The 68,341-nt window shown below is 44.3% G+C and overlaps 5 protein-coding genes and 1 non-coding gene across 12 annotated transcripts; 4 read left to right on the top strand and 2 right to left on the bottom strand.

Annotated features, from left to right (window-relative positions):
- The first annotated feature begins 11,860 nt into the window (after positions 1-11,860).
- LOC117753402 (collagen alpha-1(I) chain-like) lies at positions 11,861-15,548 on the top strand. The gene is made up of 7 exons (XM_034571480.1): positions 11,861-11,997; positions 12,051-12,144; positions 13,619-13,810; positions 14,396-14,424; positions 14,609-14,644; positions 15,287-15,379; positions 15,510-15,548. Exons 2-7 carry the CDS (start codon positions 12,063-12,065, stop codon positions 15,546-15,548), a joined length of 471 nt encoding a protein of 156 aa, XP_034427371.1. The 5' UTR covers positions 11,861-11,997; positions 12,051-12,062.
- col1a1b (collagen, type I, alpha 1b) lies at positions 14,603-27,533 on the top strand. 3 transcript variants are annotated; one of them, XM_034570890.1, is made up of 48 exons: positions 14,603-14,648; positions 15,283-15,379; positions 15,794-15,862; positions 16,009-16,053; positions 16,175-16,228; positions 16,533-16,586; positions 16,687-16,740; positions 16,877-16,930; positions 17,025-17,078; positions 17,188-17,232; positions 17,337-17,390; positions 17,529-17,573; positions 17,764-17,817; positions 18,403-18,501; positions 18,620-18,664; positions 18,750-18,848; positions 18,959-19,012; positions 19,099-19,206; positions 19,513-19,566; positions 19,681-19,779; positions 19,885-19,938; positions 20,071-20,169; positions 20,327-20,380; positions 20,491-20,544; positions 20,674-20,727; positions 20,845-20,898; positions 21,180-21,224; positions 21,315-21,413; positions 21,567-21,674; positions 22,086-22,193; positions 22,507-22,560; positions 22,681-22,734; positions 22,860-22,967; positions 23,098-23,151; positions 23,240-23,293; positions 23,405-23,566; positions 23,658-23,765; positions 23,980-24,087; positions 24,246-24,299; positions 24,437-24,544; positions 24,642-24,695; positions 24,802-24,909; positions 25,006-25,059; positions 25,269-25,376; positions 25,475-25,757; positions 25,842-26,032; positions 26,130-26,372; positions 26,470-27,533. In XM_034570890.1, exons 3-48 carry the CDS (start codon positions 15,809-15,811, stop codon positions 26,614-26,616), a joined length of 3,906 nt encoding a protein of 1,301 aa, XP_034426781.1. In that variant the 5' UTR covers positions 14,603-14,648; positions 15,283-15,379; positions 15,794-15,808; the 3' UTR covers positions 26,617-27,533. The 3 variants fall into 3 exon arrangements, with proteins under 3 accessions (XP_034426781.1, XP_034426782.1, XP_034426784.1); XM_034570891.1 differs by lacking the exons at positions 22,860-22,967; positions 23,098-23,151; XM_034570893.1 differs by lacking the exons at positions 23,098-23,151; positions 23,240-23,293; positions 23,405-23,566; ... (5 more) ...; positions 24,802-24,909; positions 25,006-25,059.
- A 1,744-nt stretch (positions 27,534-29,277) lies between these two features.
- Positions 29,278-33,469, bottom strand: sgca (sarcoglycan, alpha). 2 transcript variants are annotated; one of them, XM_034570938.1, is made up of 11 exons: positions 33,362-33,469; positions 32,989-33,117; positions 32,708-32,859; positions 31,526-31,592; positions 31,233-31,431; positions 30,986-31,154; positions 30,529-30,737; positions 30,386-30,412; positions 29,679-29,861; positions 29,528-29,554; positions 29,278-29,451 (listed from the first exon to the last, which is right to left on the bottom strand). In XM_034570938.1, the coding sequence occupies exons 1-11, from the start codon at positions 33,396-33,398 to the stop codon at positions 29,445-29,447; spliced, it is 1,206 nt and encodes a 401-aa protein (XP_034426829.1). In that variant the 5' UTR covers positions 33,399-33,469; the 3' UTR covers positions 29,278-29,444. The 2 variants fall into 2 exon arrangements, with proteins under 2 accessions (XP_034426829.1, XP_034426831.1); XM_034570940.1 differs by lacking the exon at positions 29,278-29,451 and having other exon boundaries at positions 29,524-29,554.
- Positions 33,470-35,705: 2,236 nt separating this feature from the next.
- ppp1r9bb (protein phosphatase 1, regulatory subunit 9Bb) lies at positions 35,706-54,248 on the top strand. 3 transcript variants are annotated; one of them, XM_034570899.1, is made up of 11 exons: positions 35,706-35,828; positions 36,101-37,503; positions 46,655-46,787; positions 47,631-47,751; positions 48,453-48,557; positions 49,822-49,954; positions 50,949-51,101; positions 51,218-51,271; positions 51,380-51,609; positions 51,694-51,799; positions 52,710-52,760. In XM_034570899.1, exons 2-11 carry the CDS (start codon positions 36,172-36,174, stop codon positions 52,758-52,760), a joined length of 2,418 nt encoding a protein of 805 aa, XP_034426790.1. In that variant the 5' UTR covers positions 35,706-35,828; positions 36,101-36,171. The 3 variants fall into 3 exon arrangements, with proteins under 3 accessions (XP_034426790.1, XP_034426791.1, XP_034426789.1); XM_034570900.1 differs by lacking the exon at positions 35,706-35,828 and having other exon boundaries at positions 36,172-37,503; positions 51,694-51,790; positions 52,710-54,248; XM_034570898.1 differs by lacking the exon at positions 35,706-35,828 and having other exon boundaries at positions 36,172-37,503; positions 52,710-54,248.
- Positions 53,054-58,746, bottom strand: LOC117753056 (histone-lysine N-methyltransferase PRDM9-like). Of its 2 annotated transcripts, none has more exons than XM_034570896.1 (7): positions 58,467-58,746; positions 58,089-58,202; positions 57,917-58,009; positions 57,245-57,522; positions 57,087-57,154; positions 56,710-56,900; positions 53,054-56,554 (listed from the first exon to the last, which is right to left on the bottom strand). In XM_034570896.1, the coding sequence occupies exons 2-7, from the start codon at positions 58,189-58,191 to the stop codon at positions 54,486-54,488; spliced, it is 2,802 nt and encodes a 933-aa protein (XP_034426787.1). In that variant the 5' UTR covers positions 58,192-58,202; positions 58,467-58,746; the 3' UTR covers positions 53,054-54,485. The 2 variants fall into 2 exon arrangements, with proteins under 2 accessions (XP_034426787.1, XP_034426788.1); XM_034570897.1 differs by having other exon boundaries at positions 58,089-58,225; positions 58,467-58,550.
- Positions 58,747-58,807: 61 nt separating this feature from the next.
- trnag-ccc lies at positions 58,808-58,878 on the top strand. Its single transcript has one exon. It is a non-coding gene; the product is annotated as a tRNA-Gly (tRNA).
- The last annotated feature ends 9,463 nt before the right edge of the window (positions 58,879-68,341 follow it).

Here is a 68,341-nt window from a genome sequence, read left to right as displayed (position 1 = left end):
CCAGACACTGCTGCCCTGCTGCCGTACTTCTGCTGGTCATACTATGAATCATACAAATTTAAATACCTACATTAAAACAGATAATTAGTTAACTTTGCGAAGCACAATCCAAACACACACATCCCTCTAATCCCAGCTCCACCATCCTCCATACTTCCTCCGCAACACACATCTGAAAGCTGTTAGTCCTGCATTTTCAGGGTGACACAGGAGGCAAGCATAAATCTGAACTCCTCCTCCTCCTCCTCCAGCAGCAGCAGCAGCAGCAGCAGCAGCAGCGGGCTCTGAACATGTGGCTGCCTGGCACCAGGATACCTCAGCAGGCATGAAATCTCTCCTCCTGAGGCCTCCACGGTAGAATCTCAACATGACAGTATCAGAGACACTAACACCACAAAAGCAATTAGGATGAGATGCAGTTCTTGTAGAGCGGGAGCCTTAGTTTGCAAAAATATAAAATGGTAAGATTTATATAATCCTGTGTGTCTCTTATTAGTTTAATACGGCCATATTACGATTTATTCAACTGTACTGTGAATGAGTAAATATCTGTTACAATACATGATCTCTTCTTTTAAACTTTTCCGTGTTCCAATTGCTGTAAAACCCCAAAGTAAACGGGCTAAACAGGCGAGGAGGAGGATAATCAAGGATCATTTTCACTATTGCAAGCAGGATAATTATGCACAAACCCTGAAAATTGGGAAGGCGAGGCATGGCAAAAGGAAGTTAAAGAAAACTGCTATCAGCGCGTGTGATCAGAATCTGTTTACTTGACTGAAAGAGTTGGTATTTCCAAACCCTCTGCTGAGATGGAAAATATCCACAAAACTTGAGAGTAGGCAGACGGTCTGCCATACGTTGATGTGGACTACAAAGATGAAGCAATCATAGCTTGTGTGTGTGTGTGTGTGTGTGTGTGTGTGTGTGTGTGTGTGTGTGTGTGTGTGTGTGTGTGTGTGTGTGTGTGTGTGTGTGTGACAACGACAAAGGAGTTTGCCAGCAGCAGCTTTGTCTTTTTAAAGACCTCTTTGCAAAGTGAGAACAATCTCAAAAAAGGCAGAGAACGAGAGAAAGCCTTTAACGTGGCAACTTTACTCGCATCCTCCCCATGAAAAGAGGAGGTGAAAATAAGGGAGGAAGAGGAGTGAGGAGGGAGACGCAGGCGGCTATGTGGCCATTTAAACGTCTCAGTCCGTATACACTCCCTCTGCTAAACAGTGGGTTAGGAGAAGGCTTTTTTGGATGTTAGGGGAGGGAGAACAGACCACATTGCATTCTTTTGTACTGAGGTCACTTTTTTTCTTCTCAACCGTTCTGAAGTACTCAGCAAACGTCGGGCCGGACTCAGAGCTCGATCTAATGGAGCCGTGAGGGATCTACTGCACATGCTCAGAGGCAGCGTCTGCCTGCTGGTGTTTCCTATTTTCCGAGCAGACACAGTTTCCAGAAGCATCCGGAAGAATAATCAATAAAGAAGCTGAACTGGGTGCAACAATAATCCTGAGAAAGCGTGTTAGAGACTCAATTCACCCATCATCATTTCAGACAGTAGCTTATTAGAAAAAGGGTCAAACTGCTTCAACCACCACTTTGAGTGTTTTTCAGGTTATTTACTATTTTTCTGACCTGTTTCAGAAAAACACATCCCTGTGGTTTGCTGGATGGTGACTACGCTTTGCTCAAATCCTTCACTAGATGTATACACGGGATCAGTTCCTCTGAAAATACTCAAGAAACCTATTCCGAGGCTGAATTTATCAATATGCTATGGGGTCGATGCCGATACCAAAATTAGGAGGTAAAGAAAAAGTCCAATAACGTTATATCTGCCAATATATATGAAACAAATTGGCAATGATTCCTACGATTGTAATCATCAAACCCTTGTGAGAAAGAAATGTGATTGAGGGTTGATATTTTAATGTTTAAAAATAAACATTATTATGAATAAATTAAGAGAAAGCACAAACACAAGCAAATATATGGAACCTGAATGAAGAAAATTGACATATTCTTTCATATAAAATGCAAAATAAAAGTTTTCATATCAGCAAACATAAAGTCAGATACCAACAAGTTTGTGAAGGGCTCATATCGGCCAATTGTTATCAGCCACCAGATAAATCAGTCAACTCTCGTGCACACACACCAGACCCATGTTCTTCCAGATAACAGGTAAAGATTGTACTTGGCAATGTGTTTACCCTTCTCACTGACTAATGAGGAATCCCATTACAATTTTGGGACAGTGATAAGTGAAGGAATAACTTTATTTGCCCACCAGCCTGGACACTGCAACCATAAGCACACAACTTTTTCCCCCACAAATAAAACAAACAAACACACCGAGGGTCGTTTACCTCCGCACATCATTCCTGTGGTTTCCTGCTCGGCCCTAGAGGGAGTCCAAGCCGAGGGGCATCCTTTCATCCTTTGCTGCCATGTGTTGATGTGATGTCAAGTGTTAGGACCTCGGGGGCCTTGGGCAAACAAAGTGGGGAGAATGTGAGGAGAGGATTCCATCAGGTAACACTGATTCACAGCCTGGTCAAAGGACGTGACACATGTCCCCATTAGAAACACGGCAAGTACATGTTCAGATCTTAATTCATTAATATACTTTCCAAGTTGAGCACTTTCAGCAGCTCACATCATTTATTCTTCTCCATGCAGTTGTACTCACATTTGTAATCATCACATATGGTGCACAGATGAATATCACTGGTAGACATCGATAGACAATTTAAAAACTTAGTCTGTGCTTTTAGTAAAGTTAAAGTAAAGAGACTCGTGTAGGAAGATGTTACAGAGGGTGCAGCAAGCGAAAATAAAAGAGTTGACTTAATCTTTAGCCGTCACTCACTCCTTAAGCTTATATACACATTTTATTTTAGTGATTTATTCAGTTTTATGGGTCAGTAAAGTAAAGTCAGTAAAGTTGACCTCATCTTGTCTCCTTTACTGTTGTAGCTCCTCTGAACATCAGCTTATCATATTAATAACAACCCAGATCAAGTTGAGGGTGTGTGTGTGTGCGTGTGTGTGCGGGTGTGTGTGTGTGTGTGTGTGTGTTTGGTTGAGCAAAGATTAGCATAAAGTCTGAAAGCAGGAATTTAGCCTCGTTTACAAGACTTCAACACACCAGACACAGGTGGGAGCTGATGGGAAGCTAACTATGCTAACTGCTCCTAGCTGCCACGTTAAGCTAGGCTACAGCTAACACATGCTAACAATGTGAACGACCTCCTGGTCCAGCTCCCGGTGAGAAATCAAACATTTTCCTACTTGTTGCTTCGTCTTTGAGTTTTATGTTTTTATTTTACTGCACAAAATAAAACCCTGTCAGAGTTTGAAGAGTCTGAAGAATAAAAAACACAGAATACAAATGATGAGGTGAACATGGCATAGAAATGAAATTGAAAACAGTACGTAAGACCTATATGTTGGATTCAATCGAGGTTAAAGACTTTATTCTGTCTGTAAAAATTGTAGTAAATAAAGTTAAATAAGTGAGGAGGCCTCTTATATCTCACTCTGATTTATTGTTGCCCCTGTGCTAGAGTGATTAAAATTAAATGAGTGTCTTTTATAGAGTAAACCCTTCAGAAAAGATGTGATAGGAGTCAGTGGTTAAACTGCAAAACATCAACGCTCAATTAAATGGAAAATGGATTGTATTTATGTAAAAGTCACTGTTCATACAGTGCCTCTATATGCAAAGCAGAATTTTCAATTAAAAAACATACTTTTCATGTGTGTAGGATCTGTGTCCACTGCTAAGAAAGTCGCTGGATTCCCTGAATGGCCGAGTAACGATCTTTGCGTATCTTTCTCTCTCCTCTCTGCAGCTAGTAGAAAACAACAGAGATCCAGTGTGTGGACGGCGGCTGAGCCAGGTAGACTAATGAGTTTACCTTCTGCTCGTCTGGATGGGAAAAAGTGACTGAGAGGGAAAATCTTACATGATGCACATCGCCAAGACTGAGATAACATGACAGCTTGTATTTTACTGTCCTGCAGTAAAAAACCTGGGACAGGTAACACAGGCCGGCCAGTTACTTATCATACAATCAGAAGTATTAGCAGGTTTTTATTGATATGAACTCATCTTAACCCCAAAATATAGACACCCACATTTCATCTGAAGTCTTTAGGGTAATACACACTACAGATGGAAAGTGCTTATAACCTTTAAGTTATGTAAAAATGTAAAGATGATGAAATATTTTAGTTTACATTAGTATTCTTAAAATATTTGCTCAGAATATCATTGTCCGAGCAGAGAGAAAACTGGGACCTTGTTAATTTTCGTTTCTGTGGCCGAGGGGAGAGAATGAGTCATCCAGCAGATGGGATTTTTTTCCCCCCACATAGTTACAGGCTTCTCTATTTCCATCTCCAGTCTTCCTTAGTTTGAGGTTACCTGCTGTCTGTTCTGCCCTTTTTTCTATCCCTTCTTCTTCTTCTTCTTCTTCTTCTTCTACTTCTGCTCTTCTCTATGTGTTAGTTCTGTAGAAGTAATGGAGCTTTATTATAGAGAGTAAAACTCCCATTTTCGCATTGAATCCCCGGCCTCCTCCCACTTATTTTTCCTCTCCTTGCCTCTCTGTGTTTCTCTCTCTCGCTCTGTCTTTCTCCTTCTCCTCTCTCAGCTGTACCTCCTACTTTCCCCACCGTGTTTCCTCACATGTGAACATCTCTGTAGGCTGCAGTATTTATGAGTTCTTGCAGAGGGGCGGCAGGGCAGCTGGAGTAACGGCATTTCCAGACGGGATCTCTGAGCTCATTTCCCCCCCCCCAATCATTCCTTGCAAACTCACGTTGGGACAGAGTCTGACTTTTGCCTCAAATTATGCTTCTGAGACACTGTTTATAAAGCAGCACTTCACAGATTAAACATTAAAGTGCTCAGCAAGACTCAGAGATTTACAAAACACAGAGAAAAGTTGATTATTCTGAAACTTAAGCTTTTATTAACCATTTGATTTGCTGTGCAGATAAAGCAAAGGAGTTAACGAGGGAAATTTAGGACAAAAGGACAAGACACCGTAGTTTAAACACTGGCTAACTTTCCCAGATGCTTGGAAAAGCTGGCGTGAAATCATCCTGAAGAGACTGCAGGTCATCTGGAATCTACATTCAGAGGGGAAAAGGGGGGGAATCTGTGCCTTTCGACTCTAAATAGTTGTTTGTCGTTAACACGTCAGTGAAAGCTTCTGTAATAGCACACATTTCTTAAGTTTTAACTAAGAGTTGATGATTCAAAGTAGTTAGCATAGGTATCCTGTTTCTACACACACACACACACACGGATGAAAGCTTGTATCACTTTTTCCTTTTCCTCTGTGTGTGTGTCTCCCATCCAGAATTTAATATTCCATCCCGACATCATTGTTTTAACTCGCATGCGCTGCCTGCGTTGCAGAAGGTCCTCCCACAAGCTTGAGCTCTTGTGGCAGGGAAACATGACACCCACACGCTCAGTGGGGCTCTCTGGGGTCTGTGCTGTGGCCTCTGACGTTGCGCTAACGTGTAAATAATCAACATAAAGCGTCGTCGGATGAGGGGTCACTTGGAGGGTTTTTCCCCTGATTCTCCACAATAATAAAATGTCAGTGTAGCATTTATAAGGACAAGTTGTTCTGGAGCGTGTGCACATGTATGGAATCATTTCATCCTGTGCAGTTAGTAACCAGGTGGTAAAAAAGAGATTAAATTTGAGTTTGAGACGTTCAACCAGGAGAAAGTGGAAACTCTCTGCTTTACTTTATGAGATACTAAGAGCAGGCCTTCAGATAAACTTCTCAGAGTCCGTCCTGCTCTTTCCCTCTCAGAGCTCCCCCTGTTTTTAGTGGTGCCCCGCTCGCCAGCAGCCTCACACATTATCTGAAGCCAGGGAAGGATCCAGTCATATTTTCCATCCACTCTCTGTGTCTGACTGGATGTCTGCACTGGTGGTGGAGTGGAGGGATGGGAGAAAATAGAGCAGGCTGGGAGGGAGCGAAAGAGGGAGGGACGGTGGAGAGCTGGAGTTTGGACGGGGTAGGAGGGGGTGCCGGGTCAGTGGAGAAAGCCAGATGAACAGACAAGAAGAAAAACAGACCAAGACCTGGAGAGAAAAATGGTCTTTTGCTCGTATTTTAGTTGTGTGAGAGAAGCGAAGCCAACAGATAACTGTGCAGCACACCTCACATCAGAACTTGTGCCATGTGCGTATAAAAAAACCCAGCAGTCTCACCTTTTTAACATTAAACAGTTTATATTTAGAGTAAGGAAGGACGTGGTGCCACGATGGGGGTTATGGGTTTGTGGGTTTGGGTTCTCTCACGCCCCAAAAGGGAGGTGATGTGTCATGATGGGTGGAGTTCATGAGCGACTGGGTACGTTCAGCAGCTAAACTACTTAAATACTCTGGCATCCATTTACCCTTTACCTTAAGTTAAGGAGGCTGGGTTATCTGTATAAAATGAGATATGTAATTGTTAAATTATCAATTGAGTACATGTGGTAAGAACTATCTTAAATGACAGAAACCATCTTGGAGAAATATTTATTTGACGTGTACTTTTTAGTTTTGTCCCAAAATCCCATCACTAATATGGAGGAGGCGGGGTTAAAGACCTGTCCGGCGACCTAGTGGGCTTCAATTTTGGGGAGCTGACATGTCGTCCATCTTTATTTACGGTCTATGGACAACCCCCCCAATATTTGACAAAACAAGTTCAGTACCACTCACAAGGTTCCCCGGCCAGGAGATGGTTCGTTCAGCTTAGCAGATGAACAGTATAGCATTTTCTATCTGATCTATACAGTGTCACACAGTTGCATTCCAACTGTGCATTCCCTGCTGGTGCAGAAAATCACTGTCTTTTCAAAGTAAATAAGTGCTGCAGTGGTGAGATTGGTCCTCAGCCAGCGAGCGAGAACGCCAGCCTGGAGACTGAAAAGACAAAAGTCAGGCCTCCATGAGATGATTGCAGTTCATATAGGGATCTGCTTGAAGTAACAGTCAGAAGTGGGCTCAAGCCTTCACCCTATAATTGAGCGTTTACCCATAATGCCGCGTGGAAGTCCCTCTTTTTCCTTTTTTTTTCAATGGATGCTGCTGCTTTGAATGAACTTGCAGAGTCTGGAAAGTTGACTTTCATGCAGGCGACTGTTGTAGTCACACTAGTTATTTGCCCGTCTGTACACGTACACGGCAGAGTCTCACAGTCCTGACTGTGAATGAGGAAATTATTATGAGAAGCTGAGAGTGGAGTCAGATTAGTGTATTAGTTTATATCTATTATCACTAATTGGGAATAACATCATCACCCAGTCTACAAGGTGTATAACATTTAAATGGAAGGAATGACCTGACTAATGTCTGTAATAGCTTTTTTGCTATTGGACATATGACCATACACTGTAGTGTGTGGTAAAAACTGAATGATTTGAGATGTGGGCGACAACACAGTCGTTTTTATGATTAGAAACATCCTTAGTGCCGTCAGGGAGATGTTATCAATTTCTTTTTTACCATTCTCTTTTACACTTTAAATAAAGATGGTTGATGTGTGTCCACTTCCTCCCACCATCCAGAATTTAACCAAACTATCCCAGATTCCAATCCTGCCATCTTGCGCATTTGGAGCTGGAGTCTGTGCTGTAGAAATCGGGGGATGGTCCCACCAGTACACCGAGTCAGTCTCAGCTGTCAATCATGACACAACTCTGTTTTTATAGCATCAAATAACTAATTAAAGCAAAACTGGAAAAGTTAGCACTCGAACAAACATCAGTGTGATAAGAATTATCTAGAAACCATCTTTAAGAACATTTTATTTGAATTGAGAGTATTCTCATGAGCAAACACATGATTTGGGGAAACTGTCCTGATAAACAGTTTGTTGGTACACTTGAAAACAGCCATTTAAATTTTAAAGATATACCGTACAGTTAATGATTTTATTTGCGATACTGTACAATTTTCCTCATCATACCCTGTAATTTGTCTGAAGCAGGTGGGCCTACGACGGGCTTCTACCTAAACAAAGCATGAAATGTGTGTGCAATAACCCATCATTGAAAATAATTAACAAACATCATAAACGCCCGGAGCAGTGGTTTAAAAGCAAGTAATGGTGGCCTTATCGCAAAAGGAGAGGTTAGACCCAAGCAACCAACAAATAAATGCCCCCATGGCACCTTACGTGGGGCGGAGGAGAAACAGGGCTACAGGCAGAGTGAGAGAGGGACACGGAGAGAGGCTTTGGCTGTGCAGAGGCTGCAGAGTCTTACAAGTAGAAACACGTGGACAGAGCCAGGCAGATGCTACGTGTTGCTGGCTATAGCTCAGAGGCTTGCTGGGGAATGCACAGTTTGGACCATTTCAGTTTCAGTGTAAGCTCTAGTGCTGCACGTCGGCCTACTTACGCAAAGCTGGGTAGAGTTGGTAAGTCGTTTCTAAAACACATCCTCCTCGTGGCCTGAAAGCCACCAATAAAAGATATGTCTGAATTGATTACCAACCCTATAGCTGTAACTGAAGTATTAATGGGGGGGGCAGCACAGTGGTCCTTCTTGGCCGGGGTCTTGCTGTGTGGAGTTTGCTTGTCCTTTCTGCAGTGCAAAGACATACAGACAGATATTGACAGATATGGCGATATGCTGGTGACCAGTCCAGGGTGTAATCTCGCCCGGTATCAGCGAGGATTGGCGCTAGCATCCTCCGCGACTCTCAAAGGATAAGCGCTAATGGATTGATGATGATTTACTGATTTGCCTTCAGTGTTTCTGTAGCTCCACTCGCATAAATACAGGACCCACATGAGTTGACCCCTCCTGAGGGGGCTCCACCTCTTTTTTACCAAAGATGTTTTCTTCCTCCACCATGAAACAGCTTCAGTTTCTGCTCCTGCAATGGACGCCTGTTAGGATTAACTGTGGAAAGAAGTCCCAGTTTTGTCATTAACAGAAAAAGAAAGTCGTGGCAAAAGCTGTAGCAGTGGGTGTGGAGACACCTTTTCCCACAACCTGTTACATCTTGGGCTCGTCTACCTCCACAAGCTGCCAGTGACAAACATGGAATTTCCTCCCCCGAGCTCGGTGGCTCTAATTCAGTTATTTTTCTTCCCCTTCTGCTGTTGTTACACACTCACTTTCTGACAAGGATGGATTTCTAGATCTAACCTGCACACTCTGGCAAAACATTAGAGTTGGAGAATGTCTCTGATTCTCTTGACAGTAATATCTCATCTGCACTGTGCTAAATATCTTATCCTCCAGTCAGGAAACACACAGCTTCAAGCAGAGTAAAAGCATATTTGAAAACAGCTAAGCTCATTCTGAGCACTTCCACCCAAACCACCAGTCTGAGCTCAGAGAGAGTCGCCACAGAAAAAAAAAATATTATAGATTGCAGCAAGTTGAGTCCAAGGCAAACACCAGAAAATTACCGGTTCTATTTAAACACCGTCCTGAGAGCTTCGGCTTCATTTCACTCATGGAAAGTCTTTCTGAATGTGTGAGCTACTGCCTGAAAGACTGAAGCCGTCAAAGCTTCACTTAAACTGCAGTGAGAATGAAACCAGTGGATTATATCAGTTTGCTTTTAGGTTAAAATCACAGAGAGCAGGCACAGGTCTTATCAAATGACTTTTCCTCTTAGACAAACAGCAGCACTCTGTGAAACAGGACTTCCTTATTTATACTTCCTTCAAAGCACCGTGAAGACATGAGATATTCTGTACTTTACAGTTCCCCACTGTTTTCACTGTCTATATGCATATTGATATATGGTTATGTATATAGTTATACCTCCTCAATGTGCTTCAACAAAGCATTAGCATTATATCAACATATTGAACTTTTGTTATATTGCTATTTATAAATATTATACTGCAGTAATTATTGATATTATTCTATTTCCCAGCTCACTTATCTCCCTTTTTTAACCCTGTCCAGCATCTTTGCTATTTGATAGCAAAGATGCTGGACAGTTTTATTGCGAAGAAGATGCACATTATTCCGATATCAGTGTACATTACATATCAGTATCTTCTTCTTGTTACATAAGCCTCCCTCAGACGGAGGGTGAGGAGAAACATGTGTAGCGTCGCTGAGGTGAAGATTGACAGCTGTCTCTGTGTTTGTCAGGTGTTTGAGCAGACGTGCTGCTTTCATTAGATGAGCAACAGGTGCTAAAAAAGAACTAAAAATACCTGCTTAGTGCAAACAAAATCACTAACCACACACGTTTCTTCCCCTGGAGACTATTCATTTTCTCAGCAGCCGAGCTACTAACTAACATAAAGAAGATAAAGTTTGTGCTGAGTGTGCACACGTGGAGGAGACAAACGTCTACAGGGAATTCTGTGGGTGTTTTATTGATTTGATCAAATCTGAATGAGTTTAGTTAAGTTTCTTTTGGGGGGTGTTGTGCATCTTTTAAATGATGAATTCATGATAATTTGGCAAAAGATAATTCTCATTGCTTGTATGATGCTTTCATGCAACCTCTCTTGCAACTGAGTTTCTTCGTTTTGAACATTTCCTGCATTTTTCTTTCATGGTGTTAATGCTTCTTTGTTGAATTGTAATACTTTCTCCATTTTTGAGAAAATTGTATGACAATCATTGACTTTATTACCACTTTTTAAAGATATTTAAAGTGTCTATGGGATGTTCACGCCCGGATCAGCAGTCAAACATGCTTCATCTGCTTGTGATGCACGTTTCTTAAATGTCTAATGTCCGAATCCTTCATTGATTCCAACTAGTGAAGACGGGGAAGCGTCATTGGGTTTGAATGTCAGGAGGAGACTCATCAGAGGTTAACTCAGAGTTCGAATCAGGCCATTCTGTAGTTGTAGAAGCTGCAACGTGTCCACAGTGTAACCAGAATGCTTTGTGGATCTGCCAGATTTTTCTTCTCCCTTCTTCCCTCCCTCCCTCCCTCCCTGTCTCTAACATCATGGGACGGCCATGCCTCTTTTGGAAAGGTGGATTATTGCACAGGTTGACGTACAATGTTTTTAAAAATATCTGTTTTGTGTACTTTTGGATTACTGTTGACTTTTGAGGGATTGACAGAAATGATTAATTATATCGGCACATTTTATTCATTAGAAAGATGAAAGTTGGTCGAGGAAGGGTTCAAATGGAAAAACATACAATATATGAATGACTTGGGAAATGTTCACAATTCATATTGACCTCTGGTTGGTAGATTTTATTTGGATGCAATGGTTGTGTGACATGATGAATCTGCAGCTGGTTGCAGATGCTTGACATCAAGAGATTCTGCCCTGAAAAGAAGTGTGATATGTTTCACTTGGATATAGAAAATGATTTAGTCTTAAAACACTGGAGCTTGAAATGCTCTTGGCAACGTTTTCATCTCCATCTGGTTTCCTCCCTGTGCGTAAAATGCGCAGAGCTCAGACATAGTTCTAAACCTCTTTCCTCCCTTTTTAAAGAAACCATTAAGTACAAATGAACATATCATATAAGCTTTTAAACAAAAGAACCTTCTGCATAACCGAAAACCGCTTCTTTTGGAAATAAACCCGAGCTAATCTGCAACTGATGTGCTGCGTTAAACAAAAAACATCCAGTGTCTGAACGATAGAAAATCAGCTCAGCGACACAGTGTCTCGGGTTTGATGCAGAAAGGACAAAAGTTTAAATTATGAAAATCCACTGCGAACAGGAGGGCGAACGAACACGTCTGAACGGTGGAGAGCCGGTGCGTAAAAGACGAGTGCGCTCATCGTCCACGTTTGAGCTGAAACGTGAACTTGTTTGACATGGTTTCTTAAGACGGCCCCTCTCTCTGATGAAGGAGGGACTCTGCCCCTTGAACATGTACAAGTGATCTGCTGCGCTCGGGACCTCCCCAAAACTCTGTGGCATATAAAAGCCAAGCTAAGTCATTTGTTTAAGCAGTAGGGAGTTTCTGCTAGGGTCTGGATTGGAGTTACGCAAAGACCGGACCCTACCGTACATGAGTGGTGTCTGAGGAAAAAAAGGATTCCCCCCTTGTCTCAAAGAATCTACATGTCTAATATTTAGACATGTTCAGCTTTGTGGATATTCGGTTAGCTCTGTTGCTGAGCGCAACAGTGCTTTTGGCGAGAGGTCAAGGCGAGGATGATAGTAAGTATCACTTTCACACTTTGATTTGACTTGTTTTGGGGACTTGTGGCCCCCTCGAGATGTGGATAGAGCTCGAGGATGCTGCGCTGTTTGCTGGGAGTGGTTGTCCTCTGCGGGATCCCTGGCTCCAGTGATGGGGATGAGGTGTTACTCAGTGAGGCTGCAAGCGAGTAGGAATTCATTGACTTGGATTTTTCTGATCGGCTTGATGCTCTCTCTCCCTGACGTGCAGATACACGCTCAGTGCGCGTCCTGCTGCTGGAGCGCAGACCTGAGGGGAGCAGCTGCGCGTTCTCTGAAGCGCACTGACAGGAGTGTGGGTTCAGGGAGAGTTGAAGCAGGGCACAAGCATTTAAGACATCTGGGGGGGAAAAGGGCGAAAATGCCTTGAATGAAATCTTGATTATACTTTGTTTGGAGATCAGGTTTAGAGAAAGTTTTTCCCCCTGTGCCAATATGTGCCCCAAACCCCCTTTAGGTCCCTGCCCTCCCAACAGCTTCACCTTCATCAAAGAGGGGGAAACAAAAGTTTGTTGAGGATCAAAACGTGACAGTGGAGACTTTTTCTGGCTTTATAAGGCTTTAAACGTTTTTGCAGAAAAAAAAGCTTTGGGAGGTTACCATACACAATAAAGCAACATTTTTCCTGTTTGCATTAAACTGGACTTTGTTTGCTGGAAAAAAAGCAGCAGTGGAAAAATCGCTAAAGTCTGACGTCGACAGTGAAAAAAGGTCTAGACACCAATTAATCACCAAGCAGGAGAAGAAGGGTGCGGAAGACACAGTTCTGTGGGCCAACAGCGCAGCTCTGTGGCAACTAGTGGAACTGTGGATCCACCGGGGCTCACTCCTCTAAGGCCTCAAACTCCCCAACCACTAGATTGAAATGTGATTGTGCCCAGAGTTATTTTCCACAGGAGCAAATCCTTCACTGCAGTCGAGCAGATGTTGGATAATGACTTGTGGTTCCTTTTGCTCCATGAAGTTCTGTATTCTGACATGACGCAGGCCCAGGTTACTTAAAAAACAATCCCTGATGTTAAACTTCCATAGAAGCTCGGTTTCTGCTCACAAATCATTCAATAAACGTGTTCCAGATGAAATCTTAGTGTGGCCTGGATGACAGTGATCAAGGGACAGAAAGGTCAAAGGTTTCTGTTAGTAAAAATAGACATTGGCCAAAGGGTGCGAGCTTCATGCCAGAGGTCAGGACTTTACATCAGCGTTCATTGCAAGTACAATATTGAAAAAAGTGACACTGATAAATCAACACTTTGCTGAATTTTAGGTTTTGAGTGTCACATTGGATCCAAGCAGCTCTAGTTTTATGAGTTTTAAGTTGTCTTGTCTGGTGCAGGAACACATCTGGCTCCCATGGAACTTCAAACCCAGTTGATCACTCTGTTTTTGGGGGGGGGGGGATATTTACTCTGACTGTTACCAAACTCACCGCGGTTCTCTCCTTTCCTTTCAGTGTCATACGGCAACTGCGCATTAGATGGACAGTTGTACAATGACAAGGATGTATGGAAACCAGAGCCCTGCAGGATCTGCGTCTGCGACAGTGGAACCGTCATGTGCGACGAGGTGATCTGCGAGGACACATCCGACTGCGCCGACCCAATCATCCCAGACGGAGAGTGCTGCCCTATCTGCCCTGATGATGGTACAGCGCCTTGATCCTCCTCAGCCTTTTGTGTGGTTAACAAGCTTTGTGGCGCCACCTAGTGCCTTCCCACCTTGTCTCTGACAATCTGAGGCTCCTGGGCCATGAATGGATTGAGGCCCTAAGCCTGCCTGCTTGCCTGAGGATTTTCAGTCGCTTTGGATTTACCTCATTTCAATTTCAATATGCATTCTTTTAACAACGGATTACACCTGCTCTTTCCTGAAGCCTGGCAGTGAATTTTTTATTTCTCATCATCATGCTTACCTGTGCAGGGTGCAACACGGCCTATACATGTCTCATTTCTCCCAAAACAATCTCTGTTTTCCACTTATTCTTTTGCAGAAATGAATTTGAATCAAAGAAGTCAACTTTTGATTCACAATCACATTGTATTTAATACTTGAGTCAGCACTGACTTCTTGTTTCGACCTGCTGTAGATAGCTTAGAGCTTCAGTTCAATGCTAATCCTCACCCAAGCACCTTTGCTGTCACGTTTCCTTTTGTAAATGTCCATAGTTACGAATGTTTCTCTCATAAATGTTCAAGAGGTGTTGACACTTTCTTCTCCGTTGGTTCTATAGGGATTGAGGATGGCCCAACAATGCCTGAGGTATTTTGCCCCTTTTTAACCTTCACTGATATTGACGTTAATGTGTATTTAGGTTTGATTCTCATGTCTGAACATCATAATGATCTCTCTCCTTGGAGAAGCTGACATGGCCCATTCATTTGAGATGGTCTAAATGAAACGTGACAACGATGCAGCCTAACTCCGTTTTTCTGTTCCTCCGTAGCCTGAAAAGGGAGAGACTGGCCCCAATGGAGACAAGGTAGGTTCCAGTTCACTTCAACTCTCACCATCATTTTCTGTCTTTAGATGCAAATGTATATTTTTAATGATAATGTAATAATTGTCCTTATGGTACCCATAGGGACAGATAGGTCATGTTTGGGCAGATGCATTTGTCCCAACGATGACATGTTTCCATGTTGTGTAGTTTTGTGTAGTAACATGTACAACTTTGGCACAAATCCGGCCACTTTAATCAATTTAGTGAAAATATGTAAAACATGTGCTTTGTATTGGTCCTTTCCTGAGTGAGCCCCTGCACACTGATGAAGCTGCTGATGACCTTTGATAATTAGGTCAACAGGTCATTAAAAGTTCAAGTCATGCAGCTCGAGTTAGTTTAGAAAGGAATTAAAAAGTAATGATAGGAAGACACAAAACCTACAAATTTAAAATTAATATTATATTAATTATTATTAATATGAATAATGTTAATATATTTTTTTCAAACTTTTGTGCTTCAAACAAACACCTGATTCATGTATTAAAGGTGGAAAAAATGATCTTAAGTGAAGCCATATACACAGGATTTTGGTCCAATATACCGGACACTAAATTAAAAATGAATAACATATTATATAATATCACCAACACACCATGTCTGCTTGGCTTTTTTCTACAGGGTCTGCCCGGTGCTCCTGGCAATGATGGATTCCCCGGACAGCCCGGTCTTCCTGGCCCACCCGGCCCCCCTGGCCCCCCTGGCCTTGGCGGAGTAAGTATCACCGAGTCAGAACATCCACATGCATCTGGGTTTCATCTGAAGTGTCGTCAGAGGCTTAAAGAATCTGGGTTTGTGCTCAGTTACCAGCAGCTGGGTAATCTCTCCTCTGTGTGCATCTCAGTGCTGGGAGGGCAGACAGCTCCCTGGTCCTCAGCTTTAGGTTTGGGGAAGATGTCGAATATCTTAGTGTTATTAACATTTATACTATTTTAACATGTGCTACAGGCTCTAACAAGAGGGTAGCGTTAGCACTACTTACTGCTCTCCTGAGGTAGAAGACATTACTATAGGATTTACACAACTAACCAAGTCACAGCAACCGTATAAAATAACACACTGAACAGCACTTTTAATTGTGGTTCCACGGAGCTCAGTTACTGACCCTTTATCCTTTGTCCTCTGCAGAACTTCTCTCCTCAGATGAGCTACACTGACCACTCCAAATCCAGTGGCCCACCTGTTCCCGGCCCAATGGTACGAAGGATTTTTGCTTTACTTCTAAACATGGAGCAATACTTTCCCAGTTTAGATATTCACATTATTGTCAGTAGTAGACTTTTGAAATCCAGTTCCATGTTTGGTCAGTTGTAAAGGCTTTATTTCTGTATCTTGATCAACAGGGTCCTATGGGTGCTCGTGGTGCTCCTGGATCATCTGGCTCCTCTGTAAGTGTTCTCTCTTATCAAATACATGACAAGCTCAGTGATTAATTTTGACACAGGATAAATGCATAAACGTAAGAGAAAGAAGCTGTTGGATTGATCTGTTTATCTTGTTGTCTTTCAGGGTCCTCAGGGCTTCACTGGACCCTCTGGTGAGCCTGGTGAGCCCGGAGCTGCTGTGAGTATATCAAATCTAAATAATCATTTGTTCTTAGTTCTCTGTTATGAGGAAGTTGAGTTTGACTAAAAAACATCGACTTTGTCCACTTTAACGAGAACCCCCATGAATCTACATTACTATAATCAATAAGATGTTATTTACTCTGTTTGCATCCAAGTATTGATTGTAAAGTTTCACACGTTACTTCCTGTTCTCTCTCTTCCACTTCCTGTTACACACACTCCCCCCCCTTGCTCTTTACCCAGTAAATATTCAGCATTAATTGATTGATGCTAATAAAGTAATTTATTGGTATTTTCAGGGTCCCATGGGTCCCCGCGGTCCTGGTGGCCCCAATGGAAAGAACGGAGATGATGTAAGTGACTTATTGATTATTTCCTTCCCTGTCTATCCTGGTGTTGATTCTTCTACACCCATTATCAAATACTAACCTTGCCTCTGTGTGTCTTCAACAGGGTGAGCCTGGCAAACCTGGACGCCCCGGTGAGCGCGGAGCTGCTGGATCTCAGGTGAGCGATATGATCTGTTTTTAGAGTCATTTAAATTAATTTCCCAGCATTAGTTCTCAAAACTCAGAATAAATCCTCATAGTAAGATTTATGACATGAATGCGAATCTTATATGAATCTTGTTTTCCTCCTGCAGGGTGCTCGTGGATTCCCCGGAACTCCCGGACTCCCCGGCATCAAGGGACACAGAGTGAGTGCAGGAACCCCCAAAATCCTCCTTCTTCAACCCCTGTGCTGTAGCTTAGTGACTGAGCTTCATGATGCTCATTGATTTTTGTCCACAGGGTTTCAGCGGTCTTGATGGAGCCAAGGGAGACGGCGGACCTGCTGGACCTAAGGTGAGATAGCAGGATGTGCTCTACATGACAAAATCCACTCGTTTGTTTTAGTTTGAACCACCAGGTTACAGTCATCTAATCTCTTATTCCCTCCTGTATTTGTCCACAGGGAGAGCCTGGTTCCTCCGGTGAGAACGGTATCCCCGGTGCCATGGTGGGTTTTGGTTCATGTCAAACAATTTGTTGATTTGCATATAGAAAAGCTGATATGAAAAATGTCTTAGCACTGTGATGTTAATCTTGTTCTGTCTTTTCCAGGGTGCACGTGGTCTCCCTGGTGAGAGAGGCCGCCCCGGACCCCCTGGCCCTGCTGTGAGTAATCGTATCTCTTTACTGAAACACCTGTGACGGCCACTGTTTCTGTCTATCTCTGATCTTTAGCCACATAGATGTGTTAAAGTTTAAAATGTCATCTTTTGACTCATGTACGTTTTCCTTCCTCCTCTGCAGGGCGCTCGTGGAAACGATGGCAACTCTGGTGGCTCTGGACCTCCTGTGAGTTGGTATTTTTTGCAACTTGCAGATTCACGCAGGCTACTTAGAACTTTTTAGTGACACCAATGCAAAATGCTTGTGGGATTCAGTGGGATGATAGCGCAGAATTCGTTGCTAGGTTTTTGTTAAATGGTTGCACGTCTTTGAGGATCAATTTTGTCTGCTGACATCATGCGTCTTGCTTTTTCAGGGACCCACTGGACCCGCTGGTCCTCCTGGATTCCCTGGTGGTGCTGGAGCTAAGGTAGGTGACCTTATACTCCAGACAACTTTCACATCACATCCCAACAGACAAATGGCTTAGTATGTTAATTATCCATAGATCCGGTGCAGCAGTAACTGTACTGCTTCATGTCTATCAAGTATCACTGCAGACTATTTTGTGGTCTGCGTCGTTAAATCTTTTTGCTAATGTGGCTATTGATGAAACAATATTTTAATTGATCAGCCCCTCACTCACTTTGTCTCAATGTCTCATCATCTCCCTGATTATGCTCATTAGTAGGACAATTATATTATGGTTCGATTAATAAATTAAACTCCCAAGGCTCCAAAGTCAGCCGTGAGGAAACACAAAACAAAATGTTATTTACACCAGGTGGCACAAGATCAGCTGACCTGTGAAATGGACCTGACTTCCTGTAGCTCCTCCTCTCTGCTGCAGCTGAATCTATTTGAATATCCTCTAAGTCTCACCTGTTATTAAGTCACACACTTGGAACAAATTGGAAAGAACTGTTTAAGACTAGTGTCGAGACTATTTTACTGTCATTTGTTTTATTTTCATTATTAGTCACAATATTAAAGACACTGTTGCTTCCCTCCACAGGGAGAGTCTGGTCCTCAGGGAGGCCGTGGATCTGAGGGACCCCAGGGATCCCGTGGTGAGCCTGGTAACCCAGGATCTGCTGGATCCGCTGGACCTGCTGTGAGTAGACACTGGACTCGCTCTAGGCGCTCTTTCACACATTGTCAAATCAATATCATAAATAAAAAAATCTAGTATTATTCATGTTAAACACTTTATGTCCTTCTTCTTTCATCAGGGAAACCCCGGATCTGATGGTGCCCCCGGTAACAAGGGTGGTCCTGTAAGTCTCATGCACATCGATCACATTCATGACACTTATCTGCTGCATATGAGGTTTTCTAACTTCTTGATTCTCCATCCCACAGGGTTCTGCTGGTATTGCTGGTGCTCCTGGTTTCCCTGGAACCCGTGGTCCTTCTGGAGCTCAGGGCGCTGTTGGTGCTCCTGGTCCCAAGGGTAACAATGTGAGTAGACAACTGCCTGGGTACATTTTGAGTTTTAACATACGTGGCTCCTCAGTGTTATAGATCATATGACGACTTAAATGAAAATGTTTCTCTGTTTCTTCCAACAGGGTGACCACGGTCCTTCCGGTCCTAAGGGAGAGCCTGGTGCCAAGGGAGATGGTGTAAGTTTAAGTAACAAAATACTGATATTGGGAAATAACCAGAGATGGAAGACCTTGGTTTTCGATGACCTTCCTGTCTTTTCCAGGGCCCCGCTGGAGTTCAGGGACTCCCTGGACTCTCTGGTGAAGAGGGAAAGAGAGGAGGTCGCGGAGAGCCCGGTGGTGCTGGAGCTCGTGGACCTTCTGGAGAACGTGTACGTTACCCCCTCGTTCTCTTCAACATTTAAACTTCTGTCCCAGGCTGTAGTTGCCACTGATTTAAGGAGGAGTTTGAACTGCATCATGGGCCGAATGTTTAAGATAATATTTGTAATGGCCATGACACTTCCCTTTTGTATTAAAATAACACAACATCACATCTCCTTCTTTACATCCTGTTATCAAGGTTCATACACAGGATTTTGCACAATTACAATATGCTAAATTCCCAAGGGGATTTACTGCTGAGCATTAACACCACAGTTAGTGACATGGTCTGTTGTGTCTCTTCTTCCTGTTAGGGTGGCCCTGGGGCTCGCGGTTTCCCTGGTGCTGATGGTGCTGCTGGTGGCAAGGTGAGTTAGTCAGCCTTTCCAATATCAGTAGTAAATCTGTCAAATTCACTGTAGCAGAGATTTAAATATGGACATAGACTTACCCTACAGTTTGTCCTGACTCTTGTTTGACAGGGAGGCCCTGGTGAGCGTGGTGCCCCCGGCGCAATGGGATCTCAAGGAGCCACTGGTGAGTCTGGCAACTCCGGAGCTCCTGGTGCTCCTGGATCCAAGGTGAGTTCAACTGCATATACCTTCATTTGTGTTGATAAAACTAAAAGTCACTCACAAAACTCTTTTCATTATGCTCATTGAATCTCATATCCTGTTTATTCATAGGGTGTGACTGGTAGCCCAGGAAGCCCTGGCCCTGATGGCAAAGCTGGACCCACTGTAAGTATTGAGTCATTAGTAAAATCTGATATATTTTTTTATTAAACGAAGAAGATTGCAGCTGTGATAAATTATTCTTATCACGATTAGGTGGAGAGCATGTTTTAAATGTTTTCTTTATTCTCCTGTTAGGGCACTCCTGGACAAGATGGCCGCTCCGGACCTGCCGGTTCACTTGGAAGCAGAGGACAGCCTGGAGTTATGGGATTCCCCGGACCCAAGGGACCTGGTGTGAGTAAACAGAGCATCTCCACTGGTTTTACTTTCAAATGCAAAATTAAAGTTTTCACTGAAATAAAAGATCACAAACTGGAATTAAAAGGACAACTAAACTGATGCAAAATCCATAATCAGCAGATGTAAGTGTGGACTGTGTTCTTGTTAACAGGGTGAGAGTGGAAAGCCCGGCGAGAGAGGACCTGCTGGTGCTACTGGAGCTCTTGTAAGTACTTGTATATTTTCAAACTCTGTACATTTATTTAAATTCAAAATAAATGCCAATCAAGCTGAAAAGCTGTTGATAATTGGTTTGGCTCATGTTTTTGTTCACAGGGTGCTCCTGGCAAAGATGGTGACGTTGGTGCTCCAGGACCTTCTGGCATTGCTGTATGTTTTTCATCTGCTTCATTTAGCCACATACTGTGATGTTTCTATTGTTTATTTTATAGGAAAAATTCATATCTTAATGACCGTTTCCAAGGTTTCTCATTATTGACTTTGTTTCTTTTTCCTCAGGGACCTGCTGGAGAGAAGGGAGAGCAGGGACCCGGTGGTTCTTCCGGATTCCAGGTCGGTTTCTCTGCAGCCTGACTTCTTTCTCTGTCAAAATGTTTTAATTGTGTTTCTGAGCTGTGTCACAATTCTACATATTTATCACAACATTTTTCTTATTCATTATTTGCGCAGGGACTTCCTGGACCCCAAGGTTCTACTGGTGAGACTGGCAAGCCTGGTGAGCAGGTAAGAGTCACAGGGAATTGGTTTTGTATCCGAACTAGGCCTTTGTTTATAAGGTAAAAATCTGTTGCTATTCATAGATCTCATACAGAACCAGATATAAACCAAATAAAAACATGTATATAGATAATACACACACACACACACACACACACGACATATTTTGTCATTATACTCCTGTCATTTTTACTTTTGGGAGATTCATTGCACATCAAGCTGCTCAAAATCAGTCACAGTAATTCAGAATCCATGATAACCATCTCCACTTCCCCTCTTTTCTTCAGGGTGTCAACGGTGAGTCTGGACCCCCCGGCCCATTCGGACCCAGAGTGAGTATCTCCTCCAAATGCAATCACTGTTCCTCAGTTCCTCTTTAGCTAAAAGGGTCATGACTGATGCGTCTGCCCTCTTTCCTTCAGGGCGACAGAGGTTTCCCTGGTGAGCGCGGTACTTCCGGCATTGCTGGCCCAACTGGAGCCCGTGGTGCCCCCGGACCTGGTGGTAACGATGGAGCTAAGGTTGGTTAAATAAAAAAAATATTAACACCGTTTGCACATTTACCTGACGTTGTTGTCCACTGATTATGTCCAGTGGATTCTTGACTTGCTGCTGATTTGATCAATCGACGGATAAATACTGTGATTATTTAATGTTTTTTTGTTTGCGTACAGGGAGAGGCCGGTGTCAACGGCGCCCCTGGTGTCAATGGATCCCCAGGTATGCAGGGTATGCCCGGTGAGCGCGGAGCTTCTGGTCTCTCCGGTGCCAAGGGAGAGAGAGTGAGTATTGCACAAATACAACACTTAATTTATTTATGTTTATCGTGACCCGAACCAAATGAGAGACAGTTTAAATTATTGGTCACAAGGGGGAGAATCTGTCTCACTGTGTAGTTTCACCTGAAACAAAAGATTTCCTTTCTGTCACATCATTTCATCTTTCAGATTTTTACTTGACTTTTCAGGGTAGAAAAACATATCTTACATCTCCAAAATGTGTAAGACAGGAGCATAGACCACATTAATTCAGAAAATATGAAGATTATTGAGGAATACCAAAATGCTAGTGGTACACTTACTTATCTGATTAGCAAAATATAATGTACTGACATATTTAGGTTCTTGTTATGAATAAAAACTGGCTAAACTATATAATCAAAAGTGACCTTCATAACTTTGTTCTTGTCTCAGGGTGATGCTGGTGCCAAGGGCGTTGATGGTGCACTCGGCAAAGACGGCTCACGTGGTATGTCTGGTGGTATTGGAGTCCCTGGACCTCCTGGTGCTCAGGGTGAGAAGGTGAGACCGGACACAGCTTTGCCCTTCTCCTGCAACTATGACAGATCCAGGTTCACGATGCTTGGGCTTTGTTATGTTATCACGAATTAAGTCAAGTCTGTCATCACTTGTCACAGCAGTTTTATTCATATACACAGTATACAGAGCTGATATCAGTTTTCAGAAGTGTTCCTGGACTTAATCCTTCATGATTATCTTAAACAATATAATGGATCATCAAGCAAATAGCTCAGATTAAGCTATGAAATAAGTATTTACAACCAACTGATTTGTCTGCTGACCTGATTTCGTTCCCGTCCCCCTCTGGTTTTAGGGTGAGGGTGGCGCCCCTGGAGTCTCTGGAGCCAGTGGACCTCGTGGTTCTCCTGTAAGCGCTTCTCCCAGCACACACCTAGCTTCAGACTAAAAACCTAAACAAGTGAAACTTTATTTAACTTCGACACACTTACGTCTGAATGACCCCAAAACTTCTTCCATTATTTCTCAGGGTGAGCGTGGAGAGGGTGGACCTTCAGGACCCGCCGGATTCGCTGGACCTCCTGTAAGTCCTTTGATAATTAGATTTCAGGTTTTTCTACAGAATCAGATGCTTGCAACTGTGTGAAATTACACCTGAGATCAGGAAGCATGTGTTGACTTGTGTTGTCTCTTGACCTCCGACCCCAGGGTACTGATGGTCAGCCTGGTGCCAAGGGAGAGGCTGGTGACAGCGGACCCAAGGGAGATGCTGGTGCCCCTGGACCCGGTGGACCTGTTGGAGCTGCTGGTCCCCAGGTAGACCCACAAATCAGATGATACTTACTGTTCTTTGCATGTGGTCCCACTTTCCTAATTTATTTAAATAATTTCTGATAAATGATTGGATAGTGGTTCTTCTCTAACCTACAAATGTTCCTGTCAACAGGGACCTTCTGGACCCTCTGGACCTAAAGGTTCTCGTGGTGGTGCTGGACCTCCTGTGAGTATCCCATCGACATTTTAACATTTGGCAAAGTTGCTGATAAAGTTTCATTTGTGATTTCATTTCTGTGTGTGTGTGCTTTTAGGGTGCTACTGGTTTCCCTGGACCCGCTGGCAGAGTTGGACCCCCTGGCCCCTCTGTAAGTACCATCACAACCAACACATGATGTTGTCTTCAACCTGTTTGTATATTACCATCAAGGTCTTCAGCACAGTTCGGTTCAATATCTCGACTCCTCTTTCGATTCCAGGGAGTTTCCGGACCCGCTGGACCCGGCGGACCCCTTGGCAAAGATGGAGCAAGAGGAGGCCGTGGTGAGACTGGCCCTGCTGGTCGCCCTGGTGAGGCTGGTTCTTCTGGAGCCCCTGGAATGAATGGAGAGAAGGGATCTGCTGGTTCCGATGGTGCCCCTGTGAGTTGCGGCCGTGACTATGCACTAGATGTTCTGTCAAGGTATTTTCATTTGTGTGCCTGCTCACTGGTCGCTGTGTCTCTTTGTGCAGGGTACCAGTGGTATTCCCGGACCCCAAGGTATTGCTGGTGGTCGTGGTATGGTTGGTCTCCCTGGACAGCGTGGAGAGCGTGGTTTCTCTGGCCTCCCTGGACCCTCTGTGAGTACCCTCTGGTTAAAGTGCATCCTATATAGTCTGTGGGCTAAATTACAGCAAAACATAGAATATTGCTAGAATCTTTATTGTTTCTTTTGCATTAACACAGTATTGCACACACAGGTATATTCAGCTCATAATTTTATACCACACCTGAGCACATCATTATTTCTGTCCACATACATGCAGAGTGTTAACCTCTCTTGTGTCTCTTCAGGGTGAGCCTGGTAAGCAGGGATCCTCTGGACTCCATGGCGAGCGTGGACCCCCTGGACCTTCTGGACCCCCTGGACTGTCTGGTGCTAGCGGAGAGGCTGGTCGTGAGGTACGCGATATCGATCACAATGAATCAGAGACATAGAGTTCTCTGACAGGAGAGACAAAACACTTATTCATTTATTGGCTAAGGATGCACTGTGTTAGCTCGGATACCAAGCAAATGGTTGCTGACCATCGAACCCTGTGATGATTGCTCCTCCACAGGGATCTGCCGGTCACGATGGTGCCCCTGGTCGCGATGGAGTTGCTGGCCCCAAGGTAACCTTCCTCTTCCTCTTTCAATCTTTACCAAATAATATCTGAAAACAAAAGCTTCTGCTTGAGTCCTGCATAAACATTACTGTTAGCTTTAAGCCGCCTAGCATTGTGTGACTGGAGGTTTGCTCCCCCTGTAGGGAGACCGTGGAGAGTCTGGTAATGCTGGATCCCCTGGAGCCCCTGGTGCTCCTGGAGCTCCCGGAGCTTTCGGCCCCTCTGGCAAGAATGGTGACCGTGGAGAGTCTGTAAGTTCAACTTGACACCACTGAAATAAATTTGAAATTGTACATTTGGAACCTTACTGAGAAGATAACTTTCCCAATCGCTCTCTCTTTCCTCCAGGGTGCCGCTGGTCCTGCTGGTCCTTCTGGCCCCGCTGGTGTCCGTGGACCTGCTGTACGTTCATTTCTACACAATATGCATCATTTACACATATTGGCATCATTTTTTAAATAATGCAGAGCCTGAGATGGCACCTTGACCTCCTGTTGTCTCTGTTCAGGGCCCTGCTGGTGCCAAGGGAGACAGAGGAGAGGCTGGTGATGCTGGAGATAGAGGCCACAAGGGACACAGAGGATTCACCGGTATGCAAGGTCTGCCCGGTACCGCTGTAAGTAACTGTTTCCAAAATTACACAGAAGCCAAAAAAAAAGTTTGGAGATTTCAGAAACAAATATTTGATGTCGATGTCTTCATCTGGTTGTAGGGAACTAGTGGAGAGAGAGGACCCGCTGGTACCTCTGGACCCGCTGGACCCAGAGTAAGTACAACTAGTGCAACATTTCTCACTTTACTGGTACTTTACTTTCAACACAGAATAAAAATAATAATAAAGTTTATTTGTGTAGAGCTCATGGCCACTAATAAAACATAGTGCATGACAATCAGGACAATATAAAAATGACCAGCTTGATTTTATCAATTGATGTTTTCTCTTCACTTGCTCATCATATTGCTTTTACTCCATAGGGACCTGCTGGATCTAATGGTTCTCCTGGTAAGGATGGCATGAACGGTCTGCCCGGACCCATCGGACCCCCTGGACCTCGTGGTCGCAATGGAGAGATGGGACCTTCTGTAAGTTGCGCCGCTCTCTTTATTATATCCACAGATTTGTAAAATGTTACACTTTGAAAGTAGCTGCAGCTTGTAAACCCCCTGGTGCCTCCAAACAGGGTCCTCCCGGACCTCCAGGACCTGCCGGACCCCCTGGTTCTCCTGGTGGCGGATTCGACTTCATCAGCCAGCCATCTCAGGAGAAGGCCCCCGATCCCTTCCGTGGAGGCGGATACCGCGCTGACGACCCCAAAATGATGCAAGATCGCGACATGGAGGTTGACACCACCCTCAAGACCCTGACTCAGAAGGTCGAGAATATCCGCAGCCCCGACGGTACCCAGAAGAGCCCCGCCCGCATGTGCCGTGACCTGAGAATGTGCCACCCTGAGTGGAAGAGCGGTGAGTGCATGGCAGGGACCTTTAGATAAAGTATAGCATGAGGATAAGCTCTGATTCACAATGTTTAATGTCTCTCTGTTACAGGCTCTTTCTGGGTCGATCCCAACCAGGGCTCTCCTCTGGATGCCATCAAGGTCCACTGCAACATGGAGACCGGAGAGACCTGCGTCTACCCCAGCGAGTCCACCGTCCCCATGAAGAACTGGTACAACAGCAAGAACATCAGAGAGAAGAAGAACGTCTGGTTCAGCGAGGCCATGACCGGTGGATACCAGGTGAGGAGGTCGAGGGGGAAAAAAAAAGAGTCCAAAAACTTTCCAGAAATCATCCTCATAGTTACTCATGCTTTCCTCTCTTTCCTCCTCTCTGCAGTTCCAGTATGGCACCGATGGAGCTGATACCGAGGATGTCAGCATCCAGATGACCTTCATGCGCCTGATGTCCAACCAGGCCTCTCAGAACGTCACATACCACTGCAAGAACAGCATCGCCTACATGGACGCCGCCACCGGCAACCTGAAGAAGGCTCTGCTCCTCCAGGGCTCCAACGACGTCGAGATCAGAGCCGAGGGCAACAGCCGCTTCACATACAGCGTCAGCGAGGATGGCTGCACGGTGAGTTCCTCGAAGCCAGATTTTCGCTCCTTGTAGCACTTGTGCACAGGTAATCAGAGCTGTTTCTAACCTTCTCTCCTCCTCTTCCTCTCCACAGACACACACTGGCACATGGGGCAAGACAGTCATCGACTACAAGACATCAAAAACATCCCGCCTGCCCATCATTGACATTGCTCCTATGGATGTTGGTGCCCCTGATCAGGAATTTGGCGTCGAAGTTGGCCCCGTTTGCTTCTTGTAAAAAAAGAAAGAAATATGGACATGACATTGTTGTTTTTTTTTCTAGCGGTCATCTCTAAATCCTTTTTTCTATGCATTCAAAACTCATTCGGCTGCCATTGGTCCACATGCTTAAAACCACTCTACTGAAGACGGTGTTACTCCAACTGAAACCAACCACAAGGACACTTTAAAAAGAATCGTTTGTTTCCACTGGCAACAAGAATATAATATATACTTGTGTAAAATGTCCCCCTGGAGATTGAGAAAAAAAAAAAAAGATCCACACGCAATGAAACACAGGTGACTTTTGCCATTTTCTACCACTGCGGAAGGACATTGAAAACAACAAGTGATATGTACCATTTTTCTGGTGTTAAATAAATTGTAAAAAGTGTGAAGTGTCTCCTTGTTCTAAATTCACGAAAGAGAAACACCCGAAAGACAAAGAAGCTCACCTTCATCACAATGTGTAGATGGCTACCTCATAACAAGAAGTCACCCCCGTGTTTTTTTTTTTCTTAAACGAAAAGGGTATATTTTACACAACAAGTATTCAAGGGAGTAGAAAACATTCAAAGGTGCTATTACTAAATCAAAGAGGTCCAGTTATTGGTGTTTGATGGTGAAACTAAAAGCCGTCAATACTGTAATCTCTGCCACTAATGCCTGCAGAACCTTTGGTGCTACTAAATTGATTTGTTGTCTATGCAATGCAATTGTTTTCTTCTTAAGTGTTGGTTTGACGACAGAGGTCGATGCAGATGTTACGCATGCAAAAATCATGTCTCTGTAGATACAACAGAAGCAAGTGACTGGTTCAAATCTCATTTCCCTGCCCGTGTGTTCAGTGTTGATCTTTTCTGTCTGTTTGCCCCTGTGGAAAAAAAAAAAAAAACCTCCTCTTCACTAAAAGAAATAACAGCACACATCATCCCACCCTGTTGTTTATGTTGTTTGTTGATGTCTTTTTTTCCGCGAAGGGTTTCTTAAAAAAGAAATTTGAAGCAGACCCACTTTTCATGGTTTAAAAGAGAGATTCTGTACTTATTTTGTACATGTATAATAAATCGAGATGTTTTTAATTATTTTGGGTGCTGAAATAAAGCATGTGAAGTGGTCTACTCAGTGGCGGAGTTTTCACTGTCCTGTTTGGCAACTGTTGTGAAACTGAACCAAAAAAAAAACTAAATCAGGTGTTAAGGATTTGGTGTAAAAAAACACGGTGCTCCTCACTGAAGCTGCAATTTTTACACTTTCAAAGGGAAGACGGTGCAAGTAAAGTAGAAATCAACTGTTCCACAGCAGTTGCACTGAATGTGTTTCTAATGAGCAGCAGTGAAAACGAGGCCAATATCCAATCAGGCTTTTTCATTTTCGCTCGACACTCACAAAAGGAACGAATTACAGCTGAAATTGTTCATTGGTCACATAAACTAGGGAAATGAATTTGCATGGAAATAAATGTTCACCTTTAACAGGAGAGAAGATGTGTGTGTTAAACTCCAACACACAAATAACAGAGGAACTACACCAGCGCCCTCTTCTGGACTCCCAGTGCAACTACAGCGACTTTAAATCAACACTGAACCAAACAGGATCAGAAACCTGCTGCTGCACTGAAGGTTTTTAACCTTTAACTTTCAACCTTTGACCTTCACCCCACGGCGAAAGTGGAACATGTAAAAGAGGCTGAGGAAAGACTGAGGAGGTGTAAAGAGTGTCGTTCGTTTCCAGGAGTCGTCCGAGACACGTCTTCAGTTCTCAGGCAGAGAATCTTCACAGATGTGTTTTCTTTCTTATTACAACCTCTTGTTCATCGGAGGGGTCCTGACCCTTCATTGAGAACCACTTGGTTTGGCCCACATCCCACTTCCTGTTTTACCAGATCTGGGCCACAAGTGAGCTAAGGCAATACCGCAGGTCAACCAGAGGTGCCAGAGGTGGCCCGAATTAGTTTTGTGCCATTTGGACCATATTCACCACATGGCCCACTTTAGGTTCACAGCCAGATGACACCTTGCCCAGAGCACTGCATGTTTACCAAAAACAACCCACATCTGTTTTGGTGTTTTTGAGCCAAATTTGCTATTTTTGCAAGTGGGCCACTTTAAACTCACATCCATCTTGTCTGGGCCACAAGAAGACCAGAAGGGCCACTACATTGCCTCAAGTGGCCCACATCCGTTTGCTATTTGGCTTGTGATTAACACAAATCCATTCATCATCTATACCAATTAGCCTAAGCCCCAATCTGCATGTCTTTGGACTGTGGGAGAACCACTCACATACATTTAAATGCAAGTTGAGGCTGACAGTGTCTGCCACACCTCCTCAGAATCAACAGCTCCTGAATCCCATCAGGTCGTCAGTGGAGCAGCGTGTAAACTTCCTCAGTCGCTAAATACTTTGGACTCAAACTCTTAACGAGCGTCTTCGGCCTTCTATCATGTTACTTCCTGTGTCTCCCAAACATTAAAAGTAGGACGTAAATTTGATTATTTTACTATCAAAGACGTGCTATTGAGCCTGGTGAAGTAATTCTGTGTTTTTATACACTGTGTAATGTGTAAACTCCTCCTGTAGTAAGGAGCTGTGTGAGGCATCTGTACAATGGAGGGTGTGGATGTTAATCTTCTAAAAAGGGCAGATTACAAGTGATGGAACAATGACTGAGTAAATGAGGCTTTTGATATTTTTTTATTAGTAATCAAACAGGGTGGAATAACGAAAACTGCACACTTCATCTATTGTAATGAGGCAAAGAAGAAAAAACACATTTCTCACAGCAAAAATCTAGAACTGTGGCAGCAAACAGGTGCATGAACGACACGTTCTCTGTCCCTTTTCTTATTGTCTGCAAAAGAAAAGAAACGAAACTCTTTGACTCATCAGTAATGAAGAATAGGAGGAAGTCCGATGAGTCTGTTTACCTGGGCAGCGTGTCACAGTAAGGGTCACTATACAGACAGGGGAGGAAAAACAAATGTGTGTTAGTTAATCAGCCGACGTCTCTGAGGGAAAAGTGACAGAAGGAATCAAAGTGGGTGAGTCAGTGGGTGAGTCAGTGGGTGAGGGTCTTACTGCTGGGCCATGATGAGGGGGATGGTGGGGCTGTCGGACTGCAGGGGCGGAGAGGCCCTCTCCCCGGTGCGGCTGTTGAACATGGGCAGCGTGGACAGAGGTGGAGAAACGCCGCGGCTCCCCGACATGTTCCTCAGCTCGTTGGTGTTGCCGTGAATGGTGTGGTGGTGGTACAGCTGGATCCTGCACCAAACAGAGGATCACCCACTGTGAGGTGTGTTCTCTAAAGGCTTCACGTGAGTTTATATAGTTTATTATACAGTATTAGTTTAATATGAGACTCAAACTGTGATTCTGAAAGTTTTGGATGTTTTTTTTTACCATGAGAATCACTGAAAACGTCACATGTCAGAGTCTAAATGACCTCATGTACTTTTTACTTAAGTACTTAACTACAGCTTTGAGGTACTTTGCCTGAGTATTGCTTTGTTTTTGTTATGTTTTACTGTGTCTCTACTTCATAAAATTGAACAATATTCGAATATTTCTACTCTGACAACTAACACATTTTCAGATAATTCCATCCAGCCATTATCAATATTGATAATTTTTCGGGGGTCGCATCAATTTAGTGGAGTAAATAGTATATTTCCCTTTAATCAAAGTACCTTAAAATTGTACTTATGAACAGTTCTTAAGTAAATGTACTTAGTTACATTCCACCACTGCAAAAACTCAGAAAACAATGAAAAGCTAGTTGTACTCACTGGTTCGTCCTTGCATTCCTCTTTTCACTGAATTAAAAACAAAAGAACAACATGTCTAAGTTCACTGGGATCAATGAAGAGATTTGATTTCTGTCTCTCCCTGTAGTGGGAGGGGGGGGGAGGGTAAAGATACAGATACATACACTCCCTCTCTTCGGCCGTACATGATGTAGGCGAGCAGCAGACACAGGATGATGGCGAGGATCAGAGGAACGATCACCGTCACCAAGTAGTCCGGGAAAAAGTCTCTGCTCGGGGGGGACTCAGGAGGGATGAAGTCCCCTGCGGCCTCCAGGATCCCGGAGCCGATGGTGGGAGCAGGAGGAGCCGGCTCCTGCTTCGTCAGATCAAACTGCAGAGGAGGAGGAGGAGAGAGGGGGAGAGAGGAGGAGGAAGAAGAGGAGAGAGAGAAAGAAAGATGAGAGAGGAAGGAGGAGAGAGGAGGAATGTGTAAAAAGTCACTAACTGCTTTAAATCTTATATTATTATAATTATATTTAGAGATAATTACTTTTGCATATAACTTTTCCACATCTGACATTTAAGACATTGAACTAATCTTGAGTTTTATATTTGTGTGCAGATGTGAGTTTGTCTCACCAGCTCCATCTTGCACCAGCTGATGCAGTTGCTGGGAATGCTGCAGAAGTTGCAGCCTCCAGGGATCTTGACCTTGGCCCCCGACGAGCACTGCCTCTGGTACTCGGGGGTCAGGGCCCTCAGGAGACAGTCTGAGAAATACTGTTCGGACCCCACCTTCACATACACACTGACACAGAGAGGCGGGTTTTTAAACCAACACACATTTCAGTCCACACACTGAGGCTGCAGGAATCTGTGGGTCTACCCTTCGAAGTGTCCGGCGAGGGGGAGGGGAACTCTGCCTCCTCGGTCCAGAGCGTTGGTCATGTTGAGGATCTCCAAGGCCTCAGTGTCCCACAGCTTCTGCAGATCCTGCTGTATCTCATCCTGGACAGGAGAGGGCAGCACCTTCTCAATCTCCCTCAGCTTGATGAAGAATTCAGCTTGATAAGGCAGTAGCTTCTCTGAGCCAGACATGAGAATATACAAATATATATATAAAAAACATTCATAATCACCAGTACAGTTCATTATACATCTATGATATGATTTAAATACCTGCAACGATTTTGATGACGAGTATTTGTCTGGTAGTTTCATAGTTCCGCTTGTTGATGGCGTAGATCTGTCAGAAAAGACATAACAGTTAATTAGAATAATAAATCAGTTTTTAAATCAACAGATTTAATCTTTTCATATAATGATGCTTTACATAGCAATATTTATAATTATCATTACTATTATTGTTATTTATTCTCTATTTCTGTATTAGTTATTATAACCTTTACCCCCTGGAGTCCTCTGTGATTATGTTTTATAGATGGTTTTATATGATTCATAACTTCACACCGTAAAACAAGTAACGTAATGAGTTGGAATAGAGACAAAATGTCTCGTACAACCTTGGACTGTTCAATAATAATTGTTTTAGTGACTGTGACGATAAAGATTTTTGCATTTCTTGTACAGCTTTGTACAAAAAAAATGAGACGTTAGATTTATGGCTTTGATTTTGTGCTGCAAAAGAATCTCATGCATGTGTGATGAAGACAGTTTAAAAAGCTTTAGATCACGTAAAGTCAGTGAAAATGAACTGAGGTCTGAAGAGGGTAAAGGGTCGAGTTCTAGTGAACAGCTGTAAACTGGGGCTACATGTAAATGGAGCAGTGCTGGTTTTCAAGTTGTAATAAATTCTGTTTGAGACTAAAGTGACACTTCAGAAATTTGTGTTTCTCTTCTTCCTCTTCAAAGATCAGTTTCTTGCTGAATTATTAATGAAACAGAGAGAAATTCAAGCCTTTGTCTTTGAGGGTTTGAAGAAGAAACCTGACGTTTTCCACTGATGTTTCAGATTCTCCTTCATTTCAGCTGCAGTAGAATCTTATGTTTGAGTCGTTTATTGCAGGAACAGGAAAAAACAATATGTCAGAATGTAATTTAAATAAGGTCAGAGGTCGAGGTTGAGGTAAGGATTTTTAGGGACAGATGCTGATACTGAAGGGAAGTAAAATAATTTCTTATATTAAACCCTTATGACAAAGAAATGAATGATACAGTTTAACCATAAACTTGATAAAGAAAACACAAATTTAACCAAATATAAAGAACCTGAAGTAAGAAAACCAGAAGTAAACATATTTTAAAATGTATTGTACATTTTTCTACATAGTTTATTACAGTAACTACTTTATGACAGTATCACATGTTTCCTGGTTGTGCACCTCTTAGTTGACATCATACCTCGATTATGCTTTTCCCCGGAGACGTTGGCGTGCCGTACAGGAAGCCGTTATCGTAGGGATGCCTCTGGGTGAAGCGCAGCCACTCCGGGAGGTCGGGGTAGTGCTGCCTGTTGCACTTAAAAATCATGGGGTCATCGTACAAGTACCCGGCTTCATACCACACACACACACAGAGAGAGAGGGAGGGAGAGAGGAGCAGAGAAATAAACACACACAATAAGAACAAACTGCACAGTTTAAGTTTGTCGAACGGGTGAACTTCATGACTCAGGGTCTCACCGTAGAGTTTGGACAAAGGTTCAAAGTCGTTCTGGAAAGTTTCTCTCATCAGCTCGTGTGTGAAAAACTTCCCAACAGGAATGGTGAATTTGATCTCTGCCCTGGCCCCAAACAAACTGACGGCACAAACTGGGAGGACGAGTAAGAGAAAAAAAGCACAGAGATGAATCTGAATGTTCACAAAGTTTAACTTGACTTCAAACAGTTAAAAGACCCCCCCCCCTGATGTTGGAGTTTTAACAGTTGGGCCTTTGATACTTCCCAGCTGACATCATGTTTACACTTAAAAAACAGATCTGATACCACAGCCGGATGGAGGCCTGCCGGTGTTGTGTTATCTCATGAAGTGGAATAATTGTAGACATAAACTTGCCTGTGAAGAAGAGGACCCAGCTCCTGCAGCCTGCCATCTTGTTTTCCTTTTTTGATTGACAGGGGCAAGCGGAGAGGGGCTTGGTCTCAGCCAGCGACGCGTCAGGTCTATTTATACTTCACTCACCTATAATAACATCCGGACAGAGTCAGTGTGAAATGTGGAGGGAGTCAGAGGCGGGATTATTACTCCTGGTTGTATAATCACTTCTCTTTTTAAAGCTGGAGGTGAACTGAGATTTCTACATAGAGAAAACACAAGAAGATTGTAGATTTAAAAGATAAAAGAAAATTTGTGTATGTTTTTTCCCAGTATATTCTATTAAAGAACCTAAACTGCATCTGAAAGAACGGATGAAAGTAGTTTTAAATATTCACATATCTAGAAAATCATTTGACTCTCTATTGACTGGAGGTATTAGTTAATAAATAATAAACTTTATTTATACAGCTCTTTAAAAACACAGTTACAAAGAACTTTAAATGGTTTAAACTGGATTAAAACGTTTCAGGACAAAGGAAGTAAGGTCAGGGAATAAAATAACACAGAGATAAAACATTAAAATAATAACAACACAATAATGAGGTAATAAAACGTATGTACTCCGATTCATAAAAGTATTTTTATAAACTGATATCTTATAAGAAGTGATTTAAAGTTAGTTCTATAAACAGAAAAAAAAACATTAATTTTTGTCATTCAACTCTTTCACTCTGTCACTTTCCTCAGGTTACACACCGTGACTTTCACTGCAGAGCTAGGTGGCGCTGTTGCCTCACTGACAGCAGCCCGGTCTCTGTAGACGTTGTCCCTGCAGTTGTGTCCTTCAGCCTCAGTGGGTCTCTGCTGTCAGACAGAATGAGCTCAGTAAACATGAGCAGTGTGTTGTGGTCCCAGTGTGAGACTCACAGTGTTTGTCCTTGTGCAGCTGAATCAGTGGAATCAGTATAAAGTCCTGATCAGTGTGAGAACAGCAGGGGGAAGCTTTGTCTGTGATGATACTCGTGCATGTGTGCATGTGTGCATGTGTGCATGTGTGCTGACAGACGCAGGACGCAGGAAGCAACAATGTGGCCTGAGAAGAACGGATGTGTTACTGGAGGTTTGACGTGAGGGAAGTTTCACTGGGTCCTAATGAGAGTCGAGTTCAGGACACCTCAGGTTGATCTGTCAGATGGAGCCAGATGTGTTTTTCAAATGTGGGAAATTATAATAATAATAATAAAAAGAATACAACTTTATTTATATAGCACTTTTCAAAATCAGGTTTACAAAGTGCTCCACAAACATTGAAACAGAAAAATGACAGACACAAAGACACAAGAAATCTAGGTAAAAGACATTTTACAAAACTTAGTCTTTAAACGAGATTTGAAGGAGGACAACAGCTTGTCTGATTCCCAGATTCTTCCATCGTCGTGGAGCCCTCACAGTTTCTATTTGAAATCAGTTCTGAGTGTGACAGGAAGCCACAAACTGGTTCTTCTAATCAATGTTGTGAATACTGTTATTTTGTTGATCTTCTCAGTTACACGCAGCATCTTCTGCACTTCTGTCCGTCCCGTGAGAGAGATCCTCACACAAAGGAGTCCTGGGTTTGTTGGTAGTTTTACTCTTGTTGAGGGTCAAGAACAGAAGATGTTGCACCTTGTTAAGATCTGTGAGACAACTTGTGATTTGTGAATATGAGCTATACAAATAAAATTTGATTGATTGATTGAAAGTCCGACTTGAGGGTGCGTTCCAGTCGCAGCTTCCAACTCGGGGGTCGGTAATTCCGAGCTCTGTGTATAGGAATGCGGCATTTCTTCTCTTATCTTACCTTACCTTGTCTTGCTTTATTATTTTTGCCTTATCTTATCTCAAATTAACTTACCATACCTTATTTAACCTTATTATCTTCTCTTATCTTACCTTTACTTGTCTTACACTATTAGCCTATCTTAAATGATCTTACCTTAATTTATCTTACCTTAAATGATCTTGCCTTGCCTTACCTTATTATCTTACCTTCAACTTCACTATATTTTACAATTAAACTCGTGCATTCATACATATATACACACAGACACACACTGCGTTGAGCCTTTTAGCTTTTGCAGCTGTTCTTGTCACTATTACTTTTTGCATTTTTCACAATGTCCATCATTACTCCTTTGTTTGTCCCAAACTTTGCACCATTAAAACATTTTTCCTGTGTGTCATGGATGAAATCTGTCACTGCAACACATGATATCAGTCATTTCCTGCAGGTGATAAATGAATGAGTCTCAGTGATGCTGCAGCTGCACACAGACCCACAGGAGGAGGAGGAGGAGGAGGTGGAGGAGGAGGAGGAACGGGCACTAGGACCCGGGGCTCGCTCCTCCATGCAGCAGCAGCTGTGAGCAGCAGCAGCAGCAGCAGAAATCTGCAGCTTCCAGAATGAACAGATCAAAATGATGCTGCCCGGAAAAAGGGATTAAACGTAAGCAATCTGTCGTCAGCTGCGGCAAATCCGCGCTGCTCCACTTCTCCTGCGCCAATGTCTGCTTTTTAATGACTAACGCAATTATCTGCTGCAGGTTTTCATTGTGTAGCGGCGAGCGGGCTAATGACAGATGCATCGTGCACACTTTCTCCGTAGCGTCGGGACGTGAGTCGCAGCGGATGCAGACAGGGCCTCCTCCTCCTCCTCCTCTAATGCGATCTGTTGTTTTTGTTTCTCTCCATCTGCCGGGCTCGTCTGGCTCCACACAGATTTCACCGCCGGGGGCTCGAGACCGGAGACATGCCGTCCGTGAGCATCCGCTGCGCCGCCTGACCCGACCATGATGAAGACCGAATCCACATCCAAGAGCACCGGCTCTGGCTCCACGCTCCGGAGCCCGTCCCCGCACAGGAACGCGTACGAGGCGGGGATGCAGGCCCTGAAGCCCGTCAAAGACGGCTCCTCCAACGGGGACATGCAGGACGGCCCCCGGGGGCGCAGGTACGGCTCCAACGTGCACCGTATCAAGAACATGTTCCAGCAGATGCAGACCACGGCCCCGGCCGACGCAGAGGCGGAGGACGGCGGCGGCGGCGGCGGCGGCGGCAGGACCGCGGAGAAATCCGTGCGTCTCTCCCTCCCCAGAGCCGGGAGCCTGAACGAGAACGTGGACCACAGCGCGCTCCTGAAGCTCGGGTCCTCCGTGTCCGAGCGCGTCAACAAGTTCGACCCCAAACCGGAGAACGGGCACCAGCGGGCCTCGTCCCCGAGCTACTCCAAGCTGCAGGAGACCCGCCGCATCTTCGAGCAGCAGCAGCAGGAGAAGCTGGCCACCACCCGGGTCCTGCTGAAGACCGACAAGGCCTCGGGCTTCCAGGACGGCAGGCTGGACGTGATGGCTCGTTTCAACGGCAGCACCGAGTCCCTGGACAGCCTGGACACCAGCGAGGCCGTGTCCCCCACCGTCAGCCAGCTCAGTGCCGTGTTCGAGCGGGCCGCCGAGCTCCGGAACAACCTCCACCGCCTCTCCTCCACCCCGCCGCTGCCCTCCCGAGGGGTCAGCGCCAAGGTGGGTGTGCTGAACTCCAAAATAATCACAAAGAGAGTCAGTGCCTTTGCAGCAGGCGGCCAGGACGAGGATGCTGGCTATCAGAGGGACCAAGAGGGGCCTCCGAGGGCCCCCAGGGGGAGGATGCCTCCCCCATCTGGGGGCATCAATGGGGGCCAGAGTGTTGGCCGAAGCTCCCCAAATTCTGAGCGTCCCCTGGGTGTGGGAGAGGAGAGAGGACGCACTGTATCGGACGCAGGTGCTGAGGTCAAACTCTCGGAGTCCTCCAGCTCGACACTGCATGGCGGCATCCGCATCTCCGTGGAGAACGGAGAAGACCTGCAGGGAGGCGAGCTGCTGAGGCAGGAGCGGGAGAAGGATGCTGAGGAGGACAGGACTCTGAGGGACGACCGGTCGGGCCTGGACTCTTTGGATATCAGCACCTACAGCGCGGTGGGGGAGGACGGGGAAGTGGACGAGGAGGAGGAGGAGGAGGAAGAAGAGGAGGAGGAGGTAGACGACAGCTACGACCCGGAGTCCAGCTGTGTGGAGATTACTGGGCTGCCTGCGGAGGAGAGCCCCCCCACGTCCAGGAAGATCCGCTTCAGCACAGACGCCATCAAGGTGAGGACACATGATCCGCTAACACACCAAATTAACAGTTCTGATTCCAGGTTATGAAGATGAGGAGGTGAGACTCTCCCCCCCCCCCTCTGAGGCTGAGGAGCTGAATCCTGGTTGTCTTCTCTCTCTCTCCTCCTGTGTTTTGAAAGGTTGAACTTGACCTCAAAGTTCATCCACCGGCGGTTCAGTCGCAGTCTTCTCCGTCAGCTGTTTTAATGAACTCACTCAGCCTCTCTGCCGGTGTCACAATGATGCTGACGTTTTTGGTTTTTCACCCTTGTTCCAACGCGGGGGGCCAGTGCACACCACTAAAACACCCCCACCCCTCCCTCGCCAGTGTCCCCAGCTGCCAGCGGATGGTCGTGCATTCCTGCTGTGCAGCTGACACGGGCCCCTAAAGAGCTGCGATGTAGATACTTATCTGGAGCTGCTTCTGTAAATAATTGCCTGGTGGGGGGTGCAGAGAGAGGAGGAGGAGGAGGAGGAACAAAAAAAAAAGGGCCTGGATAATTAGCCCTGTTTTTAGAGGAGTGGATAGTGGACAGTGGATGAGGAGCTGAATGAGTAATGGAGTGTTATTTGTGTGTGAGCGAGAGAGAGAGAGAGAGGAAGCGAGAAATCTCCTCTTGGACCAGTGAGATGGGAGAGGAGGAGGAGGAGGAGGAGGAGAGGAAAGGAGGAGGAGGAGGTAGAGGAGGTAGAGTTGATTTAAAGTGTCTCTGTGTGTCTGTGGGTGGTGTAATGATCCGGAGAGGAGCATCGGATCCTCTGCAGCTCAGACTCGCTGCTCTGCCTCGAGGTCTGAGGCAGCTGAAGTGAGCCCTGACACTGAACATCTCACACACACACACACACACACACACACACACACACACACACACACACACACACACACACACACACACACACACACACACACACACACACACACACACACACATTCCCTCACACAGAAACCATCCCAGCGACAAAGGGCTCCTGTCCCGTATCACGACCAGTCAAGTTGAAAGTTGCTCTCTTCTCCTGGCTGCACATTGGCTCTGCAGCGCCTTCACACAGCGCCAGAGCCTGAAATGTATATATGAGCTTAAGGTCTGTAAAGGAGACCTGAGCAATATTGTAGAATGATGGTTAATATTTGAACAGGCAAATGAACCCACCCCCACCTTCAGGGGTCCTTCAGAAGTTCCACCTTACACATTCCTAAGCTGTGTCAGGAGCCGCATCCTTCGGCGGACGCGTTCTACGAAACAGACGTCGGCTTCATAGATCGCATCGTCCCAACCACTGTTATACTGTCCGGTCTTCAGTTTGTCTTTGCCCTTGCAGCCGTCGCCTAGCAACAGAGCTACGGACGACAACTTTCTTTGGTTGATGAAAAACTCTGGGAAGATGTTTTATCACGTGTATTGTTAGCTGTTCACTTGAGTACTTGCATATACAAATTAATTCGAATGAAGCCCAATGTATCATGGGATATTTTGGGCCTGGGGGAGCCTTCGTTGCTCGGGGGGGGGGGAGGAGGATGCATTTGTTGGCGCCTTAGAGTTGGAACAGTCTAGTCTCGCAGATGCTAGGTCTTCAAACGCAGCCTACGAAAGGATGCGGCTCCCGAATTAGAATTGACACACAGCTATTGATGAGCATTGCCATGGCAACAGTACCAACAAATGGGCAATGTGAGTGTCTGTGAGTTATCGTCATAGACTGTAAATAAAGATGGATGACTGCTCACCTAAAGTAAAGCCAACTCCATCTTGATCCCCTTCTTCTTGATGCTTATAAAATCGGGTGAAGGTTGATTGACAGCTGAGACTGGCTCGTGATTGGTCGGGCTTGTGAGGAAGACGGAGGTGACAAGACAATGTAAACAGACGTAAACAATGAGAACAAAAATTAGCTTTGCAAATGTTTTTTTTATGAGGAAGGAAATTCATTAAACTGTTGTCGAGACATCAATGATGCACGAGAAACACTGGCTGTAAACATATCTGCACAAGGAAAGGGAGGAAATGATAATAGCTTTACAAATACGTTCTTTTAAACTTCCATAAAAAAACAAACAAGAAATGCAGCTTTAAAGCAAATGAGGAAAGAAAAAAAAACTCCAATACTTGTGTTGAGCTTCTGTTGAGCTTTAATATCCACACAATGATCTTTACCCCCCACCCCCCCACCTGTGCTGAAAATCCCATAAATCCCATATTACTCACTCCGGAGCTTTAGTGTCTCCGTCATTGTGAGTTTAAAGCAGGAGAAAATGAGAAAACAGCCTTTTCATCCTCGCGAGATCGAGGATGGAGCAGGAGGAAGCTTTTATTTGTGCTGCGATAAAGAAGTCAAATCTCAGGCTTGGATTTAACAAAAAAAAAAAGCAGAACTTGTTTGTGACCCTGCTGCCGTCACCAGAGAACAACCTCCCGCTGCGTCCTTTCACACTGTATCATTGTGGCCTTTGTTATGGAGATTGATGCAGGGGTGGGTGAGAGTTAAAGCGAGAGGAGGGGGAGCGAGGTCAAATGGGAGGGGCGTTATTATGCAGCTCAAATGTCATGCGACTGTATAACGGCTCTGTCGCTCTGAAGTCACGGTGTCAGCTCCAAACAGGAAGTGGCCATGTATGTCAGTGCATATTTCCCCCTCAGCTCTTGGCCACAGCTACGGCTTGTTGTGGCGGTGGCGGTTGGACGTCTTGGGCACATGTCTGTCTCTGTGAACGCTCGTCTCTGTCTCTACGCTCGTCGTCTCAAGTCGGCAAAAAATAGCATCTCTGCTCCGGGTAGAGTTCACACTCGAGCCTTTGTGTGCTCCTCCTGACGCTCGTTCTCTCTCGCTCCCTTCTTCTCTCCCTTCTCGCTCTTTGTCACCAGTCTCCTACTGTTAGTAAAAATAGCAGCATTGTTATCGTCACAGGCCCACCTCGCCTCTCAGGGCCGCTGCCTCCCCGTCCAACGCAGGAAGCCGTCTTATTTATTCTCTGTTTGTTATGGCTTCCTTCTCTAATCACTCGGTATCGGTGTATGGTTAAGTTCATGTTGTGGTCCCCTGGCATGTGGGGATTTATTTTTTTAGTATTGATCGTATTGTGCAGCTGGTGGAGAGAGGTTTTTTTGTCGAAAAAGATGAAATAGATAATCTCCCCTGGATTGACACTGTGTTCCCTCCGACCCAGAAATAATCTGATTTATTTTTCGTGCACCTTAATCACCTCGCTCTCACTCTTTGCCTACTCTCACACTCCCCTCAATCAACACCACAACACACACACACACACACAGACACACACCTGGGTTTCTGCTGCCTACGCGCCTCTGAGCAGCCGCCCCTCCAGTCTGCTCAAAGAACACCTATGATTTTCTTTCACACTGTATCATTACCACAAACCATCACTGTTCTTATATCATGATAAACTGAGGGTGTTGAAATCTGACAAACACACAGCGAGGAGGAATTGCTGTAAACCGTAAAAGAAGGAGTACCCATAATGCAACCTTTTGGTGGTTCTGTGTTTGCCGCTGGGGTCAGCCGGTGAACGACGGCCCCAGGGGGGAGAGGTGATGCATCACCATATGTCAGAGTTATCCTCAAACCGTCTATTACTTAGACTCGGAGGCGTTTCGTCCAGTGCATTACTCGCAGCCAGGAGGGATGGGAGAGCAGACGGATTATCAGCAAGGTCACTGTGCCCCACTTCTCAGCCCTGCAGTGGTGGTGGGCTGCGAGCATTTTAGCGTGTTGCGCCCACGTTCGCTCATTTTACTGCGACAAGCCACGTTATGCAATGTCTCGCTCATTATGTCTGAGTGCTGGTTTCATCTCATCCAACCTGCCCTCGACTTGATGAGCTTTTAAAGAACAATAGACGCTGGTTGCAGTGACTGAAGTGTTTGTGAGTTTCGAAGACTTTACATCTTCTATGGTTAAGATACTATTTGACTCCCAAGGGAGAAATTAAGAGATAAGACTGATGCTTTTCTATATTTTTCTTACTGCAAAGCGATACTTTTCCCATTGTTTTGATGCGGTGCCCATGTTATCCAGTGCAGCACTGTCTCAATAGACATGTTCACATGGAAAATATTTGGATATTATAGAGATATTATTTAGATTATGATGTTTACATGAGTTGCTAATAGAATATCTCATTCATAATCCCATTTACATCATATATAGTTTGATTATGACTCATGTCAACATTACATCCTGCTTCTTATTTACACTCAAACCCAGGGTGTGTGTTGTCAAGCGGTTGGTAACTGTGGCACAGAGGAATAACACAACACTGTCGGTAAAGTGTTTGATTTTTTCATTTTACAGCGACACAAGGGATGTACATAGAAAGACGGGAAAACAAATATATGCAAAAATAAAACTGCAGAAAGTCCCTAGATCAATTTATGTGACTATGAAATGCCTCTGCCAAGGCCGATGATTGTATAGTTGTGATCTGATGGTTTAACTTAAATTATTCATGTGTTTATTCGTTTTATATATAGTATGTTGTCCTTGGGAATGTAGAAAGGCGCCGGGGAATAAAATACATTATTATAATTAACCTAAATTATTCATATGTCGTAAAACAATAATGTAGTAGTTAGTTGGCTAACAAATATAATGAAGTATAATACAAATTACACAAATAATACCAGTATATCTAGATAAATATTCATACAGTGATGTGTGCAGTGTAGTAATCATGTAGTTGTAAAGTCTCTTTCATCCAGATACAATACTGCTATTGAGTCGTCTGTGGCTGACCTTATTCTCTTGCTGTCATGTCGGTCCCCGGAGTCAGCGCTAAGCCTAAATACGACTGCTGACCACACACTGTCCTGCCAAAATGGATGAACTCTGGTGCCATGCAGCCATTACGATGACAAGCCCACTATATCCATTTTGTTGGCCGGGGGAGAGCGGCCCAGCGCGGCGGCGGCGGCCACGAGGGGACACGCATCCTTATTTTCTATCTGCGTGTCGTACATCTGGGATCTGGATTAACCCCCAATTTAAGGAGGATTTGGAAGCAATTACCTGCCACTTCTGGACATGTTTGACCTGTGGTCGTTTGGGAAAGCAATTAATGGGGGTGTCATTGGGCCGTTAAGAGGAGAAGTGCTTCTTTTGGTTTGCATATGTCCAACCAAACAGCAGGAGCAGCCATTTCACAGAACTCCCGTCATGCTCGGTAATCACCTTAAAACACTGCATGCGTTTTAAAGCAGAAGTGGAGACCGGCTGAAACAATTGCAAGAATAGAAAGGGTAATAAAAGTGGTGGAAAGTTGGGTGTTGTGGGGAGACTAAGCGGAAAGGTGCTATTTCTGTTGGGAAAAAACCAATGGCACCACCCCCACACTTCCTATTGGCTGAATCCAAAATAAGAGAGTGCAGAGGGAAAGAAACATGGCGGTTGACATGCTGCTGTGGGCGCTGGGGTGCGGTGAGGTTTGGGGGCTGGGGGGGGGGGACTGTCCTGCTAGTTAAAGCACCACAGTGTTACATCACACTGTAGCCAGAGGTCCATCAACATGCAACCATGCTGCGGGGGAGCCAAGGCCTCCGCTGCAGCTCTATCATTTAGCCATCGCCTGTCACGGCAGCTGCATTGCAAAGTGTTAGCTGTCACATGTCGGTTGTGTATTATACACTTTACTGTCCCGAGCGGGCGCCCGTTATAGATGCAAACACAATCTGTTAGCTGGCGCGAGGCTCCAGAGCTGCTAGCTGCTCGCCGAGCTTTTGTAGGACATCCCAGGCGGCTGGAAACGGAGGGAGGGAGGAAGGGAGTTTCCTGGCCATCTGTTAGCTCCTCTGACCTACTATCTGCTACAACTGGAACAGTGTCCATCTCCACCCCCCACCCCCCCTCCGCCACCCTGCCTTTAATCCCAATGTTTGTCTTCCAAAGATAGCCACCTCACTGTCCGAGGAGTTCTTCTACTACGCCGCAGGCTAAATGTGAGGTAGAGTGTTGTATCATGCTGGGATCCAATTAGTCCGTCATCATTGTCGTCAGGAAGCGAAAGTGTCCGCGAGGCCAAGAGTGTAGCCCGGCCTTCAGCGCGGCACCGGCCTCGAACTCGCTCAAGGCTGCAGGTCACAGCACCCGCCCCCACAATGTTTTTCCAGTGCCACGTTAAAACGCAGCAGAGCCTCGTCGTCTGATCCTCTGCAGCGTCGTGGCTGTGAAATGAGGGCACGGGTGCCACCAGCTGTGGCCCCTTGATCTTTAAACCCAAGGAGTGAAGCGGTGCACTGGGGCCACGCAGGCTCGGCGTGCGCTGTTGTTGTTTTATGCTCTTTTACTTAGGATGCAAACAGTGTAGTTTGATCGTCTGTAATCCACATTCTGCTAATCCCTCTAAATACAAAGGTAACCTAAATCAGAAGCCATTAGACGTCAGTGCTGCTGCCATGCTATCTGTCATCTGCGTCAGGGTCAGGGTCAGGTCCAATTTGATGTCATAAACTGTGATTTAAATCGTGTCAGTGGGGTCATATTTGCAAGTAATTATTATTTTCATTGTGGATTGATATGTCGATTCTCTTTCTGATTGATTGTACAGTTTGTAAAATGTCACAAGATTAAAGATAAGGGTAAAATGCACATTACAATTTAAAATGGTCCAAGTTAAAGTCTTGAAATCGTTTGTTCTTTCCAACTAAAATCCTCAGATATTCAGTTTCAAATGATATTAATCAGAAATTGGACATGAATCGATTTCCTTCCCTTAGCTTGAAACAGTAATTTGATAATTTAGCATCTTTAAATGCTAAATGGTGGATTTGAAGATGATCAGATAAAAAAATTGTTTTGGCTTTCTTGCCTAAAGTAAGATGAGCAGTTTGTTACCTCTGTTGTCTTGATATGAAGATAAGACTCAGGCTCCACCCCCTGTTCCTTTAAATATGGTTATTTCTGGTGTCAAATTACCAATATGGCGCTGGATGAAATGCCAAATTGAAGGCTTAAAAAATGACGGTTCATAAATCAATGGGAGCTTTAGTTGCCACTAAATATACGTGAGAGTAGTTTTAAAAATGTATTTAATAGTTTGACCCCAGTCGAACTTTAGAGTAAATGTAATATTTAAGCCTCAGTGTGAGAAACATTTGGGCCTCGTCAGCACTTGTGTGATCAGACGGTGATGATGAGATGAAACATATCTTAACCTCTGCTCCTGTGGGTGATGAAGCCTTGAAAAGTAGAAACAGAAGCGTGTACAGTGTTCGATGATGCATGAAAATACAACCACGCTGAATGGCTGGAGAGCGGAGGGGCTGGTTTCGTTTCAAAGCCGCTGTCAAGACTGACAGGCTCTTTACTGTGCGGGTTGCCAGGGAGATGAGGCCCGTGCGACTGGAGGAGTCGCACCGCAGCTACGAGATGCGAGCGTTTGTAACGCAGATGGACAAACTGAGCAGCTGAGGGAGCAGCGAGAGAGCAAAGTAAACAAAGAGGAGGAAAAAAAGGTGTTAAAATGTGGCAGCGGAGAGAACAAAGGGATGAGAGGAGAGAAGTGTAGAAATAAAATAAATAAAGAATGTGTGAGACGAGAAGAAGAAGAAGAAGGTCCGGCTCTGAATCAGTGAGGCTAGTGGAGCGTGCAAGGTGGTGCATGCATAATCACCTCGGAAGAAGTGAGGGCTTTTAAAGATTCAGCCTAGAGTGTGTGTGTGTGTGTCTGTGTGTGTCTGTGTGTGTGCGCAGCTGCAGAAGGCCTCCATTAGCATGCTGGAGGTGGTTATGTAAACTGTCATGCTGTTCGACCAGAGTGAATGTGGGAAGCCGGGGCCCTGGAAACAGAGGCCTCCCTCTCTCTCTCTCTCTCTCTCTCTCTCTGTCTCTCTCTGTCTCTCTCTCTCTCTCTCTCTCTCTCTCTCTCTCTCTCTTCATGGGAGCAACTTCAGTGGCTGTGATTGATTTTTTTCGGTGCACATTACCGCTGTGACATGATACGGCTCCGAGGCCTCGAGGAAACGCTGCGGCCGCCTCGGTTGAGTTGGTCGATGAATTTCAATTGAATTATGTCTGTATTAACAGCGGTGGCGAGTTATTATCAAACCACGAGTCCAGTTCGTCGCGGCTGAGTCCGACTCCCAGGATTTGGTGTTAATTGAATTTAGTATTAGATTTTTTTTTTTCTGAATACACAATACACAGACTGTCGGGGAAGAACCACTGGCATTTTTTCAGGAGTTGGATCTAGGAAATATTCTTTCACTTTCCTTAACAATTTGTGAGTGTGTGTGTGTGAATTTGGTGCAGATGCGAATAAAAATCAGGATCTAGTGAATTTAAATGTGGTTTCATAAGGACAGTCATAGTTGCTGGTGCTTTCACTTGTTCAAAACTATTTTTAAAAACATTCTAAACGCCACCAGACTCTCTAGAGAAGCGGTTTTGTGTCAAGTTGTTCACATGAGTGCTGAAAAAAACTGAAGCTGAATGATAACAAACCTATTTAAAACTAGTTTCTATTTGTTTTAGTCTAAGCAGAAAAATACGTGAGGATTTAAATGTGAACATTCATGCACAAACAAGATTAATGTGCAATCTACAACATTGTCTGTGTAAATATGTTTTTCCCCTTTCACCTGTTGATCCACACAAGTGATTCAGCGTTTACCAGCTGTGCACAGGAAGTCGAGCGTTCTCTGTTTTCAGTAGCAGTCGCTATATTTGGAAACAACCCAAGAAGAACTGGGTAGTAGAACAAAGCAGAGATAAGTCAGCATGGCTGCAGAGAAAAGAGAGGAAACGCACATTTCATTTTACCGCAGGTTTAACCCCTGCTGGCTGACCTCTCTGCCGTGTTAAAACAAAGCAGCGAGAGTCAGAAGGTACTTTTTTGTTAAGGAAGAGTTTGACATTATCGGACTTGAACTTTGGAAAATCTCCAGAAAGTTGGGTCCGGACGTTGAAGAACGCAGCTGGAGATTGTCAGGGTCAGAAACATTCACTCAGGGAAATGTCCTGAATACAATACATGTCTGAAAGCAGCTTTACAGTGACAGATATGAGTCTCTGTGTCCAACTCGAAGCAAAGTGTCAAACTGTCACACCAGGAAATCCCCAAAACTATGAACAGATAAGTACTCAGATGTCTCGGTGACTCAGTCTGACCCGGTGTCTCTGTCTCCTCCTGCAGGTGTTTGCCACCTACCCCAACGAGGATTATGACCGGCGTAACGAAGACGTGGATCCCATGGCGGCGTCTGCCGAGTACGAGCTGGAGAAGAGGGTGGAGAGGCTGGACCTGTTCCCCGCGGAGCTGGAGAAAGGTACTGAACATTATGGCTACTACTCGCTTTACAGTCCCCTGAGTCTGACATTGTGAAGTGCTGTCTGAATGTTGAGTTCAAATTGTTATACCCCATACAGTGCATTCATTGTATCCAATAATGCATCGTGAATAGTAGTGTGTAGCCGATGGTCACAAACCGAGCACTCAAGCTGAATGAAAGAAAAAACCCATGTCTGAATAAAAATAAATTAATTATAAACCCTCAGATGTGACTCAATAAAAGCAGTAGAAAAGAGAAAAGCCTCGATTGAAAGACCTGGAAGTTTTATTTCTCCATGAGGGGAAATTCTCTCAGTTTATATGAAGTTTGACGTGATGTGTTTTAACGGTTTTAACAATGACGCACTAACCGGGGCTGAGAAAATGTGACTTATTTAAAGTGGCCTTCAGTGTTCACACCCGGGCGTCTGTCAGCCCTCCTGTTTCCCACAGGGCAAAGACAGTGCAATGGTTTTACCTTCTCCCCAGTGAGCCACACCACCATCATCCCTGCAACATTATGGTGCATTAATATATTAATAGAAAGCTATATTTAGAAATGTGTACAGGGCAGATTACACAGGATACCATATGTTCTATATAAATTATTTTCCGCTGTGTGTACTGGCTTTGTTTATTAATTCAGTCAGGAACAAACAAAGGCACTGGTTGGGACCAATTCAAATGCTTCAGCGTCGGATACACGCAGAACCCTGACCTGCACCTCGCCAAAAATGTAATTTTGGCTGAGGCGACGCAGACCGCAAGAGCTGTGATTGGTCTGTCAAACGTGGATAACCATGTGGTAACGGCAGGCCTGGCGTTCCTCGCTCTCTTTCAGACGGCGATGGCCTCGGCATCAGCATCATCGGGATGGGTGCAGGAGCGGACATGGGCCTGGAGAAGCTGGGCATCTTCGTCAAGACGGTCACAGACGGAGGAGCAGCACAAAGGGATGGCAGGTAATGATGATGATGATAATAATAATAATAATAATAATAATAATAATAATAATAATAATAGAAAGAAATGCAGCTCAAAGTGCTTTACATACAATACCAATAAAAAACAAACAAAAAAACCATGTAATTCATGTAAGAGAACAGATTTTAAGTAACATAAGAACATGTTAAAATGATATTTAAAAGAAAAGGAAATAAAGAAAGTAAAATAAATGTAATTCAATTTAAAGATGCATAAAAACAAAAGAAAGAAAGTGATAAGAATTGTGCACGAAAATAAAAACGCAGGAGTGTAGTCAAGTGCAAGATCTAGTTAAAGGCTGAAGTAAATTCAAATGTTTTCTTTTAAAGACGTTTACTGAACTAGCTTCTCTGATATCTACCAGCAGTCTGTTCCCATTTTGGTTTGTAAAATTCACTTTCCGGTAAAAATGAAATGCCCTCGTTCAAACTCTGTGTTCAGCCTTTGCTTTGCACACACACACGTGAACATGAGGTGAGCTATTTCCAGGAGTGGATGCTTCGCGGTCTCCTTTTTGTTCTCGCCAAATGCAAACGCGTCTCCCTGCCGTGCATGAGGACTTTATAAATGGAGCTCGGTTTGTGTGGGCGTCTGTATAAAGAGGTTTCACTCGGTTGAATAACAGTTGAACCCCGTGACTGTAAAATCCTAAATCTCTCCCTTTGGCGCTCTCCTGCAGGATCCAGGTGAACGATCTGATCGTGGAGGTGGACGGGACCAGTTTGGTCGGAGTCACCCAGACTTTTGCCGCCACTGTACTCAGGAACACCTCAGGAACCGTCAAGTAAGAGCTCCTCCAACCAGTCGTGCTTTCATTGCAACAACACTGATTCACCTGAGACACAAACAACCTCAACACCAGCGTAGAAACTTTAGTTATATCGTTATTCTTCAGTCAAATTAAGTTACCCCTAAAACTCCAGAAGTGTTTTGTGGACTCAAACACCTCACCCACCCCTCCATCGTCATAGTGGTGAGTAGATAATGAGAGAATTTTTCATTTTTCTGTGAACTATCCCTTTTTTAAAGCCGTAGCTGTGACTACATCAACGTCATTTAGTTCCACTGCCTCAGTGACACACAGCATTCTTGCTCAAAGAGGTGGTTTCCTCTTGATATCAACCCAGAGTCGGTCTTTACACGCCGGGCTGACTTCTACCACATCCTGCCCATTCAGACTGTAGATGTGTATCTCTCGTCTCACGGGGTCTTGGTTATACCCTTCAGTGTTTAAAAAGCTCCTTTTGGACACTTTCAGATATTAAGGCCACAGAGAATATCAGGAATAAACACAGCCGGCATCCAAAGTATTGATTTGAAATGCCAGAGGTCTATTTGTAGCCTCTCTGGCGTTTTGGGCGGAGCGGACTGTTCCCTTTGTGCTGCTTTTGTCAGCGAAGCTCATTCATAATTCAGGGTTTGGTGGTCAGCGCTGTAATTATTAGTGTTGTGTGACTTGTGAAGATCAGAGGCCTCCATAGATGGCTCATCCATTATGGATCCGCTGCAGTGGTGGTGAGAGGTACCACAGGGCTCTGGTCCTATTCATAAAAACGGAAAAAGAAAAACCATCAGGGAGACGAATAGACAGAAACAGGAAGTGTGCTGGTGAACATTTAATTACCCGCTGGTGCAGCAGAAATTGAAAGGCTGCAGCTTAATAACCGTCTTCATCGTGATTCACTGCACTTTCCCCTGCTTTACCGTCTATATATATATATATGATAAAGATTCAGGAACATGTCGCGTCTATAATGAACCAGAGTTGATTTTAATCGTAGACGAGGCCGAGGACACAGAGACGGCCTTTGTTTACCTCTGAACAGGAAGCTCTGTTCTGCAGTCAGACAGCTCGCACGTTCCTGACGGCGTTAACACTCTAAGCAGAATATTATATATGAAAAACAGTGGTCGTCATGTATTATTTATCATGCAACATGCAGTATTATACCATGTCAGATGTAGGACTTGGCCCTTTGAACATGATTGGGTTTAGTGGCTTATCGGGGATGTTGTTTTAATGGTGATTTTCTTTTTTTTAAACCCAGGTTTGTGATCGGGCGAGAGAAACCGGGCGAGCAGAGTGAAGTGGCCCAGCTCATCCAGCAGACCCTGGAGCAGGAGCGCTGGCAGAGGGAGATGATGGAGCAGCGCTACAACCAGTACATGGACGAACAGGAGGTCAGTGCTGACCCCTCCCCCGCCACTTGCTCGCATACACACACATATTCCTGCAATTGATTCTCAAAACTGATTCTGGAGATTTTTACAAGACAATAAAAAACAAAACAAAGCCTGTGATGAGCATGAATGTTTTGCAGCTCAGTTGTTTTGATAGGGGGATTAATCCAGTTATCTGAATACATTATCAACCTTCAGAGTAAGAATATGAAACGTTTGTCCTGCATAAGCTTCTTGACAACAGAACAAAAGGCTTCGCTGAATAGTGTTAAAGTTTAAGTTTTTTTTTTTGCGATCGTTTGTTGGCCACACGTGTCCTTGGTTCCCCTTCAGGATTATGAAATGTTACTCTGCACCATTGTGACCAGAAGCGACTCGGTCTGGTGTAGCTGTGTGTGTAGTGTGTGTGTGCGTGTGTGTGTGTGTGTAGTGTGTGTGTGCGTGCGTGCTTCTGGCGCGAAGCCACGCCGTTGTCCGTCCAGCGTGTAGTATCAGTCTGATTAAACCATAAGCTGAGCTCCAAAACGGGGACAAATCAGGACGACTCAAATTTTGTGACGCTGGAGGACGTTTGCTTTGTTAATCGTTGCGTCTCGGATTTTATTTCTCTCCTTTTTCTTTTACTGAAACAGAGCTCGAGTCCAGAAAAGGACAAGTAGCTTCATTATGGTGATAGAGAGGAAGTTTCCCCATTCATGAACGGGGGGTGGTGGGTGGTTCTTGAAAAGCAGTCGGTTGTATAATGGAAAGAACAAGTCTGCTCTTTTGAGTTTGGCACCATCTAGTGTCCTCATACTGTAATGTCAGAAATCTGTTCGTTAAAGCAACTTCCTATTTTATGAGCAATAAAAAGTAAATGTCAGGAAACAGTAGTTTTCTTCTCCAGTACAAACATTCTAGGTGTTAAAACAATCAAAATTACACGGACAACATTCGCACGACCTTAGTTATGAGATGGTGGCGATCACCTCTGTTGTAACCTTCCTCCCTGCAGGGCGCCGAGTATGGCACAGATGAAGAGGAGGACGAGGACGAGGAGGTCAGTCCGCCGTATCCCAGCGCCATCGAGGTGTTCGACTTGGCAGAGAACGAGGACATGTCGCCCCTGGAGACGGACCCTGAGAAACTGGCCCATAAATACAAAGAGGTGAGCGGACGTCTCCTGATTCAAGTGGAACGTTTCACGTGTAATCACAGCTCGTTTCCTCTCATGTACCTAAAATTAACACGTGTATTTAAACATGTCGTCTCTCTGCTGTAAAGCTCCAAATAAAACATGCTGTGACGCAGGCTGAGATCCAGCAGCTGAAAAGAAAGGTAAGGTGTTCAATTTAGATGATATTTATTATATATCTTATACTAAATAACATTTAATACTAGTACCAAAGGATTATTTCAAAGCTCAGAGGTCTGTTAACTTTCCAGCTGCACCACGCGGAGCAGGACAAGCAGCGCTGGCGGATGGACAAGGCTCAGCTGGAGCAGACGCTGCAGGAGAACAAGGAGCGCATGGAGAAGCTGGAGGGCTACTGGATGGAGGCTCAGAGCCTGTGCCAGGCGGTGGACGAGCACCTGAAGGAGACGCAGTCCCAGTACCAGGCCCTGGAGCGCAAGTACAGCAAAGCCAAACGCCTCATCAAGGAATATCAGCAGAAGTAAGAAGCTGGCATTAAAGAGTTGTGTGATATATATGTGTTTAATTTGAGTTGAGCTAATGTGTCATGTCCTGCCTTCATCAGGGAGATTGAGTATTTGAAGAAGGAGACCCAGCGTTGTGCACAAGTTGGGGAGGAGGCCTCCCTCCTGAAAGAGGAGTCAGGACAGCTTCAAGAACAGGTACTGCAGGTAACACAGACCGAGGCTGCTTCACCCGGCACGTAGCTTTTATATATATATAGATATAGATATAGTCAATGAGCAACTCTGTAAATAATAAACTACATGCAAATGGACAGTCAAAGAGAGAGAGATATCAAATTCAACCTAACACTGTGTACCAGGTAGTTGATGCATCATAACGGGAAGAAAAAGATATTTGGTTATATTAACATAACATTATTGTAGGTACTTTTCATCTATATATTTGACTGTGCACTTCTTAAATTAGTTTGCTAGAATTCAGCCTCAGCTCAAGGTGTTTTTACTTTGCAGCACTTGTGAGAACAACTTGACACGACAGCTCTTCTTCACTAGATCTTGTGACATTTCCACAAGCTTTAAAATAAGTTGTGCGATGAGGTGAAAGCTCCAGCGATAACCACAACCCCCCCCCCAGAGGAACATATTTAGTCACTTTGTGGTGTTGGTTTTTAAAACCCTGATGTGACTCACACATTTTAGTCAAAGTGTTTGTCTAAAAAAAGAAATTCAGATATATTTAACGTTATTAAAAAGGTGTTCGACATCAGTAGCAGCAGCAGCTCACGCACTTCTGTGACACAATTGTTGTATGAGGCGACCGGTGTTGAGACAACGTGTCTGAGGACATGAAGGAGCAGGAGAGGACGAGGGACGTCTCTGTGTTTTAACCGATGGTGGTTTTAGGGTTTAGTTTTAACATAGATTTGAGAAAAGAGAGCTGCTTTCCAGATGACTCCAGAAAACTCTACGTAGAGTCCAAGACGGTTTGAAACACTGGGTGACGTTATGCACCATGTTCAACCTTTGATGTAGTTGTTTTATAAATCAAAACCCTACTTTAAGTTCAGTTTGTATATAAACGTTTCTCCTGACTGTGTGTGCGTCTCCTCTGCAGGTGGCCGACCTCGAGTGCCGGGTGGAGGAGCTGAAATCTGAACCTTTATAAGCCTTTTTCTTCTTCTTCTTCTCCGTCGTGTGTCTCCGAAAAAGCAGAACTTCAGCAGATGAAGTAGACGATTGTGTTGTAGTACTTGCAATGAACCGCAGGGTATTTCTTGTCTCCAACCTGAGCTTGGTTTCCGGTCACATACTGTATATGTGTTCCTCCCCCCCCCAGCCCAGGCTTTGTATTCACCCTTTGGAAACATTGTTTTTCTGTTTAACATGAATGGGAACGTGAAGAACGGATCTTTATCATCAACGAATACAGACTCTGTTGAGCTCTAGATGTAATGTTCCTTTTTTTTATAAGTTCAGTATTTAATCCTTTTAATTTGTCGTTCGGTGACAGACCATGCTGTTGCTTTTTAATTGCCAAAAAAAACAAACTCCTCTCTTTCTTTCGACTAGTTTCGTGACCTCTTCTTCTTTTCTGAGTTTGTACAGATGTGATACTGTGTGGTTTAACAATCAATTTGGTTTGTAAAAAATTTTTATTATGTGTATAACATTTAACATAATATAAACTAATGAGATTGAGGATTGTTGTGTATATTTTATGTGACGAAGACGTGTAAAATGGACGGAGATTGCACTGAAGAAGACATCACACCAGGTGCTTCACTGGAACGGAGGAATAAACGGGAACGAGACGTTTTTTTTGGATTTTAGTTTTTCTTTTCTTTTTTTGAAGTTGTACAAACGGTAACCCAACCTTCATAGGGGTCTTGTCACTTAACCTTGAAAACCACCTGCTGCCTACCTTTCAGAAGTGTTTGTGTATTTTTTACACATAAAGACTCAGTAACGAGCGACCGATCCTCCAGTTTCAACCCCTCGCTTCTTTGAAAATACAAAAAAAAACAAAAAACAGGACCACAGAGACGAGCCTCCACAACTGCTGTGCCACAAATCAAAAATGGATCTTCTTTTTTTCCCCTCCCCCTTCTAAAAATGGATGTTGTCAAGGACTTGTGTAACTGGTATTAGTTAGGACTACTGATATGAGAAACATGACTGGACTGGGGTGTTAACGGAGCCGTGACCAGCAGCAAAGTTGCAGATTTAAAACAAAAACAAACCAGCAGCTGCACTTGACACCGCTGTGTGTAGCACATGGAAAACACTGCCAGGTTTCTACCTGTTTCAATTTACGCACAGTTTAAAATGAAACTCCAGTCAACTTGTGACGACCGTCATAAACCAGTATGTTTGTATAGTTCAGGTAAGACTGAAATATTTTACGTAATATTTATAATATAGTCCAGGTGCGAAATAAGAAAGCTAACAAGGACAAAATCTTTACAAAAGCGATGTTCAATAGACAACGTTATACTGTGTCATGTAAAACAAGTAGTAGATCTGAATGACGACAAAAACAAAGATTAACAAATTGAAAAAAAAGGCATGGTTATGAGTATTTTCATAATATTAAGGCTTGTACAGTGCACATGCTTTGCATTGTATGTTTTGTGGAATAAATGGTCAACAGTAACGGTCAAGATGGTTTTTATTTCAAAGCAAGTTGACATTGTGAAACGAGCATTTTGTTCATGTGAATGTGCATCTTCCTTTTATTCAGATTGACTCGATCAACAGAATAAATTGAATTGGAGAATCCTACTTGTATATGAAATTCTTTATCTTCAAACAAACTCGAGTTTAAATAATATGTACAGAACATTAAACAAACATCTGTAACTCTTCATTATGAACCAACTGTGTGACCTGATTACATGTGCATCTTCTGGTGGTGTCTCCTGAGGTGATAGTTTCTTGAAAAGCTCTTTCCGCACTGGGTGCATTTGAACATTTTCTGTCCCATGTGGAGCATCTGATGAGCTTTCAGACTCTGCGGGCGGCTGAAGCTCTTGCAGCACTCGGGGCAGCTGTGGGGCCTCACGCCCGTGTGCTTCCTCTCGTGCCGCTTCAGGTCTCCCGACTGCCGGAAGCTCTCTCCGCAGTGGGTGCACAGGTACGGCTTCTCCCCCGTGTGGGTCCTGAGGTGCACGTTGAGCTGCCCCGTGTACGAGAAGCTTTTGTCGCAGTGGGGGCAGCTGTACGGCTTCTCGCCCGTGTGGATGCGCTGGTGCTGCTTCAGACTGTAGTGGTTGGTGAAGCCCTTTCCACAGTCGGTGCACAGGTACAGGACCTTCACCTGCTGAAAGCACGTGTGGCACTTGAGAGCTTTGGCACTGGCGCAGCTCTTCCTGCAGTGGGGGCACGTGTACTCCTTCTCCCCCTGCTCCTCCTCCAGCTGATCCATGAGGTTGTCCGACTCGCAGTGAGAGAGAAACTCCACCGGGTGGTGCCGCTTGATGTGTTTGATGAGGTAGCTCTTCACGGTGAAGGAGAACTGGCAGAAGGAGCAGGAGAAGGGCTCAGACGTGCAGTGATACTTCATACAAGTGTTGCTCTTCTGGTGCTGTTTCAGTTTACTGGGCGTAGCGAAGACCTTCTCGCAGCGGTCGCAGCGGTACGATTTTGCGTTTGCGTGCACCGTCTGCTCGTGTCTTCTCAGGAAGCCAGACTTGTTAAAGGTTGCCCCACACTGACCACACTTGAGCGGCTTCAATGTGCACTTATGGGCTTTGAGATCATCTGGGTTTCCATACGTCCGTTTGCATCTGTTGCAGCTGAACCACTTGTACTTCACGTTCCGGACAGTCGGTGCTCCTGGTTCAGTGCAGCTCTTCTCGGGCTGAGCGCTGGCGGGCGGCGTCTTCTTGCTGCCGTCCGCCCTTCGTTTTGGAGCGATGAGCTTGGTTATGTCAGAAATCCTCGATCTGGCTGCAAGTCGCTGAGGCCTTTGAGAGGGCTGTTTCTGGGTTGCTTCAACCGATTCAGCCACGGAGGGAGGTGGAATGAAGTCAGCGTCATGGCTTTGATCGTTATCGACATCGTCTTGAAGTTCCTCTGTGGTATTTTCCGAGTGCTGCTCACTGATGTGCTGCTGAAGGGAATCCACCGAGGAGAACGTCAGGGAACACTCAGCACAGCTAAAGGGCAACGTGGTCGTTTCCTCTGCAGACTGACTTTTCGCCTCTTTCCTTTCATTTTGTTTCTGGTGAAGCCGCAGGTGCCGGGTCAGGTCGTGGTACTGGCCAAAGCACTTCTGACACACGGTGCAGACGTACGGACGCAGCCTCTCATGGACAGTCATCTTATGCTTTCTGAGGGACGCGTCATTTCTGAAGCTCTTTCCACAGTCTGAACAGTTGGACTGAGACGTTTCGGCCTCTGCTGCAGACGTATTCTCAGTTTCAGTTACATCCATAGCTTCTTCTAGATTCTCACTTACATTCATTTCCTTTGTTTCATCAGTTTCAGGTGGATCTGCAGATTTAGAAAGTTCTGAACTCGTCCTCGTCAAGGTCTCTTCTTTCTCACCATTTTGATCGGGAGCTTTTGGCGCAGTCTGCTTCCTGTGAACCAGCTGGTGTCTGATGAGGCCAGATGCCTGGCTGAATGTCCGCCTGCACTGTGAGCAGCAGTAGGGGCGCTTGTTCGAGTGGACGCAAAGTTTGTGCCTCCTGAGGTGAGGCATCTGCTTGAAGATCTTCCCGCAGTCCTCACATGTTTTGGAGTCAACGGGATCGACAGATAGCACCACCAGGGAGGCTACAGAGGGACTGGGGTCGGCATCGGAACTGGGATTCTCAGGGTCAGCAGGTGTCGCGCAGCCCCCTGCAGGCTGTGTGTGGAAGTATTCTGTGTGTCGCTGGAGAAAGGCCTCTGTAGTGAAGGAAAGCTGACAGTGTGGGCACAAGAAGATCTGAGATGTCGAACTTGTATTATTCTCTGAAATTAAGAAGAGGAGGAAAACGTTACTGTCATGCTTCATTTTACCACGTATGAAAATAATGACTAATTAATAGGAAAACAGCCAATGAAATGCAGGCAGCCAACTTATATATATATATATATATATTCTTGTGACTACTGATTGATCGTACCTGCTGAATTTAACTTCATAAGCCACATCTGGGTCCAAGCTTCACTGAAGAGGGTGAGGACCTTGTCGCTGGGCCACACCGTGAGCTCGTCTCCAGGGTGTATGGTGCGACAGCAGTGGTACAGGATGCTGCCCTTGTAAGGAACTGCCAGCAGATTGCTCTCGTCTTTGTTACGAGCACAGTTGACGTACCTGTGTGTGAGGAAAGAAGATTAGAAACATTTCAGATTATCACATTCATTACAGAAATGTTTAGAAGAGAAACTCAAACCATCTACGACGTCTGTATGTCCGTAAAAAGCAAGTGTATCAGTGACCTAACAACCTTCACTGTCCGTCTATCTCTTATATTGTGTATGATGAGGATGTGTTCTTCACCTCATCCAGTTTGAGTGTGATTCCCTGGCAGCATCAATGTACTCAAACTCATGTTCTCCTTTGTAAATCTGCAGAAAAGGAGAACAAGACGTTGTAAGAATGACACTAAACCACAAGTAAAGACTCATGTTCACTCTGTTTGGCTTCTCTGATCTCACCTCCCAGGCAAAGTCACTTTCCAGTGCATTTTCACTTGTTGTCACTTCCCCCTCAAATGGTCCGAAATGCATTCCTGGAGACACCGATGGTCCATGATTCATGACCCCGACGCCGGCCCAGGGAATACTGGACCTGCCTATCATCAGCCCATAGGGCAGAGTGAGGAGGGCCCTCTGGGGGACGCCCACGCTCGTGGGAAAGTCGAGGATAAAAGACGGGCCGTTAATGTTTGCGGGATCACTTTGGTCCTGGAAGAGGGGGAGACACTCCTCACAGTCTGGGGAATAGAAAGAAAACAGGAGAATACAGTCAGGGATCTTTATACATGTCCATTTTAAGCCACTACACAATTCCTCCTGAAGAATGTGCAGGTCTGACCTACGCTGCTGTGTTTGATTGTTAGGTTACTTCTGCCACAGTAGGATCAACCAGTTAATAAATCCAAGGGTTCACTTACTTTTCCCACCTTTCATCTCTGTGGATGTTTAATGGGAATTTTCACTTTACAGACATGATGTTCATAAAGATTATAAATGTTAGAGTGTCGATTCATTTTGTGTTTATGACTTGGATTGTAGATGGTCCCTACGTGCAAGTCCTTGTGTGATCTTGTGTGTAACCTATATACGGTGAAATGTGTGTGAGTGGTATGTCCAGTATCTTGAACTCACAAAAGCCATCATCAGCCTCTGTGGTTTCCTCTTTCCCCACAGTTTCCAGTAACGTCTGCACTGGTTCTTCTGCTGCATCTAAAACAGGAATCACTGCAAGAAACAAAAACACACATTTTAGAAACACGTGTGCGTGTGAAATCACATCTAAGATCTAATCTAAGATGGGAACCTGTGCCTGCTGGGGTGTTGTCATCAGGGGGTAAACACTCCTCGATCACAACCACCTCCTCGGTTGTCTCGACCCACTCCACCTCGTCGCTCCTGCCCGACATGAGCGCAGCCTCTGTGGGGGGATTCAACACACATCTGTGGGTGAATGAATTTACACTAACACGTAGAAAAAAAAGACAAGATAAGAAGCAGCAGCAGCAGCTAGCTAAGTTAGCATGGTGGCCCAGCTAGCATCACATTTAGCTGGAGCCACCCTCAGGCTAACAGCTCAGAATTAGCTCATTTGTCCCAGTGTTGCTGTAACAGAGGCATTAACACAGAACAACACGTCGCATGAACAGTTTCTATATTAATATAAGTACATGTTTGCACCTACTTCTGCACAGAGGCTCTGTTCCGGGGGTTGTTTCGCTAAATAGCTCAATCAGGCTAAACGCCACAAAACCGAGGACGCTCCCCCCCGGTAGTGATTACATGTCCCTTTCAGCGTAAGGGCTCACATTTCCATTTCTTTTCCAAAATAAAAGAGGTGACGCAAGATCTGCCTGAGCTGTTTATTCACTAACGAGTCAAAACAACACAACACACACACACACACAAGTCTACAATCACACAACACCAAAACACAAAGACATCAGCGGAGACAATTCGAACCTTTTGAGCATTTCCTGTTTATCCATATTATAACTAACGTCGCTGTGAGAACAAGGTACATCTGCGCCGCTGGTGTAGTGGTATCATGCAAGATTCCCATTCTTGCGACCCGGGTTCGATTCCCGGGCGGCGCACTTGCTTTTGTCCCGGTTCTACAGGTTCCTCTAAGAAAATGTGTTTTTCGCGATTCCAGTGATCATGATGTGATCATGTGTATTTGTTGGACTGACAAGTCGTGTAATTTCTGTAAGAGTCTGTGATCTTGGTGATGAGGTAGAAGTATTATGGTCTAAATTTTTTTGAGTCTAATCCAAAGATATAAACCCTTTGAATGTGATGTCAATTAAAGTACCCGAATAACCTAAATAACCTGATTTTGTTAGGAAAGCACTTAATTCATAAAATATATTAAAGTTAACAACTATATCAACAGATGGAAGAATTCACTAAAGTTTTCACAAAATCTCTCCAATGCACGAGGGACAAAAATGCACTGAAACTTTCTTTCTTCAATCAATTACATTTTAATATGTATCATCCATATTTTTATTTAGTGTATTGTAAATTAAAAATTATAAATCTAATACTGATGTCGGCAAAATGTTTTTATACACAAATGTAAAATGACTTTCTAACTCAACTAACACAAAGGCTGTCAACACATTTCTTCATTAGGATTTATAATATTTTTATTGTACTGTTTTATTTGTAGACTTCCTCCTGTATACTTATATATATATAAAAATAAAAAAATCAGTGCTGAAGATTCTCTGTCTCACGTCACTTACGTCACATCTGGGACACATGACTGGGGGACAGGAGTGTCTCCAGGTTCCCAGGTGAGCTCACACCGGTGACGTGCCCAGATTCTACCCGGTAACTGACACAGGTTTTTGGGGGAAATGAAACGTTTTTCTACCGGAGCTGGAGAGAGAAACACCTTTATCACGATCTGCTGCCAAGGTGAGTTACAGGTTGTTTCTGTTGGATGATTGTGTCAGATGATGATCAGTACGAGGTTTATTATAAGTTTTTCATATTATAATGTGTCATCCAAACTATCACCACTACACAATGGGGTGTTTTGTTTTTCCAATATCCAATAATATGATGTTTAATCAAAACTCCTCTAGGGGTCAGTATTGTATCAGTGTTGTGGTTGCTGGAGGTATTTATGTAATTTCGGTTTACTTTACTTCCTTCCTACTTTATTATTTCAGCGTTTAAGCCTAACTTTTAGGTTAGTTAATAATAGTTATTTCTTTATTTCTCAAGATGTTTTCTCTGAAGCTGAATGAATCTGAGTTTCCATGTAAATATTCAGGTAATGATGGGAAAGAGTCTTTTGCAAGTTTATGTGGTTTCCTTTTATAGTTTGATTAATGATTGCATGAAAACTTAAAATAAGATAAAATGGTAGTATTTTCATATTTTTGAAGTATTTATTCTATTTATAATAAACACAGCTGCTTTTTCAAGCATGTTTTCTCATATTCCAACAGTTATAGTTGTTTTTGCTTTCTTCATTTTTCTCATGAAGCCTATTCTGATCCATGTATTTGCCCTCCGTCTTCACCACTGAAGCAACAACAAATCTTTTTTGGACTTTTAACTTGTGCCGTACATCAAACGAGATGAGCGAGGTCGTCCGAGTGTGAGGAGTCTGTCCCATCCAGGGCGACCTTTGACCCCGCCACCTGCCCTATAGCCCTGGTGCCTGGAGGGCATCATTAGGGGCGAGGAGGTTGAAGATCATGGGAGGGAAGGTCCTCTGCTTTGACAGCGGCAGCAGCACAACAGCTGGGCAGCCCCGAGTAACAAAGGATTATGAGGAGCACTGACTGGGTAAGACGTCCCACTTCAGACAATGTCTGCTTGCAGGACACTCTGCTGCTAATTTGATTTGGTCGGCAGAAAACTGGGGATAATAGCATCCCCCCCCCCCCTTTTTATTTCTGTGACGTAGTGAGACAAAGCCACCACCTCAGCTCAGCTTCATCAGGCAGCACAGTCTCGTCCAGGACAGGCCAAGCTGCAGGGGGCATAATGAGCGTGAAATCAAAGCAAAGTTAGAAAAGGGAAAGTCTTCACAGAGGAATGCTCTTAGACCTTCTGCTCCTCGCATCAGGCCCAAGGGTTTAGTCGGGGAGGAGGGTGAAGGTTTACTTATGCATGAGGAGCAGCTTGAAAGAAGTGACAGTTAACCCCCCCCCCCTCACGGTGCAGGTTTAAGGGTTGGAGGTTGGAGGTTGGGGAGAAGGCGATAAAAGGACGATTGGTTACGACCCGGCTGACCTTCGAGCTACATGGACCTCCAGCTTCAAAGGCTCATATTTGCATCATAGTTCATACTGTCAAATACATTTTAAAATTTTCATCATGCTGTGTCAGCAGCATGCGTGAACTCCTAACTCGCTCTTGACTAGCACCGGGCCAGGTCAGTCCACGTCAGTCATGGCGTAGAATGTGATTAACAAGATCTTAATCTGCATTACCTTGTATTTGCATGTCACTCAGACGGGCGGCTGACTCGCCCGGAGCTGTTCAGATATCACACCGTCGCCAGGTCTAACGAGACGGGCATCAGATGCAAAGGCTCAGTGCATATGCAAATCCCACCGGTCTCAGGGGGAACTGACTCACGATAAGAACAGTGACTAAATCTCCCCATTGTGGAACACGTGCTCCGAGAGTCACGTGCAGCACTGTATCCCAGGACCTGTTGGAAAACTGAGGCCGAAACAAGGATCATAATGAGCAACAAGAGCCGACAGACCAGTGACGTCGGAGCGACAAGTGCCTTGATCTGAGGACCGAGCTGTTTCCAACCTTTCCCTGCTCGGAGTCATCAGGGCTGGAAGACTTCACATGACTTTCTGACCTCATTTGCCGATAGAGATCAGACGCGCAGGGGGAATATACAGCCACAACGAAGGGAGGCAATTAACAGGAACACCATTACTGAGATATGGGACTGATTAACATCCACATCCAGCCGAAGCCAAATAGATAAGAGGGAATCTGATTGCTCATTGATTGGGTCTCAGTGGTGCCGCTGCAGCGGGCAGCTCCTTGTTTGCTGGAGTTGGACCCCGTTGCGTTCAAGCGCCTCTTGATTGAGCCAGCAAAAAAGAGTGCAGTGAAACGGCTGTGACCACACATCAGGAAGACGATCAAAGAGGCCAAACGCTGGCTCCTCGTGAACAACACTAACCCCCAACAGATGACAGGGGGAAAGTTGTTGCTCATACGTGACTCAGAGCTCAGTGTCGGAGAGCAGTGACACGGGCTGGAGAGGTGACACCTCATGGTTGATGTCAAAGAGCCATTGTGTGACTCCACTGCAAAGACACCAAGATTTGTTTCCCCCTACTCTTGATTTTGTTTGTGTTTGTTTCATTAAGCTCGAGCCTCTTTTCTGCATTTATGACTTGACTGATTTGTGCCGAGAGACCATCTGTCTTTACAGCGTGACATCTGGAATTTATTTAGATAATTGCAAAGAGATTATTCTCCATCTGCAAGACCTCGTCTATACAAAAGACCTATAGAAAAACAATCAAAAAGCAAAATTAAACACATCAGTGCTTTAACACCTGAGGCAATGGCGTTCATTGTATTTCAAGTTGGATGTCACTGTGCCATTATTCACAGGCTGCACTTTTGTTTTTACATTTTGTCCTGTGGGGGGCGCACTATCACTGCTTATAGACCTGAATGAGTCAAGCAATCATCTGCAGTGTCTCATCTCCTTGTCTGTGAGTCATATCTAACGTTAACTCTGTTAAATCACTATTATTTATGAATAATGTAGTAATTATTGTAAATTGAACGTAAAAATAACAAGTTTTGCTTTCTTTATATTATTTTAATCAAAAGCTCATAAAAGATATATACGCTTAACTTCAAACTAGTCTGAAACTACTCTAATAACAGGCTTTAAAAGCCATTTGAATACTGTATCTCTTAGTTTTTCATGGCAAGGCAATGGAGTGTGTCAGTATTAAACAAGGAAAGAGGGCGTCACGCATTGACCCGTGCTCTCAATGGCCCCCAGTCTTCCCAGAGCAGCTCCAGACACATGTAGGCGACAGTGTTAAGTGTCATAATTTCTCTATTTTCTCAGACATAAATACAGGGACGTAAAAGTCGAAGGTCAACTGCATAAACTTCCCTATTTAGGGGAAGGTCAGTAGACTCGTATCGTCTGAGGGAGGAGAGGGGGGGGGCGGCACCTTTGGAACAAGAAGGCAATTCACGGAGGGAAAGTTACGGCAAACGCCATCTGACTCTACTTCCTGCCTCAACATGAACAGAAAATGAATTGTAACGACTCCAAAGGTCTTAACGCACCGCAGAAGAAGAACAGACCACTTGAACAGGCCCAGAGCTGCAGCAGCGGATAAGAGACGCAATTTGACTTACGGGACAATAGTGTCTGTAACTTCTGTCTCCAACAGTAAACGTTGACCGGCAACAATACCAAGTGTTTCTATTTAAAGTGCTCGCTGACACAGTGTGGGAGAGGGTTCAGGACGCCTAATGGACATCTTTATCAGTGCTCTTCCTCATCGTTTGACTCGTGCACTTAATCACCGTCTCTGAAACAATTAGCTACTCGCTCATGTCAAGTGCAGATGTTTGTGCTCCTTTTGAATCCTGATACCAGCAGAGCTCTTGCTGTTCGGAGGGGTCCTGGTACTTGATAAGCAAAGGTATTCACGGCTTGCGGCGAAAACACAAACACACAGTTACACACACACATGTACACACACACAGACAGCATCTAAGTTTGAAGGGGGCTTTTACATCTGAGATGATGTGTTTTATTGAGTGAAGGAACTGAAGCTTGAGATGAACTGCTGCTCCCCTTGCATAACAATGAATGGAAATATTGATGGATGTTGTTGCCCAGTCGGTGATTTAATACAGAAACTTTCTACCTTCTTAAAGCAACTAAAAACAACAAAAAAACGAATATCTCGGGATGAAAAAGAGGAGCCACACGCGTAGGAGACGTGGAGATGTCACATTTTGGTGATAAGGCTCGATGCCCGGACAATCTCCTGTTGCGTTCTTCATATGTGAAAGTCCGTAGAAGGTCCGCAGCCATTTCCGGAGTTCGTGTCTGAAAATGTCTGTAGAGGTCGTACATGTGAGATTCAACATTCTCCCTATCCTAAGTCAGTGAACCATCAAACTAATTCTGAAGCTGCTATTTTTGCATATTGTTGCATTACGGCAGATCCCCCAGAATATTCAGGCTACTTCTGAAAATGTTGATTGCTCTTCACCCTGCTGCCGAGTTCCCCATCTCTCTGTAACCCACCAAACAACAGTCACAACAAAGACCACTTTCCAGACATGATAACTTGACGGCTGTTTGTCCAGTCAACGCTCTGTGGGACTCTAACTCTCTCCTCGCTTGACCCCCGGCCCAGGAAGAGCCTTTTTTGGAGCCGACGAGAACCAACGGGTGTCCTAGTTTCGATATCTCACAGCTCAGCGGGCTCTCCAACATGTTGTTACAAGTGCTGGGGAATCACATGCAGCCTGGTTGATTCATGCCTTTTGTGTTTTTCATTTAGTTGTCATGTGCAGATTTTTTTCTTTTCGGTGGAGACCTGGGGATAATACTGACCCGTATTAGCAGCAGATGTTTTGGGTCATGGAGTGAAGCGTCTGATGTGCTTTTCCCAGGGGCTCATGTGGTGAGAGTAGTATCGGTTGTGGGTCCACCAGAGTGTTTTGTATGAGGAAGACGAGCATTTTGCACCTCCTGCTTAAGAAAGAAAAATGATAAACTATTTTTATCCCTGTATTCAATCGCAAGGAGTGTTGTTGTTGGTCTTGTTTTATTGACCAGCTTCAGATGAAGCTTGGACCAGCAGGTGATTAGCTCAGTTTAGCATGAAGATTGAAATTACAGGGTAACTGCAATCTTGACTGTCTTGATGTCCCCCTGGTGGCTGGCTGCAGCATAGGTCATAAACCCTGCCTCTTCCATGTTGGTGGACGGGACATTGGCCAAGCTTAAAAAGTCACATCAAATACATTTTTCTGTCTTTTTAGTTAGTTCTTGTCCATGTGTTCATTTTCAGCCAAGTTTGGTTTGAATTAGTTATTTGACAAACATTCATACTACACAGCTAGGCTAGCTGTTTCCCCCCATTCCCAGTACTTATGCTAAGCTAACATCGCCCACTTCAGCTTCATATTTAGCACACTCACATGAGAATGGTGCCAATCTTCCAGACTAACTCTTGGCACTACTTCAATACAAAGACACACACCTGTCAACTGTCAAATGCCTTTAAAAGGACTTTATATATTGAATGCTTCACATTCACGTGAAAATGTCCAGAGGTTCGACCTTTCTTAGGACAGCTGTGCCAAAGATGTGTCGGCGTCTGGATGAAAACGACTCAGCTGAACACATCTCACTGAACCGTCCTCTGGCACCAGAAACCGTCGGCGATGCAAAGAACTTTCGTTTCTGACCGGTTTGATATTGAAACGTACCTTTTTTTTTTTTCTGTCATCTGTGCCTGAGATGCTTGTAACTATTGTGATAGGTGTCTCCCCTCTCTTGTCATTGCACGATTCATTGAGTCCCGCAGCTTCTCACCCTGCCCTCCCCCCAGTCTACAGCTGTTAAAACACCCCACATTATTCCCATAATTGTTTCCGCGTGTGGGCCGTTATTTTAATGTGCCAAGCTGGATGAGTCAGGAATCGAAAAACTGTTTGCGGTACAAAAGGCGAGTATTTTCTGACTACTGACATTCCTTTGTCCCTTCTGACGTTTGGACTATTCCTTTGCCTGAGTAGCTGCCTCATTATCAGGCGTTTACCGTTGAACTTAGTGCTATAAAACAAATAGAACCTGACACAGGCAGGAGCCGCGTGAATATTCTAACTGACCCTCAGACTTGGGTCCCTGCGTTTAACATTTCGGCAATATTTCTTCTTCACATTATTTCAGTTGGACTGTGATAAATCTGTCGGGTCCCCGGCTCACGTGACTGATATGCATTTCATAAAGTCTGAAATGGATATGGAGGGAGAAATGAAGTTATCGTGAGCGCTGGCAGTTTTTCCCTCGGAAATGATGTCAATTTTATTGACTGATATGAATTAACAGGTTCTCCAAGATAGCTATTTTCTTTTGGTTTCAGTAACGAGGTAGTGTTGCATACCTTTTGGTTTCAAGTAGGGCTGGAAACAATAAAACATATCATTTCTTTATTTGGTTTTCTTTTCTTTGCCCATAAAGAAGAATTTAAACCACAATAATTGCTCAGGAACAACAAGTATTCGTAACTACAGCCCACTGTTTTAACAATTTAACAAGTTTGCATAATAATTACCAATATCGACTGATACAGTTTATCTTTTCACATCACCCACCCTTAGTGTCAAGTCTTTCAATTTATTCACATTTTGCTTGTTTACGCCTGAAGCAAACAACTAAAAAAATAGATTTGCTCCGGTTTGTTTTGAGTGTTTTTCTGAAGAGCCTTCTTATCCTTCAGTGAACTGTTTCTCTGGGAGACTTATTTAAGTGCAAATTTTATTCTCTCTTACTCCTTCTTAAAAGGTGTTTATGTAACCCTAATGACTTAATCAAAATTAGTGATTTAACTAGAAAGGTTCTGGCCATTCCTCAAATTGCAGTGTGCCTGTAATTCGTACTTTCTTCCCCCCCCGGAGAGCCTTGACTCTGTGCTTTTGGCTTCTTTCTCTCTGTTGCATGCAACCTCCCCCCTGTTGGCTTTTAATAATTACAACCGTTTTTTTCCCTCCGACGTCTGTTAACAGCTGTGAGAAAATTAATTTGAAGCCAGTGTGAGAAAAAGCTAGATAAAAAACACACACACACACACACACCACAGATACACAAACAGTCGCTCTCAGGCAGCGCAAAGCCCGACAATTTATAGTTCTCATTGCAAAACGCTCTATAAGGTGAGATAAAGAATGTAACCGATCCTCGTGCAGCTGCAGCTTATAACAGTTGTGAGTGTTTAAAAGGTGCTCCGCCGAGTCGCCCGGGTCACTGGGCTGTTTTTCTTCACCAGTAAAAGAGCGAAGTAAGAATGACACCGCTGGAGTCGTCTTTCCCACACAACCCGGCACACAATATCAATTTAACATTTCACCGGGCATAACGAGTGTGTGTTGGATGGGGCCTGTCATCCAGTTACGGCTCCTCGCAAGGGGCTGTGAGAAAGTGAAATGTCATGTTTAGTGGTTTGAAATGGAAAGTCGGTTTATTACACGGGGCTGTTACACACTCGCACGCACAAACACACACATACACACAATGTCTAAACAACAAATCGGAGGTTGCAGAGAGGTACAGATGGAGAGGGCAGGAATTAAAATTACAGGAAGGATGAAGGATATCGGTTTGAATCTTTTGGCCGAGGAAATAAAAGTCCACGGCGGTTTCACTCAGCTCTGTCCAAACACCAAGCCACTGCACATGTACACAACGGAAACCCGATGCCACGTGATAAGTCGCGATGTTTGTGTACCGAGGCAGCCGACGTGACTGCATCTCATCTTTACCGAGTTCGAATCGGAGGCTTTGACTCTCGTAGGCAGCTCATGTGTTTCGAATCAGCCCGATTCACTTAAAGCACTCTGCCAAAGAGGCGGTGGAAACGATCTGCCGGTGTCACAGAGGGAGAAACGCTCTCCTCCTCTGATACCGCAGTGTTAAAAGGTTGTGTGACATTCTTTTGAAACAAAGAAATTACTATCCAGAAGTTCACAAAGGAGACATTTTTCGCATATTCAGGTTAATAGTTATAATTTGTGTTATAACTTGAAGGTTTACAAGCTGTTACGTTCAGAAAACACATCACTTTCCTCAGACTCTCCATCGCTGCAGCTCCTCTTTTAGCCTCTGTCTGAAAAACTTGATTATAGCTCCTGTCTCTTTAAGGCCCCCCCCCCCCCCTCTCGATAAATCCCAGTCTACTCTAAATAATTTTTACATTCACAAAAACACAAGAATATTTCATTAAAACAATGAAAATATAAATTTCAAGCACGACAAAAACATGAGAGAAATTATTAGCAGCTCCTTGTTTTGGAAATACAACCCCTGAGTAACGATTACACTTCAGAAGATTCCATTGGTCCACTGACGGTCATCATTCTCTCAAAATCATGAACATTTATACATTTTATTGAAGATATATAAGATAATGTGAATGTAAATGTATAAGAATAAACACGATACAGACCTAACAAAGTTAATAAGAGTCTGGGGCCTAATGATGTGACAAAATTGAGACCACAATAAAACTTTTAAATTATATGATTGAAAAGATGCTGTGTAGAAAACAGACAAATACGTCTGATATCATCTGTCACTCGCTGAACACAGGACGTCAAACAGCCACTTTTGTTAATGTGAAAAACTGGCCAACCAGAGAAGTGACATCTGGTTTTGAGTCTCTGACTTGTTCATTAAAGAGGAGGTGGAAACCATCCATCACTTCAGGGCAACGCTTTTTATTTAAAGCTCTAGAAATCAACGGCAATGTCTCAAACTTGGAATAAAAAGTTCTTACCTGCGAGTCG

Source organism: Hippoglossus hippoglossus, chromosome 19, assembly GCF_009819705.1.
Source record: "Hippoglossus hippoglossus isolate fHipHip1 chromosome 19, fHipHip1.pri, whole genome shotgun sequence".
In the NCBI taxonomy this organism is placed as follows: Eukaryota; Metazoa; Chordata; class Actinopteri; order Pleuronectiformes; family Pleuronectidae; genus Hippoglossus; species Hippoglossus hippoglossus.
The sequence above is the reverse complement of the archived record's forward strand: the minus strand, read 5'-3'. Positions and strand labels throughout refer to the sequence as shown.

Excerpts from the sequence above, each read along its gene's own strand:
- LOC117753402 (XM_034571480.1), top strand. The coding sequence starts at position 12,063 with ATGTTCAGCTTTGTGGATATTCGGTTAGCTCTGTTGCTGAGCGCAACA. Across the intron at positions 13,811-14,395 it reads CCCTATCTGCCCTGATGATG|GGATTGAGGATGGCCCAACA; the intron begins GTACAGCGCCTT and ends TTGGTTCTATAG. Across the intron at positions 14,645-15,286 it reads CTGGCCCCAATGGAGACAAG|GGTCTGCCCGGTGCTCCTGG; the intron begins GTAGGTTCCAGT and ends TTTTTTCTACAG.
- col1a1b (XM_034570890.1), top strand. The coding sequence starts at position 15,809 with ATGAGCTACACTGACCACTCCAAATCCAGTGGCCCACCTGTTCCCGGC. Across the intron at positions 22,194-22,506 it reads CTGGTGCTCAGGGTGAGAAG|GGTGAGGGTGGCGCCCCTGG; the intron begins GTGAGACCGGAC and ends CTCTGGTTTTAG. Across the intron at positions 23,567-23,657 it reads CTGGTTCCGATGGTGCCCCT|GGTACCAGTGGTATTCCCGG; the intron begins GTGAGTTGCGGC and ends CTCTTTGTGCAG.
- sgca (XM_034570938.1), bottom strand. The coding sequence starts at position 33,398 with ATGGCAGGCTGCAGGAGCTGGGTCCTCTTCTTCACAG. Across the intron at positions 31,155-31,232 it reads CTCGCCGGACACTTCGAAGG|TGTGTATGTGAAGGTGGGGT; the intron begins GTAGACCCACAG and ends TCTCTGTGTCAG. Across the intron at positions 29,862-30,385 it reads AGGAATGCAAGGACGAACCA|GATCCAGCTGTACCACCACC; the intron begins GTGAGTACAACT and ends TGTTTGGTGCAG.
- ppp1r9bb (XM_034570898.1), top strand. The coding sequence starts at position 36,172 with ATGATGAAGACCGAATCCACATCCAAGAGCACCGGCTCTGGCTCCACG. Across the intron at positions 47,752-48,452 it reads GCAGCACAAAGGGATGGCAG|GATCCAGGTGAACGATCTGA; the intron begins GTAATGATGATG and ends GCTCTCCTGCAG. Across the intron at positions 51,102-51,217 it reads TGGCCCATAAATACAAAGAG|CTCCAAATAAAACATGCTGT; the intron begins GTGAGCGGACGT and ends TCTGCTGTAAAG.
- LOC117753056 (XM_034570896.1), bottom strand. The coding sequence starts at position 58,191 with ATGTCGGGCAGGAGCGACGAGGTGGAGTGGGTCGAGACAACCGAGGAG. Across the intron at positions 57,155-57,244 it reads AAAGTGACTTTGCCTGGGAG|ATTTACAAAGGAGAACATGA; the intron begins GTGAGATCAGAG and ends CCTTTTCTGCAG. Across the intron at positions 56,901-57,086 it reads TCACACTCAAACTGGATGAG|GTACGTCAACTGTGCTCGTA; the intron begins GTGAAGAACACA and ends CCTCACACACAG.